The sequence below is a fragment of the Triticum aestivum genome, chromosome 5D, assembly GCF_018294505.1.
Source record: "Triticum aestivum cultivar Chinese Spring chromosome 5D, IWGSC CS RefSeq v2.1, whole genome shotgun sequence".
Classification (NCBI taxonomy): Eukaryota; Viridiplantae; Streptophyta; class Magnoliopsida; order Poales; family Poaceae; genus Triticum; species Triticum aestivum.
The window spans coordinates 176,647,869-176,719,957 of NC_057808.1; the positions used below are offsets into that span (position 1 = coordinate 176,647,869).

General features: G+C 44.6%; 1 protein-coding gene across 3 annotated transcripts; it reads right to left on the reverse strand.

Annotated features, from left to right (window-relative positions):
• Positions 1 to 14,215: 14,215 nt before the first annotated feature.
• On the reverse strand, positions 14,216 to 31,871 carry LOC123120000 (uncharacterized). Of its 3 annotated transcripts, none has more exons than XM_044539986.1 (15): positions 31,567 to 31,871; positions 19,738 to 19,832; positions 19,537 to 19,611; positions 18,757 to 18,861; positions 18,604 to 18,675; positions 17,861 to 17,973; positions 17,448 to 17,582; positions 17,298 to 17,366; positions 17,130 to 17,217; positions 16,968 to 17,039; positions 16,790 to 16,890; positions 16,133 to 16,250; positions 15,985 to 16,044; positions 15,360 to 15,470; positions 14,216 to 14,611 (listed from the first exon to the last, which is right to left on the reverse strand). In XM_044539986.1, the coding sequence occupies exons 1-15, from the start codon at positions 31,745 to 31,747 to the stop codon at positions 14,504 to 14,506; spliced, it is 1,503 nt and encodes a 500-aa protein (XP_044395921.1). In that variant the 5' UTR covers positions 31,748 to 31,871; the 3' UTR covers positions 14,216 to 14,503. The 3 variants fall into 3 exon arrangements, with proteins under 3 accessions (XP_044395921.1, XP_044395920.1, XP_044395922.1); XM_044539985.1 differs by having other exon boundaries at positions 19,537 to 19,650; positions 31,567 to 31,869; XM_044539987.1 differs by having other exon boundaries at positions 19,537 to 19,669; positions 31,567 to 31,728.
• Positions 31,872 to 72,089: the final 40,218 nt, after the last annotated feature.

Consider the following 72,089-nt stretch of genomic DNA (forward strand, 5'->3'; position numbering starts at 1 on the left):
AACATTTATCATGAAATAAGGAAATAAATAATAACTTTATTATTGCCTCTAGGGCATATTTCCTTCAGTCTCCCACTTGCACTAGAGTCAATAATCTAGTTCACATCGCCATGTGATTTAACACCAATAGTTCACATCACCATGTGATTAACACCCATAGTTCACATCGCTGTGTGACCAACACTCAAAGGGTTTACTAGAGTCAGTAATCTTAGTTCACATCGCCATGTGATTAAAACCGAAAGAGTACTAAGGTGTGATCATGTTTTGCTTGTGAGAGAAGTTTAGTCAACGGGTCTGCCAAATTCAGATCCGTATGTATTTTGCAATTTTCTATGTCTACAATGCTCTGCACGGAGCTACTTTAGCTAATTGCTCCCAATTTCAATATGTATCCGGATTGTGACTTAGAGTCATCCAGATCGGTGTCAAAGCTTGCATCAACGTAACTCTTTACGACGAACTCTTTATCATCTCCATAACCGAGAAATATTTCCGTAGTCCTCTAAGGATAATTTTGACCGCTGTCCAGTGATCTACTCCTAGATCAAAAATTGTACTCCCTTGCCAAACTCAGGGTAGGGTATACAATAGGTCTGGTACATAGCATGACATACTTTATAGAACCTATGGCTGAGGCATAGGGAAAGACTTTCATTCTCTCTCTATCTTCTGCCGTGGTCGGGCTTTGAGTCTTACTCAACTTCACACCTTGCAACACAAACAAGAACTCTTTCTTTGACTGTTCCATTTTGAACTACTTCAAAAACTTGTCAAGGTATATACTCATTAAAAAAAACTTATCAAGCGTCTTAATCTATCTCTGTAACATCCCAAAATTCTAAATTTTGGAATGTTATAATAAACAGATAGATTGGATTGATTGTTTGATTGATTGAGTGAAATTGAGTGGAATTCGAAACTTTTTGAAAGTTAAATGAGAGGGAATAAAAGGACTTTCCCAAACTTTCATTTTTGCTGTTATGATCTCCATGAATTCAAATTCTTTTCACCACAAAACCCTGGAGAGAAGATGACATGACTTCTTCCATTTATTTAAATGACAAGGGGTGTTGAAAATAATTGAATTTCATCTGAGAATATTTCCAATCCTGAAACTTTATGCAACTCAATGATTTTCACGAGCGAAGATAAAATGACTTCTTCAAAACATATGAAATATGAGTTGGGAGTTTCAAAGGATCAAATTCAAGTCCTTTTGGAAATTATTTTAATTTGGAGTTATTTGGGTTTTATTCAAATTATTTTTCTCCAAAAATAAAATATAAAGAAATTAGGGTAACATGATTCCCTACAACAGAAAATTGGAGAGAAATAAATTTAAAATGATTTTTATTGGATTTTATTAAGGCAGTAGCACTGTTTGATTTATTTGAATTTTTGTGGTCTTTATTTGACTTTACAAAAATGTTGATGTTGTAGAAAATATTTTTCTGAAAATTTTGATATATAATATGCCTATATGAAATTTTAATTTATTTTCTTTATCCGGTTTTCCTTCTGTTTCAATTTTAAAAAAATAACTGTACATGCGGCCAATAGTTATTTACCGCCCACACGCGTAGCATAGTGGCAGCGGGCGCCTCATTTGTTTTTCCCTCTCCTAAATGGGCCAGGCCCAGCCATCCTTTTTATTTTTTACTTAGGCCGATTTTTCTTTAAAAAAAAACTGCAGTGTACGCGTGCGCGCGCAGCCGGCCCGTGGTGCTTTTAGCCCATGCGTTCCCGTTTATTTTATTTGTTCGTCTACGTTTAGTCCCACATTGCCTAGCCTTTAACCCCTAAACCTCTTTTCCATCTATAAATATAGACCCATAGAGCCTCCAAAAATTATCCATTGCGGGTTAAATCAATATTTTGGTTTGACTAGCTAAAATTATATTTCACCTCTTCGGCGGGACTTTTGGAAGTTGTCTCCACACTCCAAAGTCGTCTTTTCTATACCTTATAAAGGTATATTTATTCGTTCTCTGTATTTATACGTTAGATCTAGAATTCTTTTATCCGTAACTATTTTTTTTTCCTGCAAAACAGCTTGGCCCTGATTTTTCAAATAGCCATAACTTTTTACTCGTTCATCCAAATTAGATGAAACCAGCGTCTATAGTTTCGTCTTGTTTTCACCTATGCGGTGAACCTGTCACATCAAATTTTTTTAATTTTCAAATTTCGAAATTTGTTTCATAGTCAAATTTCTTTTGATCATATCTTTTTATCCGTACCTCCATTTTCGATGAAACCAACACCCACTTTTTCGTTACGATCCCCTCTATCCAGTTAAACAACTTAAACATGTTTTTAAAAGTTTTAAAATTTGATTTCAAACAGATTTGTATTTGAACTTCTTTTGTTCATAACTTAAGTTTCGTAGCTCCGATTTAGTTGATTCTTTTTGCAAATCGAAGCTCTTGATCTAAACTTTCTGATAAGGCCAAATTCATATAATTTTGGTACTGTTAGAAATTATTTTATGTTCCAAGAGTTATTTGCTTGGTTTTGATGTTTTCCGAATTGTTTTCTTCGTTCTTCTCGATCTTTTGAGTGATTGCTTATGTGTGGTTACTATTGCTTGCTTACGATAGATTGACCGGAGTGTGACGAGTAGATCTATCCAGAGTATTGAGTGCGAATCATCTTCATCAACATTGCAGGCAAGTTCACACTTTGATCATATCCCTTTTATACCCAGTTTTTATGCATTAGATTTCAATCCTCAAACATTGCATGAGTAGGATTGATAACATGTGGGTATTGGGAAGTAGTTGATGAGGTAGGAACCTATTGCCCTGCATTCAAACCTTGGGAGTTACTTCTACGTTGCTATTATATTGCCATGCTATGCTCGTAGACGTGGATTGGGTTTGAGTGATATTCATGACAGATGTGAGATTGTTAATAATGGTTTACTTAAGGTGGCAACTAAAATTCACATCTGGGTGGATTGAGGTACCTGGGTATTCCAGGATTGCCTGTTTTTCTTTTGGACCGCCACCCAGGCTCAAAGGGATCATGAGATTATTCATGCTAGAAACTTCCGTGTGCAGCCACAAGCTATTATGGGCTCTAGCATAGTTGACTAAGTTGTGTGAACTCTTACAGTGGTAGACTAGCAGATGTAGGGGAAAGTAGGTGTAACTGTCTACCCATACGTAAGGTGCAAACACTTCTGAAAGACTGTGTCTCGGTCATCCGTTACTCAAACACCATGTAGTGCGAGTAATCCAACGGAGGAGATCGAGTCTTGTGGGGAAAAGTGCGCAAACCTCTGCAGAGTGTACAAACTAATCATGGTTAGCCGTGTCCCCGGTTATGGACATCTTGAGTATCTAGTTCTTGGATTATCCCGTTGATCTCATCATGTTACTTTAATTAATATTGTTGGGTTAATGATGATACTTAATTGGGATTGAGATGCTGTCAACCATCTCAATGTTTCACAACCACCATGATAGTTAAATAAAATTTATTCCTTTGCAGTAGGGAAAAATTGGCTTTTCGCAAAAACATTATAACCATAGAGCTTTTCCACCAGCCATATATGCATGTAGTGATAGCCTTCGTTCATCATTTCTCTATGGTGTGAATTTGCCAGCATATTCCATGTGCTGACCCGTTTTCGGGCTGCAACGTTTCATGTTGCAGGATATCTTACGATGAGTAAGTGATTCGTTAGGGTTACGATTTCTACACTCAACTTTGCCGTTGGTGTTGATGGGAATCCACAACCTTGTTACTTCCGCTTTTTGGATTGAGGTAATAGTATTTACGTTACTTTATACATGTGATTTGCCTCTGTAATAAATCCTCGAGTACTGTGTGTGTCAGCATACCGATCCAGGGATGACACTTAAGCACAGAGACTTGATCCATTCGGGTCGAGTCGCTACAATCTCTATAGATCTTGATGTTCAATATGTAAGCAGCTTCACCGAGGTCTTTCTTTGAAAAACTCCTTTCAAAAACTCCTTTATGCTTTCCAGAAAATTCTACATCATTTCCGATCGACAATATGTCATTCACATATACTTATCAGAAAGGTTGTAGTGCTCCCACTCACTTTCTTGTAAATACAGGCTTCACCGCAAGTCTGTATAAAAATATATGCTTTGATCAACTTATCAAAGCATATATTCCAACTCCGAGATGCCTGCACCAGTCCATAGATGGATCGCTGGAGCTTGCATATTTTGTTAGCACCTTTAGGATTGACAAAACCTTCAAGTCGCATCATATACAACTCTTCTTTAATAAATCCATTAAGGAATGCAGTTTTGTTTATTCATTTGCCAGATTTCATAAAATGCGGCAATCGCTAACATGATTCAAACAGACTTAAGCATCGCTACGAGTGAGAAAAACTCATTGTAGTCAACACCTTGAACTTGTCAAAAACCTTTCGCGACAAGTCGAGCTTTGTAGATAGTAACACTACCATCAGCGTCCGTCTTCCTCTTGAAGATCCATTTATTCTCAATGGCTTGCCGATCATCCGGCAATTCCACCAAAGTCCATACTTTGTTTTCATACATGGATCCCTTCTCAGATTTCATGGCCTCAAGCCATTTCGCGGAATCTGGGCTCATCATCGCTTCCTCATAGTTCGTAGGTTTGTCATGGTCAAGTAACATGACCTCCAGAACAGGATTACCGTACCACTCTGGTGCGGATCTTACTCTGGTTAACCTACGAGGTTCGGTAGTAACTTGATCTGAAGTTACATGATCATCATCATTAGCTTCCTCACTAATTGGTGTAGGAGTCACAGGAACAGATTTCCATGATGAACTACTTCCCAATAAGGGAGCAGGTACAGTTACCTCATCAAGTTCTACTTTCCTCACACTCACTTCTGTCGAGAGAAACTCCTTCTCTAGAAAGAATCCATTCTTAGCAACAAAGATCTTGCCTTCGTATCTGTGATAGAAGGTGTACCCAACATTTTCTTTTGGGTATCCTATGAAGACGCAGTTCTCCGATTTGGGTTCGAGCTTATCAGGTTGAAACTTTTTCACATAAGCATCGCAACCCCAAACTTTAAGAAATGACAACTTAGGTTTCTTGCTAAACCACAATTCATATGGTGTCGTCTCAACGGATTTAGATGGTGCCCTTTTTAACGTGAATGCAGCTGTCTCTAATGCATAACCCCAAAACGATAGTGGTAAATCGGTAAGAAACATTATAGATTGCACTATATCCAATAAAGTACGGTTATGACGTTCGGACACACCATTATGCTGTGGTGTTCCAGGTGGCACGAATTTGTGAAACTATTCCACATTGTTTTAATTGAAGACCAAACTCGTGACTCAAATATTCGTCTCCGCGATCAGATTGTAGAAACTTTATTTTCTTGTCATGATGATTTTCCACTTCACTCTGAAATTCTTTGAACTTTTCAAATGTTTCAGACTTATGTTGCATCAAGTAGATATACCCATATCTGCTCAAATCATCTGTGCAGGTCAGAAAATAATGATACCCGCCGCGAGCCTCAACACTCATTGGACCGCATACATCAGTATGTATTATTTCCAATAAGTCAGTTGCTCACTCCATTGTTCCGGAGAACGGAGTCTTAGTCATCTTACCCATGAGGCATGGTTCGCAAGCATCAAGTGATTCATAATCAAGTGATTCCAAAAGCCCATCAGCATGGAGTTTCTTCATGCGCTTTACACCAATATGACCTAAACGGCAGTGCCACAAATAAGTTGCACTATCATTATTAACTTTGCATCTTTTGGCTTCAATTTTATGAATATGTGTATCACTACGATCGAGATTCAATAAACCATTTATATTGAGTGTATGACCATAGAAGGTTTTATTCATGTAAATAGAACAACAATTATTCTTTGACATAAATGAATAACCGTATTGCAATAAACATGATCCAATCATATTCATGCTCAATGCAAACTCCAAATAACATTTATTTTAGTTTCAACACTAATCCCGAAGGTAAAGGGAGTGTGCGATGGTGATCTTATCAACCTTGGAATCATTTCCAACACACATCGTCACCTCGCCCTTAACTAATCTCTCTTTATTTTGCAACTCCCGTTTCGAGTTACTACTCTTAGCAACTGAACTAGTATCAAATACCGAGGGGTTGCTATAAACACTAGTAAAGTACACATCAATAACATGTATATCAAATATACCTTTGTTCATTTTGCCATCCTTCTTATCCGCCATGTATCTAGGGGCAGTTCCACTTCCAGTGACCATTTCCTTTGCAGTAGAAGCACTCAGTTTCAGGCTTGAGTCTAGCTTTGAGTTTCTTCACGGGAGTGACAACTTGTTTTTCATTCTTCTTGAAGTTCCCTTTCTATTCTTTTGCCCTTTTCTTGAAACTAGTGGTCTTGTTAACCATCAACACTTGATGCTTTTCTTGATTTCTACCTTCGCCAATTTTAGCATCGTGAAGAGCTTGGGAATTTTTTTCGTTATCCCTTGCATATTATAGTTCATCATGAAGTTCTAGTAACTTGGTGATAGTGACTAGAGAACTTTGTAAATTACTATCTTATCTGGAAGATTAACTCCCACTTGATTCAAGCAATTGTAGTACCCAGACAATCTGAGCACATGCTCACTAGTTGAGCCATTCTCCTCCATTTTGTAGGCAAAGTACTGTCAGAGGTCTCATACCTCTCGACACGGGCATGAGTATGAAATACCAATTTCAACTCTTGGAACATCTTATATGCTCCATGGCGTTCAAAATATTTTTGAAGTCCCAGTCTTAAGCCGTAAATCATGGTGCACTAAACTATCAAGTAGTCATCATACCGAGCTTGTCAAACGTTCATAACGTCTGCATCTGCTCCTGCAATAAGTCTGTCACCTAGCGGTGCATCAAGGACATAATTCTTCTGTGCAGCAATGAGGATAAACCTCAGATCACGGACCTAGTCCGCATCATTGCTACTATCATCTTTCAACATAGTTTTTCTCTAGGAACATATCAAAAATAAACGGGGAGCTACATCGCGAGCTATTGATCTACAACATAGTTATGCAAATACTATCAGGACTAAGTTCATGTTAAATTAAAGTTCAATTAATCAAATTACTTAAGAACTCCCACTTAGATAGACATCCCTCTAATCATCTAAGTGATCACGTGATCCATATCAACTAAACCATGTCCGATCATCACGTGAGATGGAGTAGTTTTCAATGGTGAACATCACTATGTTGATCATATCTACTATATGATTCACGCTCGACCTTTCGGTCTCCAGTGTTCCGAGGCCATATCTGCATATGCTAGGCTCGTCAAGTTTAACCCGAGTATTCTGCGTGTGCAAAACTGGCTTGCACCCGTTGTATGTGAACGTAGAGCTTATCACACCCGATCATCACGTGGTGTCTCAGCACGAAGAACTGTTGCAATGGTGCATACTCAGGGAGAACACTTATACCTTGAAATTTTAGTAAGGGATCATCTTATAAAGCTACCGCCGAACTAAGCAAAATAAGATGTATAAAAGATAAACATCACATGCAAAAAATATGTGACATGATATGGCCATCATCATCTTGTGCCTTTGATCTCCATCTCCGAAGTACCGTCATGATCTCCATCGTCACCGGCATGACACCATGATCTCCATCATCTTGATCTCTATCAACGTGTCGTTACATGGTCGTCTCGCCAACTATTGCTCTGGCAACTATTGCTATCGCATAGCGATAAAGTAAAGCAATTATTTGGCGCTTGCATCTTATGCAATAGAGAGACAACCATAAGGCTTCTGCCAGTTGCCGATAACTTCAAAAAAACATGATCATCTCATACAACAACTTATATCTCATCACATCTTGACCATATCACATCACAACAAGCCCTGCAAAAACAAGTTAGACGTCCTCTACTTTGTTGTTGCAAGTTTTATGTGGCTGCTACGGGCTGAGCAAGAACCGTTCTTACCTACGCATCAAAACCACAACGATTTTTCGTCAAGTATGTGTTGTTTTAACCTTCAAAAAGGACCGGGCGTAGCCACACTCGATTCAACTAAAGTTGGAGAAACTGACACCCGCCAGCCACCTGTGTGCAAAGCACGTCGGTAGAACCAGTCTCGCGTAAGCGTACGCGTAATGTCGATCCGGGCCGCTTCACCAACACTACCGCCGAACCAAAGTATGACATGCTGGTAAGTAGTATGACTATTATTGCCCACAACTCACTTGTGTTCTACTCGTGCATATAACATCTATGCATAAACCTGGCTCGGATGCCACTGTTGGGGAACGTAGTAATTTCAAAAAAAATCCTACGCACACGCAAGATCATGGTGATGCATAGCAACGAGAGGGGAGAGTGTTGTCTACGTACCCCCGTAGACCGTAAACGGAAGCATTATGACAACGCGGTTGATGTAGTCGTGCATCTTCACGATCGACCGATCCTAGTACCGAAAGTACGACACCTCCGCGATCTGCACACGTTTGGCTCGGTGACGTCCCACGAACTCACGATCCAGCAGAGTGTCGAGGGAGAGCTTCGTCAGCACGACGGCATGATGACGGTGATGATGAAGCTACCGACGCAGGGCTTCGCCTAAGCACTGCAACGATATGACCGAGGTGGATTATGATGGAGGGGGGCATCGCACACAGCTAAGAGATCAATGATCAACTTGTGTGTCTATGGGGTGCCCCCTGACCACGTATATAAAGGATGGAGGGAGGAGGAGGCCGGCCGTCATAGGGGGCGCCCAAAGTGTGGAGTCCTACTAGGACTCCCTAGTCCTAGTAGGATTCCACCTCCCACGTGGAATAGGAAAAAGGGAAGGGAGAAGGAGAACGAAGGAAGGGGCGCCCCCTTTCCCTAGTCCAATTCGAACCAGTCCATGGGGAAGGGGCGCGGCCACCCTTGAGGCCTTTCTCTCCTTTCCTGTATGGCCCATTAAGGCCCAATACGAATTCCCGTAACTCTCCGGTACTCCGAAAAATACCCGAATCACTCGGAACCTTTCCGATGTCCGAATATAGCCTTCCAACATATCGATCTTTACATCTCGACCATTTCGAGACTCCTCGTCATGTCCCCGATCTCATCCGGGACTCCGAACAAACTTTGGTCATCAAATCACATAACTCATAATACAAATCGTCACAGAATGTTAAGCGTGCGGACCCTACGGGTTCGAGAACTATGTAGACATGACCGAGACTCACCTCCAGTCAATAACCAATAGCGGAACCTGGATGCTCATATTGGTTCCTACATATTCTACGAAGATATTTATCGGTCAAACCGCATAACAACATACGTTGTTCCCTTTGTCATCGGTATGTTACTTGCCCGTGATTCGATCGTCGGTATCTCAATACCTAATTCAATCTCGTTACCGGCAAGTCTCTTTACTCGTTCCGTAATACATCATCCCGCGACTAACTCATTTGTCACAATGCTTGCAAGGCTTATAGTGATGTGCATTACCGAGAGGGCCCAGAGATACATCTCCGATACACGAAGTGACAAATCCTAATATCGATCTATGCCAACTCAACAAACACCATCGGAGACACCTGCAGAACATCTTTATAATCACCCAATTACGTTGGTGTTCCTCCGGTATTTGGGAGTTGCATAATCTCATAGTCTGAGGAACATGTATAAGTCATGAAGAAAGCAGTAGCAATGAAATTGTAACGATCATAATGCTAAGCTAACGAATGGGTCTTGTCCATCACATCATTCTCTTAATGATGTGATCCCGTTCATCAAATGACAACACATGTCTATGGTTAGGAAACATAACCATCTTTGATAAACGAACTAGTCAAGTAGAGGCATACTAGGGACACTTTGTTTTGTCTATGTATTCACGCATGTACTAAGTTTCCGTTTAATACAATTCTAGCATGAATAATAATCATTTATCATGAAATAAGGAAATAAATAATAACTTTATTATTGCCTCTAGGGCATATTTCCTTCAGGCGCGGGGCCTGAAGCGCCACCAGAGGGCTTCTTGGTCTCTAGACGACCCTTGGGGAGGAGCTGCTTCTTCTTCGCAGGGGTGGACTCGGGAGGCAGGACGCCGCCCTCGTCGTCGGAGTTCTCGGCTGCAGCGGCACGGTAGGCATGCTCAATGATGACGTTTCAGGTTAGTCGAGGCCTCTCCCACCTCTAAAACTGCAATGATGACATTTGATCTAGTAACTTAGCCAATTGACTAGGGACAACTCCGTACCACATACCACCACCTTTGCACACTCGCTACTCTTTAATTTATCGTTCTTTTACAAAACAACAACTAATTTCTATTTTCAAGTTCTTTATTATCTTGCAAAGCTATCCTTTCATACCTGCAAAGTACTTCTAGTTTTACTTTCTAGGTAAAGCAAATACTTGGTGTAGGTAGGCTTGTATCAGTGGCAGATAGGACCTGAGAGAATACGAATCTACCTTTAGCTCGTTGTGGGTTTGACACTCCATACTTACCACCTTCATCATTGAAAAGTGCTACGACAATTCCTTGCACTTGGGGGTGATCATAGCTTAAAATTCATCGAGAATAATTTCATCTCCAAGAATCACTAAATCAGTTGTGCTTGATTTCTCTGGAAGTGGAGGAGTTCTTCTTCTCTTATATTCATCATTGTGAGAAGACACATCCATGAATTCATGTTTATCATGAATTCCGCTTTCTTGAGTTGTTTCTCGGAGTAGAATTTTCTAAGCAACTTCCAAGAGTGACGCTTAGAGCATCTACATCAACATATGGAAAATCTGGCCCCTCAAACGCCCGCAGACGCGCTCGGGCGTGTCCGCGGGCAGTGACCGGGCACACCTCAAATTTCACTTGTTGCATCTGAACATCTCATACTCGATTCGTATATCCATACAAACACATGTAAAATAAAATTGAACCTACGAACTACGTCGATCCTGGCTACTACTCGTTGGAGATCACGATGATCTTCGTGCCCGGCTTCGGCAGCATGGGCGGCAGCTGCAGCTCCGGCTTCTCCGCTCCGGCCTCCTCCGTCTCTATCTCCGCGTCGATCTCGGCGAAGAGTGCGTCGGACTCCGCCTGCTCCCGCCGGAGGAACGCCCGGTTGGCCTCCACATAGGCCCCATCCTGGATGGACTCCAGATGGCCTGCTGCTTGGCCATCTCGTCGGACTAGGCGACGGCGAACCCCGCCTCCGCCTGCTCCATGTTGAAGGGCGGCACCTGCTGGTCCGGCTCCTCCGCCTCCTCCACCTCCATCGGAGCCATCTCCTCCTCTTCCTCTTCCCCCAGCTGCTCCTCCTCCTCCGGCTCCGGCGAGTCCGGAGGCAGCCCGACAGCGATGCGGGCGGCGCGCACGGCTTCCCTCGCCCGAATCTGCTGCTGGATCTCGTAGCGGCACTCCGGCGTCAGCATGGCATAGTAGTTGATCTTGCTCCGGATCATGGCGGAGTGCCGGAATGTGGGAAGAGCGCCGGAGCGGAAGAGGGAGGAGGTGGATGGGTTCGAACTGGCGGCGCAAAGAGGGGGGAGGGGGATGGGTTAGGATTGCGGGACGCTGGCCGGCTTAAATGGCCAGATTTCGTCTTGGTCGGCGAGCCGAAGCGGCGCCATGCGGCGTTCACACCGCGGCGACGGATGCGGCGTCCGTCGGACTGCCGGGTTTCTGGGCGTTTCCATGTGGGGCCACACCGTTAGGCCGGCGTGGCGGGCGTGCCCGGGCGCCCCCATATCCGCCCCTTATTTGGGCTGGATATGGGGGTGCCGGTCAGCCCGGGAGTTTGAGAGGTCCGTCTGAGTCAAAAAATCGTGACCAGGCAGTGGGCGGCCTGTCCGGGCGTATGAGGCGGGTTTGAGAGGTCCGGTTATAGATGCTCTTATCCACTGTTACAAATAGATACACAAGCCTTGATACGTTGGCAACATAATTTATCTCGGTGGCAAGCTATTGTTTCTCTTTTAGATCTTGCTTGAAATGCTTCACAAGCAATAGAGAATGCTTCTGGATCTCTTGACACGGCTTTGCCAACCTTAACAATGTCCATTAGCAGATGTAGTTGTTCATTGGTAATGGCGTGAGCAACATGCATGTGCATTTCTACGTCATTATTCTTTTTTTTTCTCAAATGCGCATGAGTGTGCGCACTTTATATTAAAGAAGGGATGGGGAAAAGAACCCCTCCACGTTGGTTCGTACATGCAAGAATTACATGCGGTCCAACTCCACCGCAAAAATCAAAAGACTAGCTAACTAACTACTCTCGCCCACCCACCTTCTAAGCGCTCCAAATAGAGGCTCTACGTCTCCCTTGACGATCCCAACCTTGCTCTAAGCACGCCCCTCGTCCTCAATGCGGTGGACAATCGAACAAATGGAGGGAGAGGCCCCATCGAACACGATGGCGTTGCGGTGTTTTCAAAGCTCCCACATTGTCAGGAGAAAGACAGCCCTAACATCCTTGGTCCTCCTGCCCAGGTCTTGAGTGGTGATGCACCAGCCCGAGAGTGATGATCCCTGTCAAGGTGTCCAGTTGGGCTTGTTCATCGCTGTACAAATGATGGGCCCAACCTGACACGCAAAGACACAATGGAGCAGAATGTGGTCGATGCTCTCCTCATGTTGGTCGCAGAAAGGGCATGCCTCCTGGTGGTCGAGTCCACGCCTGGCAAGCCGATCTGAGGTCCAACATCTGTTCTGCAAAGCTATCCAAGCGAAGAAGTGGCATCTCAGAGGTGCCCTCGATTTCCAAGTGAAGTCAGCCGTGGGAATGATCTCGCGTCCCATGAATCTTGCTTGATAGGCCGATCTGACCGAGTATTCGCCACTCTTTTCCCAGGCCCATATAACTGAGTCCATGGCCTCATGGTTCAGGTGGGTGTGAGCAAGGCGGTCGCAAAGGATCATGTACTCATGAAGTGCCTGCGCCAAGAGCTCCGGACCCACGTCACTAGCCCACGCCGAGTTCGTCAAGGCCTGCGCCACTGTCCTCTCTGACTTGGTGGACGGCTGTACCCTGTCATAGATCGTCGGTGCCAGCTCCTGAACCCTAAAGCCGTCGAGCCATCTGTCTTCCCAGAATTTTGTACCCCGTCCATCCCCGATCTTCCAGCGTGCCGCCGCCTGAAAGAGCTGCCTGGAGCCCGTGGGGACATCAATGTCGAACTCTGACCATGGCCAGGAGGGGTCAGTTCGCTGTAGCCATGGCCACCTGGCCTGCATGGCGACGTTAAGCCACTTTAGGTTGGGCAGGCCTAGCCCACCTGCCCACTTCGGGGCACAAACCGTTTCCCAAGCCACTGAACATTGCCCGCCATTCGCCGTGTCGCTCGCACACTAAAGAAATCCTCTACAAATCTTCCTCATTGCCGTAAGAACTTTTTGTGGAACATCGAGTGCCATCATGGCGTGAATGGGCATGGCGTAGAGGACGGATTTGACCAGCAGGAGTCGCCCACTTTTCGGCATGGATGAGCCTCGCCAACTCGGCAGCTGGCGGGCGAGGTTGTCAACCAATCCCATGAGCTGAGTCGCGGTCTGCTTGCGGATGGTGAGGGGAAGGCCAAGATATTTGCATGGGAAGGATGTGGAAGGGCAGCCCAGAATTGCCTCCACCCGCTGCATCGTCTCCATGTCGCATCTAATTGGCATAGCACTCTTGAATCGAGGGAAATTGAAACATTCCAAGAATTTTGCGACAGTGCGTTTGATCCTCCGGTCTTCAGTCATCCATTCCATAACCCAAGTATTAACATCCATTTTTTTTTCCAGAAACATATAGGGTGACGTAGAACTGTTATATTAACTCTCGGTTCCATCCACGACTGAAACAGAGGATATTTGTAAGCTGAAGATCCTCGAGAGTATTTAGCACTTCCTTGAAGCAATCCAGCTTCTGCATCATTGGGTTGTCAAAGAGATTCATGCTCAGAAATTCGGTCCATGTAGCACATCACCTTCGTAATAAATGGCTTGCTCTGAAGTCCAAAAACGAGGAGAAGCAGAAGTGTGATCTTCATCGTATAGACTTTTCTTGAAGAAAGCAAGCCTTTTCTTGTGCTGAGCTAAATAAATGACAATAACAATAGTTATGTCACGTTTAAGTTGATGTCCACTCTGTTTGTGGTTTATTTTTTTATTCTAGTTTTTTATTTCTTGTTGCTACATTATATACTTGTAGGAGCTTAGATGTGACATCCTTAAAAAACATCTAAATGTGAATTAGACAAACTGATAACAATATATAGAGTTGTCACATTTGGGATGTTACATAAACCACGCAAGGTGCATGCAGCAATCTACACCTCCAGTTTCTCCTGCATATGTGAACACGCCTAGACCATACAATTTGGTTTGGAGTGTCGAAATATTTGGAACTTTTGTTGGGTTGGATATGTGCATCCTGATTTCGTACCACACATGGTGAACGACTGAATGTCGATTTGGCCTTCTCAGTTCTGGCTTGTGCTTTTATACAGAGAAATACATTTCATTTGAGGTGACAGTTAAGAAGCAGGGCTCTGTTGTGCTCGCGTCACCATTTCTTCAGTAGTGGTGCCTATGATTTCGTTGGCACGCTTCAACGGAGCACATAAGATTCTACCAATCGAATCCTGAGGAGCACAAATTCCTTGTAAGCATGAAGATATTACCTTGGAACTGACTGTAGGTTGGATGATATTTACTCAGCTAATGACCGTCAACCAGAATGGTGAAAAGCTATGTTATGTAACAAGCTAGCAGCAGCTAAACAGGAAGCAGAGACAAATGCAAATTCTGATGGATGGTAGATCTTACAGCATGTTTTGAATATACTAGTGTGCCAATATTTATTCTTCTATGCCATACTAAATATTGGAAGCTACATGTTTCTTTCTCCGTCACATGAATAACATAACATACAACAAGACGATGGTGAAATTGCAAAAAGAAAGAGGTGAAATTAACTTAACATACTACAAACTCCAAAAGTAGATGCAGCTCTAATTTTTTACTTCTCATGTTTGAATCACCAAAAAAGAACATCTAACGGGCAATAACAGCAAAGGGTCAAACCACTATCACCATTTTCTTCAACCAGACAAGCTCATAATAACCTTCTTTTTCAACAAAATCCTTGCATAACTGCTGGTAATCAACTAGAGACCACATTCCATGAGAGTGGTTCTCAAATGCAACCTACAAGTTCTATTTTCAAACAAACATGCAACCACTTTTACGGCAGACCCGACTAGCTTTTACCTGCCACACAGGCCTACCAGCTGGACTGCCGGAGCTGATCCAAACTTCCAACTTTCGACACAAGTATAGAGGTCATTACTGTAGATTTTTGGATCAGAATGAAACTGTTCAAAGATTTACCCGATGAACGATGCCAAGCTTCTCTAACTTCTTTACAGCATCGTGAACATCAAAATTGCACTCGGCGCCAAACTCCTCTTTAATTAGCTCCTCACAATGCAAATCAAGATCCTGGAAAGAACAGCACAACAATAAAATACTGTATAAGGTTCGTAAGTCCTCGTTAGTGGTCACTCCCCAAGAAAAAAAAGCATATGAATGTACAGCAACCCAGAAATTTCTTCGTTGCAATATCTTGCACAAAGAGTGATATTTGGTTAAAATTATTGGGCAACTAATGTGATCGAGTAAATACTTTATTTATATACAACTAACATCTGCGATGGCCAAACAACAAATAACACCTACATATAACAATGCACATGGAACACATTTCTGTTCTAACAATGCATGATGATGGACACTGATGTTACTGAGACAAGCCTCCGGAACACAAGGTAAACTCAGGATAATATATAATAATGTCAAAGGTCTCAAATATTACAAGAGGCAAAACAGGAGTTGAATAAGTAATGGAAAATTTTGACATAATAATTACCAAAAACAACAAAATGGAGATAAATGCTACAAGAGATACCCAAAATAGAGGAAGTGATATCGCATAACACTACTTCGCCCTGCTTACTTGTATAGTTGCCTTCCCTTGCTCCATTAAAATATAGTAAGAAATTATGACCTCCTTAACCTATGTGGAAAAACGACGGATATCAGTACACAGCACATAGATATAGGTAAAACTTGTATTGCAAGACAAGTTTTTATTTGCTCCATACTTCTTGCTGTATCACATCATCACATAAGTGTAGAAGTGTTCCTTTCCCACTATCAAGTTGTTTGTCATACATTGATTTTGTAATCAAATTCTGATATAGTGTCATATTTTGCTGAAACCTGTATCACAAAATACAAATCCGTCACATACAGCCAATGATAAATATAATAAGATCATATTTAACCTAGTATATCAAAATAAATCTACAAACAAACGTTAGTGAGCTAAGCTTATTTAGCTCGAATTGGAAACTGGTTACATCGCAACGTAAGTTGAAGTTGCCTAAAACCGAAACAAATAACATCAACCAAGAACTTACTGTTGGAATTGTTGGGCTTTTAGCCCATTTATTATTTCCAATAATTCCTGAAAATCTCAGAGGCCCATATGGCTCATTCATGCATGGCAAGGGGAGTGTGGAACTCTTCTTCCACCGCACCGTATGTGTTCTTCTCCCTTCTGTTAGGGATTGTGTTTGGTCTACTACTAGTAGCAATCGAAATGGATATGATGTTCGTCCGTTATGTACCCGGTTGCATGACTAGTTACATCAATCTGTTATTTGATTCCATTATCATCTCTACTATGATTATCATGTTTTATCTACCTTTTTCAGGATTAAACTTAATGGAAAACTGCTCAATTATTCAACACGTACGTGAAGTAGATCTTAGCACAATAGCCAATCACCCCAGACATGATTGCAATGACAACCCATACATCAGCCTTCGGCATTTCAAGAGAACCAACAAGAGTGACCTGCAAGTAACAAGCAGTTGATATAGTAAAGTATTGAAATAAATGCATCCAGAGAGAACCAGATAGTAGGAACATACCAAACCTATAACAGCAGAAATAAGAAACTTGACCCAATCCATTGGTGTTAAAGTGGGATTCTTCTTCTCTGGCTACAAAATATGGTCCAATTTCAGGTCCTCAATAACAACCACCAAGACAGTGAAGCAATTAAACAGATGTTGAATACATATGGATCTTACCAGAACAATTTCCATATCAGCCATTGGAATATTTTTGAAATGCTTTACAAATATTCCACGACTAGGCTTAGCCTTCATGCCAGCCTGCCTGTACATATAATATATCACTAAATCACCACTGGAAGCATAAGAATCTTTCATGAATATGCAGGTTGGTTGAAAAGCTACCTGTACACTACAATCATCCTATCAAATGTAGGTTCTTGAATTGTCATCTTACTCATCAGGTTTTTTATGCTGTCAAGAAGAACATACCGCTTCTTAAGATTACAATTGATTGTAGTCTTATAAAACTTTAATGATAAAACTATGAGCAACCTTAGCTCAATTTTTTCTAGCCGAATGCGTTCGACAAATAGCTCTTGTTCTTCTGTGTCTTCAATAATTTCGTCGGTCTTTTTGATGTCGTTTCTTGACTTCGACTGTGGTTTCTTAGAGAACAACCTATCAATCCTAAGAAGGAATTACAATAACTTTGCAATCAGGATTAGCCTGGGTTAAAGAGTTCAAAAAAATGGGCAGCCCGGTGCATGTAGCTCCCGCTTGCGCAGGGTCCGGGGAAGGGTCCGACCACTTTGGGCCTATTGTACGCAGCCTTTCCCTACATTTCTGCAAGAGGCTGTTTACAGGACTTGAACCCGTGACCTCATGGTCATAAGGCAGCAGCTTTACCACTGCGCCAAGGCTCCCCTTCATTAAAGAGTTCAAAGATGTTCAAATAAACTCGATACCTGGTAACCCTTTGCAATAATCTCCAAACTCGGGATATGAGTACATCCACTTTCTCCATGACAAAGTAATCAGTTGTACGGTCGAACCCAATGCCACGACGGAAGATAATATACTACAAAGAAGCCAACACGGAATATAATTGTTCAAATATATAGCCCATCTTTTCCAACCTAACCAAGCTTTTGGGTGAACTGATTGGTGTGCAAATCAATATGGTACCAGAGCCAGCCAACATGTCTCAAGTTCATGTCCCAGCCAATGGTGTATGAATAGAAAATAGTTGGGGCCTACATCGATCTCACGTCTAAGGTATGGTGACCTAAGTGGGGGTGTTGAATATATGGCCCACGTTTCCCTAATAGCTCGATCTTTTGGGTGAACTGATTGATGCATACAATTCAATAATGAGAAGAAAAATTAAGAGTTTGGCACCCCAAGAGATTGGTATCCAAGGATTTTCCACTCCATGCGTCACTGGCATGTAGCACCTCTACCCACATGTCAGTCAGATATGGAGTAGAAAATCCTTAGAATATTCCTATTACAGTATGAGACCCCAACATTAGCAAAAAGGAGTAACTTATTACCCTCATTAGATATGCAAAAGTAAGGAAAGAATATAAATCGTGAAATGAGAACACACCCTTATCACACACTAGTAATCATAACTTCCTTAAATTAAAACCATAATACATGGCATCAAGGGAAAGTGGTAAGTCAGTTAGAAAGACATGAAGATTACCTTATCAGCAAATGTAGGCAGATTATCATGTGGGTGTTCTTTAAAGTATGTTGTCAACAACTTCTTGTCCAGCTACATTTGAAGAGAAAAATTTCAGTGCAGTGGACATGTACTTTTCTAATGCTAACTTGAAAAGCTTATAATTGTTTGAACCTTAGATTCATCAACTTTGATGGGGAGGTTCAAAAGATATTTTCCAGACTGTGCAACATCATACTCTTCATCAGATAACAACTTGAAGTTGCTCTTTTCCATTATCTGCTCGATACAGTAGATCCAAATGGTTACAACTTTAAGCTATCGCATAAACTAAATAGTAAATGTTACAAAATCATTGTTACTATGATGTCAATTAGGCGTGACACATCATCAGAGTACCATTTGGTTCTCTTTTCTAGTTCAAATAATGGAAGTTAATATGTCAGTCTACTATCAACGCAATTTTATTTTCAAGCTTTACCGAGGAAACCCAGAAAGTCAAACTAATTTCAAGCCCAAAACAACACAAAAAGGACATGGACCAATTTTTCCAATAACAGAAGCTGGAGACAATTGATAAAACCATACATTTCGATGCAAAATTAAGCAAACAAAGTACCGACAAAAAGTAAGAAGTTCTAGCAACAGGACACCCCAAGATTATTTTGTAATGTATTATGGGATTGCCTAGCTAGTTTTTGATGGAAAAACAGCAGCGAGGCCACAAATGCCTGATATTCAGACTTCACATCTCATGAATGGTTTTGTCTGCATAATATTAATGTCACCTCAGTGTTTACTTGCATTCACATGTTATTCTTAAATAGGCATTTCAAATAATATTTCACTCAGTTTTTTTATTTGTTGTGATGATTGAATAAAAGAACACATACAAAACCAAGGGAGGTCTTCATATGTCAGGACAGGATATATATGTAACGTACTGCAGCCAACCTGGAAAAGATATGTCATGAAATTGAATTCAAGAGTATCGATCTCCTCGGGTGTCAGATTCTGCTGTTCCAGCCTCTTCTCACCATTAACAGGGTCAAATAGTGAGTACAGTTGCTGCATCGAGAAGTGCACACTGACACACAAGAATCTGGGCATGTTATATTTGAATCCCAACAATTGGAACAATCAAGAAGAGCCTACCATTAAATCATCGAACTGGAGGAGATACCAAGCCCTGATGGTGTACTCCACCTTCTTGCACAGCTTTAGGAACTCATTGCGATCCACCTCATGCTCTGAGCATATATTAGAAGAAATGGAATGAATTAAGGGCAAACCTCCAGTGTTGATATCTTTTCATCTAATCTAATCCACTAAAGAATAGAAAGAACGCTTGCAGCATAATCAATACAATAAGATCTTCAGATTGGTAAAATATGTGCCGAATATTATGTGTACGAGGTTACAGCTGGACTTGTAATTAGCGGAGGGTTAGGTGTTTGTGTCGGACATGTGTAACCCGGGCCTATTATAAAAAGGCACCGCCGGGTAGCCCAATGTGAGAGCCTGACTCAATAGGAATGATAGACTACTCATATCAACAAGGAATTCCTTCTTTTCTGGGAGCCCATTCGAAAAGAACTCCAAAGTTAAGCATGCTTGGCTTGGAGTAATTCTAGGATGGGTGACCAACCGGGAAGTTGGTCCCGGGTGCGCACGAGTGAGGGCAGTGCGCAGGAAAGACTAGTGTTGGTCTATGGGGCCTGGCTAGATCCCGCGCAACAGCCAGGAACCGGTGGGTTGTGGCCGGGGCGTTACACCAAATAGACTAGACACAAGTTGTTAGGCTAGACAAAGATCACGATAGCGAAGGTCTGGACGCACGTAGCAGGGGTGGCCGGACCAGCCGTGGTGGATGGTCGAAGACCTGTCTGATGGTCTCGGTGTGCTTGTCATCGACTCTACTATGTTGTTTTAGTACATGGGGAGGAGTGCATGTAGTCATGCCCCGGGGATGTACCCATGTCAGTGAACCTCGTTAATAAATCTTGGTGTCGTTTCATTGCGCACGTGTCACTGCTTGACCTCGACGGATCGACATGCGCCTTAAATTATTCTAACAAGTGGTATCATGAGCTAGGTTACAAGGCAGTTATTCAATTTGATCTAGAGGCGACAACCGTTCGTTCCAAGCTATCACTGGTGGCAGATCGAGCCGTGTGTTGTGATCGATGGTTGGGAGACTGTGGGTCTCAATTGTTGTGACAGAAGCAGTTTGAAGCAACGGTGCATGAATCGTCGTGCTCAAGAGGAAATCGGCGAGATCGGATCCAGGTCAGCAATAGGCGGCAGAGCACGCAAAAAACACGCGGATACTCATACACAGATGCCACATGCAAGCGGCTCATGCGAGGTAGCATCTGCCAGGCAAGGCCCATCGGCAGGGCAGGGCGCAACATGGAGTAGCCTAAGGCCCGTGCCTACGCGGCTGCATCATGGGCAAGGCCGAAGGGGGCCCAAAGCGCTTCCCATGCAGGCGTTGCCCAAGGCAGGGCTAGTGGGGAGCAACTAATTGGAGGGCACGGTCACTCCCGGTGCGTGGAAGCGCTCCAATGGCTCCATGTGGTGCGCCCCAGTGTCGCCACGTGTCGCATGTGGGGTGCTTTCCCCATCGGGGCGGTTTTTGGGGGGGTTAGGTTTTTCTTTGTTTTTTTCCTGTTTCTCAGGTTTTTCAGTTTTTGTCTGTCATGAGCATAGAGCACAGGTGTGCATCCGCATGAAGCACATGTGTGCTGTCAGATGGACCCCGCCTTTTGCCTCGCCGACGATCACCGGAGAGGTGGGAGAGGAGAACACACATGAGAAAGAGAGTTTTTTTTGCCTCGCCGGAGAAGAGAGAACACACCAGATTTTTGTTTCTTCCCTTTTACTCTTCAATTACAGAGAAACGGCTCTAACAGTCACGTGGCGATTCTTGGGACTCGTTCCATCCCACGAGTCAGATCGTGTGCGCGTGGGCTACACCATCATCCCCTAAACCAGCCGCCCTACAATGTCGTGCCATCCCACGACCAGGCAAGCTTGAATTGATCGGTGAAGTGACCTAATCAACTAGCTAGCTGCAGACCACGACAGCGAGTGCAAAAACGCTGCCATGGCACTACGCCGCCGCCAAGGAAGAACAGGGTTCCGGAGGTGCTCTTCCGCGTGTCCACGTCACCACCCAAATCACTGCCGTTGTATCCAACGAGCCATGGCGTGTTGTTTCCCTTGGTGTATCTGCAGCCAAGGTGAATTGTGCCGGCGACATACCATAGAATGTGTTTGATGGTGGTGAGATGTCCTTCCATTGGCGCCTCCATGAACCAAGAGACATAGCCGACGGAGAAAGTCTGGTCCGGACGTGTGTGAACCGAGTACCGCAGGCTGCCAACGATGTTGCGGTACTGCATCGCGTCGACCACCGACGCCGTGCTTTCTCTGGACAGCTTGAAGCGCGGCTCCATCGGCATGTGGCACGGCTTGCACCCAGCCATGCCGCTCTTCTCGAGCAGCTTGCGGGCATACGCACTCTGGGCGATGAAAATGCCGCTTGAGCTCTGCTGCACCTCGATTCCAAGATAGAAGCTCAGCAAGCCCAAGTCTGACATCTTAACAGACTCTGCATCTCGCGCTTGAATTTGGCAATCTCATCGGCATCGGATCTGTGATCACTGTATATGTGGATTGCACTAGCCCTTTTCGGACTTTTGGTTGCGTAGGCTAGTGCATGAAGCTTAACATGGTATCGGAGCTAAGGTCTTGAGTTCAAGTCCTGGCTTTCGCAATTTATCTAAAAAATTGCTGAGGCCCCCCTTTGTGTCCACGTATAGGCCTCTTGAGTCATACGTGAGTTCCGCGCGCCGTCGCACTCTTCCGGTTGCACATGTTGACTTGTCTTTCCCGTCACACGTGAGAGGGGGTGTTACAGTATATGTGGATTGCACTAGTCCTTTCCATCAATTCGGACTTTTGGTTGCATTGGCTAGTGCATGAAGCTTAACATGGTATCAGAGCTAAGGTCTTGAGTTCAAGTCCTGGCTTTCGCAATTTATTAAAAATTGCTGGTAGCCCCCCTTTGTGTCCACGTAGAGGCCTCTTGAGTCATACGTGAGTTTCGCGCGCCGTCGCTCTCTTCCGGTTACACGTGTTGACTTGTCTTCCCCGTCACACGTGAAAGGGGGTGTTACAATATATGTGGATTGCACTAGCCCTATCCATCAGTTCGGATTTTTGGTTGCATTGGCTAGTGCATGAAGCTTAACATGGTATCGAAGCTAAGGTCTTGAGTTGAAGTCCTAGGCGCCTGCCTGAGCCGTACAGGGCTTGTCCAGACGCAGCACCAGATGCTCTTTGCCGGCGACGACAAAGCCCGGCGGCTGCTGCACATACACTTCTTCTTCGAGCTCGCCGTTCAGAAAGGCAAACTTCACGTCCATGTGATGCACAACCCAGCCAGCATTCGCCGCGAGCGCCAGCAGCAGACGTACTGACTCGAGGCGAGCCACGGGCGTGAAGACCTCGTCGTAGTCGATGCCATGTTGCTGGACTTACCCTTTGGCAACCAGACGAGCCTTGTGCTTCAGCACCTCTCCCTGCGCGCCTTTCTTGATCATGAAGACCCATTTCAAGCTGATCGCGCAGTGAACGGGAGGAAACGCAGTGAGGTGCCAAGTCTGCCTCCTGCTCCGCCTCGGTGGACGACGTCGGCTCCTCGGCTGCCAGGAAGTGCAGCTCCTCGTCGGGCTCTGCGGCGTCACCGGCATCCAGCACGTTCTCTACCATGTAGAAACGGTGCTCATGCCTTGCGTCATCCATGGCGTCTGGTAATTCAGAGAAGCTCGAGGGTGGTGAGGTGAATTCCACCGCCGGTGGGCCCGTGGACAGCGGCGTGCGCGGTGTTGGAGTTGCGACCGACGGTTTTCACAGTGGGGTCGTGGCCGGCGATGATGCATCTTCACAGTTGAGCGATCAGATGAGCTGCTCACCAGGTGTTCGACCATGAATGTGTCACTGCTCCCGAAGGTGTTCACGGCATCCTCCTTGGTGCTCCAGTCCCAACGCGCGCACTCCTCGAAGGCGGCGTCGCGGGTGACGTGGACGCGTCATGTGGCCGGATCATAGGCCCTGTAGCCCTTGGTCCGCCGCTCCTAGCCGATGAAGATCATCGGCCGGCTGCAGTCGTCCAACTTCTTCAGTCTAGGGCGCGTGTCCTTGACGTGCACGGCGCAGCTGAAATTGCACAGGAAACACACGATTGGCTTGCGCTCGTGCCAGGCTTCAAACGCCGTCTTGCCGTCCACGCTTTTCGTCGGGGGGCGGTTCGGCAAAAACACCGCCATCGTGATCACCTCGCCCCAAAACTCATCGGGAACGCGCTTTGCCTTCAGCAAGCTCCGGGCCATGCCCACCACCATTCCTAGGGATGCAAATTTGGAACCTTTAGGGTACCCTCTGACCCTACTTAGTTTAACAAAATGAATTGAAGTTCAAAAAATGAAGTGATTCAAAAAAAATTGTTCGTTTAGTTGAACTAAAGAGGGTCAGAGGGTACCCTCAAGGTTCCAAATTTGCACGTCTAACCGTGCCACTATGCCGCTCTAGCACACCGTTTTGTTACCGTGAGTACGGCGTGGTGAGATGCCTGCCGATGGCCATCTCGATGCAGTACACCATGAAAGAGCCCGACGTGAATTTGCCGCCGCAGTCCGTCCACGACACTTTCAGTTTGCGGCCAGATTCAGACTCCGTGATGGCCTGCACAAGCTTGATCGCCGTTGCCGCTTCATCCTTTGACGCGAGGAACACGACCCACATGAACCGCGTCGTGTCGTCCACCAGCAAGAGGAAGTACTTCCCGCTCAGCATCGCCGATGCGATGGGGCCGCACAGGTCATCGTGCACCAGCTCGAGATGATCCTATGCATGGTACTTCGCCTGTTGCGTGAACGATGACCGTCGATGCTTGCTAGCCAAGCACGTATCGCACAGCTGGTCTGCCTGCTCGACCAGCGGCAGCCCGTGCACCATCTCCTGCCATGCCAGCTTGCGTAGAGCGTCGAAATTCAGGTGCCAATGGCACGCGTGCCACGTCCACCTCGCGTCCATGCCGATGCGTGCTGCAAGACACACAAGCTATGCTATTTGAAGAGAGATTGTGTACAGCCGATTTGGCATGCGAATTACCTTGCTGAGGAGATGACGTTGGCGATCACGGATGTGCAGCACGCCATCCTCAATCAGAGCCTGACCGCCACTCTCATCGAGCTGGCCCAGGCTGATGATGTGCGAGCGAAGGCAGGGAATGTAGTACACCCCCATGATCGCGCAGTGTTCGCTGGTCTTGTAAGTGAAGGATAGTGTCGCGACCGCAGATGTTGACAACGGAGCCATCGTCAAACTTGACTGTCCCGCCCACGGAAGTGTCGAACACGGCGAACACGGTCTGATCGCCCGTCATGTGGTTCGACGCGCCCGTGTCCAGGTACCAGACGTCATCGCCACCGCGGCCCTCGTGCCAGAGATGAACTTGGGCAGTTCCATCGACGAAGTGGACAAGGTCGGCGGGCGTCTCGTCGGTGGCAGGTTCGGTGAGGCCGCACACCTGGGCCATGAGCAAACCCTGCTCCTCATATGTCGCCGCTGGCTTGTGCGAGGTAAACCTCCTCGAAAATCCGCTTCTTGCACTCCCCCGCCCAGTGTCCTACCTTTTTGCAGTAGCGGCACATGTCCTTGGACTTATCGCCACTGTTGCCGCCACGGTCACCGCCGCCAATAGTGCGCCCGCTGCGGCCACGTCCATGGCTTTTTTCGCGGCCACGACAACGACTACTGTTGCCAGATGAGCCGTCGTCGTCCCACAGTTTCATGCGCGCGAACCACTCCTTTGTGAGGAGCAGCTTACCGCTGCTATCGCCAGTGGCTGGTGTTGAGTCCAGCTCGTACCGCTCCTCAGCAGCCTTCAGCCACCCGATAAGCTCCTCGAGCGCCAAGGTGTTGAGGTCGACCAACGTCTCGGTTGCGCACGCCATCTGGGAGTAGGCCCTGGGTACGACCGAGAGGATTTTCGAACGACGGCAGACTCGCTGATCTTGTCACCAAGCAGCTCAAGTTCGGTAACAAGGGAGGAGAGGTGCATACCAAAATCATCAATGCTTTCGCCGTCATTGAAGTTGATCGCCTCGTACTGACGATGGAGCAAGCCGAGCCGCATCGTCTTGATTGTGCCCCAGGCATCCTTGGCCGCGGCCTTCACGGCGAGAGTGGATACCATCTTCGGCGGCACTGATCCCAGCAGGCACTCCATTGTCGTGTGATCCGTCTAGCACTCTGTGGTCCCGTCGTTGACGGCGACCCAAAGCTGGCGCGCCTCCAGCATGACTTGCATCAGGAGGGCCCAGTCGGCATAGTTGGTGCGCGTGAGCATCAGCCACACGCCGCCGGTGTCGTGCATGACACACTGGTGAACCACCATGGTGCCGCCACCGCTGTTCTCCGTCTCGATCCCGCTCTTCTTCAGGCTGCTAGGTCCCGTCATCTTCACAGGCGGTCGGGCGACAAGGCTCTGACACCAAATGTCAGATGGACCCCGCGGTTGCCTCGCGGCGAGGCAAACGGCGGGGTCTGTCTGACATGTGCTTCCACGTAAAGCACGATAGTGCTTCACCCCCGCGGGGAGCACAGTTGTGCTTCCTCAGGAAGCACAGTTTAGTTCATACTGGAAGCACGAGTTACTACTACCTGGAATCACAGATTTTCCCAAAAAAGTTCGTCGAAACCTATCAACATGGGATCCAGTTTCAGAGATCTTGACGCGAGAAACCCAACGGTGAAAACGATTTGTGATTTGGAAGCGCGCTTGAAGAGATAAATCGTTTTGAAAAAATGAATCTACGAAGAAAAGCACAAACAGTCAACCCCCCGTCCTCACGCGTGACAAAAACCCACCAAAACTCTGGTTGCAACAAGTGGCACGCATGCGGTGCGCCACTTATCCTCACCAGTGGAGATCGGGTAACCTTTGCAAGGAGTACGCCTTAACTCGTGGCTAAAGCATGCTGAGGTAGCCGAGCCTAGCGTGGGGACTCGTGGCGCATGTAAGCCTGTCCAGAGGCCAAGGCTGGTGTGAAGGACGTGCAAGACGCGAATATACACGACAAGCCGGAAGAGGCAGGAGGCACAGGATTTGCTGGGGGTGGGGGACGAGCCAATACGTTGCATTAACCAAGAACAGAGAATAAAGGAATAAAGTCTATGATGGCCAAGTGTTGTGTAAGTGGAGTTGTTTGCTCTCCTTTTCTGCACAAAGGCTAGGTTACAAGGGATTTTATATTGTCTCTCTTTGCTTGGAGATGGCAACGTGTAGGTATTGTTTGGTTGCGGCCAGATGGAAATGAAGACCCAGGAGTCGCGGGTCCAATATAGATCGATGTAAGTTGGTATGTTGGGTTAATGCATATATATTGATCTAATGGCTACGTAAATTCAACTGTCGCATGGATCGGGGGATTGGTATTTTCTCCGGATCAAACACAAAGCTAGATGTTGTTCATGTGTACCTAAAAGTGATAATGTTTGACGAAACCAAGAACTTCCGATAGTGGTGGATATGAATGGGAAATATGTGTCACATTCTGTGTTTTGCATGACTTCACTTAAACTACTAAAGGCCATTATTTGAGCCATCAAAAAAATTCCATCGATGGTCCCACCATGGTCACCAAGCGTCTCCACCGCAGCCACCATGACACTCAATGTTGTCGTCATGCCCCTGCCAGTCGCCATAACCTCGCGCCATGCTCAACGCCTCCTTGCACACTACCATGCTTCAACGAGGACAGTCTCCGCCGCCCCTCGGCGGCACTCTCCCGCGGCCTAGGGTTTGCACCGACCGCACCCCGTACCGCTCTCGGAGGTGTTGCGGCGCCGCGCCATGGAGGGTAGAAGGTGGGCTCAGGAGCTCTAACGAAGCCGCCCGCCATTTTATAGCCGCTCGGGCTGAACAATGGGAGGAAACGAGAGGAAGAACCCGACAGGTTACTGCCTCCTCAAGGACACCCCGCTCCCCGCGTGGTTGCTGACAACTGACGCTGCCGGTCAGACGACGCTCGAAGGAACCCTAGGGGTCCTCTTGTATGGCCGGGGAAGACGATTCCAAACCTTTTGATCGGGGCGCAAGGTAGGATCCGGCCGGCCACGTGTCCGCGCCCAACCTAACAGCTACAGAGCCTTGTCGGCCACATGGCTAGGGAAAACGATTCCAAACCTTCAGATCGAGGCGCTAGGTAGGATCGTGGCCGGCCACGTGTCCGCGCCCAACCGAACAGTTATCGAGCCTTGTTGGCCTCAAATGGGCCGCACGGCCTGCCTAAGATCCGCCTCCGGTAAATGGACCCATTAACGGCAGCTTTAGTTACTTTTCTTCATGATACATGATTTCGCGCAGAGGAGGGCGTCTTAGGCAGCGGCTCGGAATTGGACATGGATTTTTGGAGAATTATTTTGGAATAAATAAGGATTTTTGAAGTGAAAACTACCAAAGGGGGCCACCAGGCCGCCACACGGCCAGGTGGCGCGGCAACCCCCGGACGCGCCACCTACCCGTGTGGGGCCCCTGGCCACCGCCTAGACCTGATTCCAGCGCTATAAATTCCCATATGTCACAGAAAATACTCATAGCGTTTTACAATACAGACCCGCCGCCACCTCTTGTTCTTCATCGGGAGCCATGATCTAGAGTCCGTTTCCGACTTCGACGAGAGGGATTCGTCGTCATCGTCATCACCAACCTTTCTCCATCAACAATTTCATGATGCTCACATCCATGTGTGAGTAATCTTGTATAGGCATATTGAGGTAGATGAGATTTGGATGAGATTTCTTATGTAATTGTTGTCAGATTGTTTGGGATTGATCCCTAGTATCCACTATGTTCTGAGATTGATGTTGTTATGACTTTGCTATGCTTAATGTGTCACTAGGGCCTGGATGCCATGATTTCAGATCTGAACCTATTATGTTTTCATGAATATATTTGTGTTCTTGATCATATCTGCAAGTTCTACACACCTGTTATCATTCTGAACCCTATACCTCAAATTGGCAACAACTGGGATACTCTACGGGGATGATTTTAATTTGAGGATTACATGTACTCCCCCCATTCCATAATGTAGTGCCCCCGCGCTATTCGAGATTTAACTTTTGACCATAAATTTAACCAACGTGGGTGACTGCGGCGGGAGCAAAATTTATACCATTGAATTCGTATTCGAAAGAAGTTCTCAATGGTATAATTTTTGCTCCCGCCACAGTTTTCCACGTTGGTTAAATTTATGATCAAACTTAAATCTCGAAAAGCGCGGGCGCACTACATTATGGAATAGAGGGAGTATTCCCTAAGTGTTAATGCTTTGCTTCGGTTCTCTACTAAAAGGAGTGCCTTAATTACCCTTAGTTTCCATTAGGACCCCGCTGCCACAAGAGGGTAGGACAAAAGATGTTATGCAAGTTCTTATCGCAAGCACATGTGACTATATACGGAATACATGTCTACATATCATTAATGAATTGGAGCTAGTTTGTTATCACTCTAGGTTATGACCGTTGCATACTGAATCTCATCCCAGGAACCGATCACTTACTCCACGCCTATGCTTTTTCTGCTATTGTCTCCGTTATATTCACTATTGTCCTGCATTGCTACTACTCCGCAAACTTGTTACTGTTTTGCTACTGTTACTATCACCACTATTATCAGATTACGGTGCTACTAATAAATTGTCGCAAGCAAGTTGTCTCTCTAGGTGTGGTTGAATTGACAACTCAACTGCTAAAGCTTATAAATATTAGTTAGCTCCCGTTGTGTCGAAATAATAAATTTGGATTGAAATTTGAAATACTTCCCTCGAAGACTGTTGCAATCCCCTATACTTGTGGGTCATCAGGGCTACAACGTAAGGATCCAGAGAGTCGAAAGACTATTTTAGCGGGAAAAGCGAGGGACATATTGTTCGGGCTGGGATCCAGTTGTCCAAGCGATACGTGAAACTCGGCATTGATGCTGATGATCGGTGGTTCTCTGCAGTGGTGGTTGAGGTGGTGTGGGTTCACGACCTAGCAGTGGCGGAGCTACGTTGGGGCCAACCGTTCTGGCCCACCCTGCCTAGCTAAAACATTGCCCAACTAGTCAGTCAAGTGGCCAGGTCCATCTCTTTTCTACGCTTTCTTCTTCAGGCAGGCCCGCCCAAGGAATCCACTGTACCTCCGCCGGTGCGCGACCTAGTATACTTGATCGGGAAAGCAGAGGCTCGACATGGTGATGCGACGAGGCGTGCAGTAAGCACGGGACATGGTGACAGACCAAGGCACTGATGGTCAGACATGTGGTCAGACAAAGTGTGTAGAGGGAGATGAAGAAGTGTTGGCGAGTCCCAAGTTCAAGTTGGTGACTAGGTCTATCAGTACGGGGAGATGGACCGGAGTTGACCATGTAGAATCTGAGAAAGTGATGGAAAGTCTAAAATTGTTAAAAGCTTGAAAGTACATGGTGTATATTTTTTGTGGTGTTCAATGCACATGGCAAAGTGTAATGAAGAATGCAGAGGCAGTCGGAGTGTTATAGTTGCGGGACATATACTATCCGATGAAAGGGACAAGACAACTGCGAGTTTGACTCGAGATGACAAAAGGCCAACAGAAAATTCCTTCAAAGTTCATACAAGCACTCAACAAAAGCGAGATGGTGGTTCAAAATTTTCTATGAGTGGCATCCAATATGTGACTATGTGAGTTGTTCACTTTCACACAAAAGTGCAGCCCGGTGCACGTAGCTCCGCTTGCAGGGTCCGGGGAAGGGTCCGACCACTTTGGGTCTATCATACGCAGTCTTTCCATACATTTCTGCAAGAGGTTGTTTCCAGGACTCGAGGTCACAAGACAACAGCTTTACCTCTGTGCCAAGGCACCCCTTCGGGGGGGAAGCTATTAGGATGACGACGATACAACGGTGTTATCGGATATGGTGACTTTATGGTCAATGAGTGATGATGTCGAACGAAAGTGCAGGAAATATGGAACACAAAAATAGGAGTGCAGCTAGGACTTAATTGTTGCAGGAGTATTAACTGTGTTGGAGAAAAAACAGGGACTACAGTTGTAGGTGGAGTTATGTGAAGTCAAGGAAGTAGCAGCGGAGTTCAAGCTTAAATGCTCAAGTCCAAGGTACATGGAGATTCACGCATGGTGGCTTCAGATAGCGAGGGCACATTCGCCAAGATGGAGTGTTAAAATATGTGTGAAATATTATGTGTAGAGTTAGATACAATTGAATTCGTAATTAGCGAAGGGTTTTAACCGGACACATATAACCCAGATCTATTATATAAAGTCACCGGCCGTGGTGGGTGGTCGGAGGCATGCTTGTCATCGACTGTACTATGTTGATTTAGTATATGGGCAGGTACATCTGTAGGCATGTCCCGGGATGTAGCCATGTTGATACATCTGTAGCCATGTTGATAAACCTCATTAACAAATATCGATGTTGTTTATTGTGCTTGCGTTACTGCTTGTCCTTGACAGATTGAGGCGCGCCTCTAATACGGAGTAGATAGTAACTAGAAACCTCTATGAGCGAGCTACTCATTTGTAATTTTGTACTCCCTTCGTCCCACAATATAAGAACGTTTTTCAAGCTAACATAGATTGAAAAACGTTCTTATATTACGGGACGGAGGGAGTATGTCCAGTCAGGTATGGTAATGAAGAACATATTTTAGGAGCCAGAGCTTGTTGATTGCGGCACCAACCTACTTTCGGTAAACTATTTATCTTATCTTACTGCATTTTACGGCAAAGAAGAGAAGTGCAACGAACAAACCAGGCAAGCGAGATACAGAGACGGGCCTGCTGGAGACGGAAGGCGAGGGAGGTGGTGATTCGCAATCGCTTAGAGCGTGACGATGTACGTATTAGCAAGTGGATACTTACCGATGAGGTCGGCGAGCTTCATTACTAGTTTGGGCTTGATGATGGGGATCACCGCCTCCCTCTCCATCCGCACCACCTCCCTCGCCACCCCGTCCTTCCTCACGTCCAGACCTCTGCCCCCAATCACCGACCCCGTCTCCGCCTCCTGATTCTTATGCTTCTCCTCCGCTGCCGACGCCATCACGCAAGCAGCGGCAGCAGAGGGTTCGGGCTAATCGTAATCCGGCGACGAGCAGAAGCGGCGGTGGAAAAGAGAGCTCGGAGGGGTTTGGGAATGCGATGAGGAAAGGGGAGTGATTGCCAATGCAATTGCTAGGCGCACCCGGTCGCTGTATGGTCCACGTCATTGTAGGCGCACCCAATGCAATTGCTAGGCGCACAGAGGAGGCGTGATGCGCCACGCGGTGGACCCTAAATCATTGTGCCTCGGTGTGCACGTGGCGAAAACAACGTTTGTCGGAGTGCGATTGGGGCAAGCTATTATTTTTCTTCCAAAAAAACTACGTAGTATTTTTCTTTTCTTTTAGGCAGCGCTAGGCGCCGGCCGGTCCTGTTCCTGCCGCACAATAATGACTTCTTTGAGTCGTAGTATATGATCGAGCGCGTAGGTCGTCATTTTTCCTTCATTCGTAAAAAGTCGCCTTCACAACTCAAGTTGGATGCGACCGAGTGATGTTAGAAACTGATTCAGTTTCGCTGAAACAAGTTGTCTCTTCTGAAGCTTATGATTTATCTGGTTTAGGTGTTGTGTTTAGGAAAATAAAGTTCCAGCTAAGGGTTTGTGTGTCCGATCTATGTATTAATTATTGTCCAAGGTCTTGTAATCAGGTTGCGCACACTTTAGTTACACATGGCACGCCTCTAGATATGGGGACTTGTGAAATCTGGCTTGACCAATTTTCAAACTTTGTATCAAATGGACTTGTCCAACAGTGTTATATAATGGAATGCAATGTATTTCTCTCGCTTTATCTCTCCTTGTTTTCCATCTCATGCACACCACCATCTCAGCATCTCGTTGTTGCTAAATTCTCATCCGAGCGTCGTCGCCGGGTCACTGACGGAGCTACATGTAGTTATGCAGGGGCCATGCCTCCCCCCAACTTGGAGACATTGTCCGGAGAATTTATTTATTTTGGAGGTGCTTAATTAGAGAAATATTGTCTTTGGCCCCCTTGGACATTGTTGTATTTGCCTTTCGCCCCTCCAGCTTTTTCTGTCTAGCTCCGCCACCGTGTGGAGTCTCTCATGTTGTCCCCGTCTTTGATCGGCTCGCATCGCCATGGCTCGCCGGTCGCCCACATAGCACGCTGCTTGCAACTTGCAGCCCCTTGATGGCCATCGTCGCATGCGTCAACGACACACACATGTCTGTCGTCGGTCCCGCTCGTAGCAGCAGTTGCCCATGTCTGTAGTAGTGGCCGGTGTGATTCCCCCGCGCACCTCGCGACCCTCGGCTTGTAGCATATTGCATCGCTGGTAGTAGCTTTCCACATCTATGGTTGTAGCATCGGAGCCCTGGCGTGGTTTGCGTGGCCACCGACTGCAGCTTTTGATTCACATGATGCAGCTTGCCACTTCACCATTAGAAGCTTCCTGCTCCGCCAGTTGTTGCATCGATGGCACGGCCTGGTCCTGCATGCCCACTGATTGCAGCTTTTGAATCGCATGTCACAACTTTTCGCTCGCTGATAGAAGCTTCCTGCTACGCTGGTTGCAGCATCGATGGCATGACATGGTCTTGCGTGCCCGTCGATGGCAGATTTCGATCTCTATCGGGGTTGCAGCTTTGAAAGACGGCAGTGGAAGCTTGTTGCTCCGCCCGTTGCATCATCGGTGGTCCCGGCGTTGTCGTGTGCCTACCGGTTGCAGCTTTTAATTCCGCTGATTGTAGCTTCCATCTCTGCCGGTAGAAGCTTCTTGCTTCGCCGGTTACAACATCGATGACCCTGGCGTGGTTGTGTACCTACCGTTTGAAGCTTTTTTATCCTGCCGGTTGTAGCTTCCAGCTCCGCCTGCACGAGTCACCTGCTCCCCGCCGCAGTGACTGTCGGTGTTGTTAGGGTATATTTCTCCCTTAGTGGTTTTGGTGGTTGATGACAATGCATTTGCGGACTAATCGTGTGCGTTGAGCATTTCAGATAAGCTACCTTGTTGCACAAGACGATTTGAACCCCTCTGGAGATTTATAAAGACAATGTTTCTTTTTCGATGGACTTGAGTCGTAGGAACACCGTACTATTAAGAGGGGGTCTGCTTCGGAAAGGTTTGGGTGGAATCATCACGTACACTTTCCTTACACCCTCTTTATTTCCCGACAATTGAGCTTGTTCTTCCTTTGTGCTTAAACTTTATCAGAACAGGATAGGCGGTAGTACCGCTCTGCTCAACGGTAGTACCGCTCCAGCGATACTTTCGCTGGGCAGTACGGCTCCTACTTCCGCCTAATTTTTGGGTTCTGTAAACGTGCGGTAGTAGAGTGTCAGTTTGCCACGGTGCGGTACTACGGAGCTAACTGCCTCTCAACTACCACGGGTTTACTAGACACCCATAGGCTAAGCGGAAGTACCGCTGCTAGCCATGGTAGTACCGCTCCAGCGGAACTACCGCGGGAAGTACCGCTTATTTCTTCCGTTCTGGACTGTTCTGTCCCTTGGGCGGAAGAAGGGCGGTAGTTCTTGGCGGAAGTACCGCCGCCAGCGGCACTACCGCCTTGCCCACCCCTACTACCGCGGGTATCGGCTATAACTCAACTCCATGCGGTAGTACCGCTGGAGGGTGAAAGTGCAACTAATCCCCGGGTGGTTTTGGTAATTCATAACAACATATAGCTCATGGAACTAATATCCATTCAAGTTAAATATTTCAGTAAGTTCAATGATTTGCATGGCATGGACTAGATATATGGACCCCTCAAAATGCTAAGGACACACATTGGCAAAAGCTCAAGACTCTTCATTTATATTTTAGTGATCCAAGATCACATTGAGTCCATAGGAAAGCCAATACTATTAAAAGGGGATGAGGTGTTGCTTAATGGTCTACTTGCTCAAAGTGCTTAGTGATATTGCTCCAAAGCCCTCAACCACTTTCTCATTTCCACATATGTCCAATACTCAAAGTCAAACTCGTCCCCACCGATTTGATCTATCCAGCGCCACCGAGTTCATTTGACATAGCCACTACCAGAAACCCTAACTCCTCGGTCACACCGATACAGATCTCGGTCTTACCGAGATGGGCCTGCAAACTCTCTGTTGCCTGTTGTAGTTATTTCGGTCTCACCGAAATGTTCAATCGGTTCCACCGAGTTCGCTTGACCAACTCTTTGTTTGCTCTTTGCTGAAACCGGTCTCACCGAGTTCAAGCAATCGGCTTCACCGAGATGAGGTTTTGCCCTAACCCTAGCACATCAGTCCCACTGAGTTGTTCCAGTCGGTCCCAACGAGATTCCTAACATTCACATTTTGAACTAAATCGGTCTCACCGAGTTCTTCTATTTGGTCTCACCGAGTTGGGTCAAATATGTGCAATGGTTGGATTTTGTGTGGGGGCTATATATACCCCTCCACCCCCTTCTCCATTTGTGAGAGAGCCATCAGAACATGCCTACACTTCCAGCCTACATTTTCTTAGAAAGAACCACCTACTCATGTGTTGAGATCAAGATATTCCAATCCAACCACAAGAATCTTGATTTCTAGCCTTCCCCAAGTTTCTTTCCACTCAAATCATCTTTCCACCATATCCAAATCTGTGAGAGATAGTTGAGTGTTGGGGAGACTATCATTTGAAGCACAAGAGCAAGGAGTTCATCATCAACACAACATCTATTACCTTTAGGAGATTGGTGTCTCCTAAATTGGTTAGGTGTCGCTTGGGAGCCTCCGACAAGATTGTGGAGTTGAACCAAGTTTGTAAGGGCAAGGAGATTGCCTACTTCGTGAAGATCTACTCGAGTGAGGCAAGTCCTTCATGGGCGATGGCCATGGTGGGATAGACAAGGTTGCTTCTTCATGGACCCTTCGTGGGTGGAGCCCTCCGTGGACTCACGCAACCATTACCCTTCGTGGGGTTGAAGTCTCCATCAACGTGGATGTACGATAACACCACCTATCGGAACCACGCCAAAAATCTCTGTGTCTACATTGCGTTTAGACTCTCCAAACCCTTCCCTTTACCTTCATATGCAATGTTTTACTTTGCGCTGCTACACTCTTAGAATTGCATGTGTAGGTTGATTGCTTGACTTGTACTAGTTGCTAAAATCTTCCCATAACTAAAATTGGGAAAATATTAGATTTTTATTTGGTCAAGTAGTCTAATCACCCTCCCCTCTATACCTACTTTCGATCCTACAGAGGGCATGGTAGTACCGCTCCGACGGCACTACCGCTCCCCTGACTTGCTCAGGTTGAACTATGGGGCCAGTACTTCCGTGCAAGCGGAAGTACTGCTCACCCGAGCGGTACTACCGCTTATGCATGGGTTGTGGGAGCATAACAGATGGATTCCTTCTCCCACTATAAAAATGAGTCTTCTTTCTCTAAGTTGACTACCTCTTCCTCCCCCAAGCTCCATTGCTGCTCACAAGCTCATTCTTGCTCGATCTCTCTCCCTAGCCAATCAAACTTGTTGATTCTTTAGGGATTGCTTGAGAAGGCCTAGATCTACACTTCTACCAAGAGAAATTTGATTCCCCCCACTAATCCCTTGTGGATCTTGTTACTCTTGGGTGTTTGAGCACCCTAGACGGTTGAGGTCACCTCGGAGCCAAATTCCATTGTGGTGAAGCTTCGTGGTGTTGTTGGGAGCCTCCAATTCGGTTGTGGAGAGAGCCCCAACCTTGTTTGTAAAGGTTAGGTCGCTGCCTTCAAGGGCATCACTAGTGGAATCACGGCATCCCGCATTGTGTGAGGGCGTGAGGAGAATATGGTGGCCCTAGTGGCTTCTTGGGGAGCATTGTGCCTCCACACCGCTCCAACTGAGACGTACTTCCTCTCAAAGGGAAGGAACTTCAGTAACACATCCTCATCTCCACTTGTGGTTATCTCTTACCTTTAATTTGTGCAAGCTTTACTTGTGTTGTATCCTTTGCTTGCTTGTGTTGCTAGCATCATATAGGTTGCTCACCTAGTTGCATATCTAGACAACCTATTTGTTGCTAACCCTAATTTGTTAAGAAAAGTTAAAAAATTGGTAGTTGCCTATTCACCCTCCTCTAGTCAACCATATCTATCCTTTCAATTGGTATCAGAGCCTCGTCTCTTTTTAAGGGTTTCACCACCCGAAGAGTATGGTTGACATAGCGGATTGAGTGCCCGAGGCCGTGGAGTTGAACTCGATCACTCAGGAGAATTTGAATGAAGCTATGGCTTCACTTAAGATGTCTATGATTGCTACCTCTTCAGCACTGCGTTGGTTTTTCCTTGAAGAGGAAAGGGTGATGCAGCAAAGTAGCGTAAGTATTTCCCTTAGTTTTTGAGAACCAAGGTATCAATCCAGTAGGAGGCTACACGTAAGTCCCTCGCACCTACACAAACAAATAAATCCTCGCTACCAACGCGATAAGGGGTTGTCAATCCCTACACGGTCACTTACGAGAGTGAGATCTGATAGATATGATAGGATAATATTTTTGGTATTTTATGATAAAGATGCAAAGTAAAATAAAAGCAACGGAAATAACTAAGTGTTGGAAGATTAATATGATGGAAAATAGACCCGGGGGCCATAGGTTTCACTAGTGGCTTCTCTCAAGAGCATAAGTATTTTACGGTGGGTGAACAAATTACTGTTGAGAAATTGACAGAATTGAGCATAGTTATGAGAATATCTAGGTATGATCATGTATATAGGCATCACGTCCGAGACAAGTAGACCGACTCCTGCCTGCATCTACTACTATTACTCCACACATCGACCGCTATCCAGCATGCATCTAGAGTATTAAGTTCATAAGAACAGAGTAACGCTTTAAGCAAGATGACATGATGTAGAGGGATAAATTCATGCAATATGATAAAAAACCCATCTTGTTATCCTCGATGGCAACAATACAATACGTGCCTTGCTGCCCCTACTGTCACTGGGAAAGGACACCGCAAGATTGAACCCAAAGCTAAGCACTTCTCCCATTGCAAGAAAGATCAATCTAGTAGGCCAAACCAAACTGATAATTCGAAGAGACTTGCAAAGATAACCAATCATACATAAAAGAATTCAGAAGATTCAAATATTGTTCATAGATAAACTTGATCATAAACCCACAATTCATCGGTCTCAACAAACACACCGCAAAAGAAGATTACATCGAATAGATCTCCACGAGAGAGGGGGAGAACATTGTATTGAGATCCAAAAAGAGAGAAGAAGCCATCTAGCTAATAACTATGGACCCGAAGGTCTGAGGTAAACTACTCACACTTCATCGGAGAGGCTATGATGTTGATGTACTCCGTGATCGATGCCCCCTCCGGCGGAGCTCCGGAACAGGCCCCAAGATGGGATCTCGTGGGTACAGAAGGTTGCGGCGGTGGAATTAGGTTTTTGGCTCCGTATCTGATCGTTTGGGGGTACGTAGGTATATATAGGAGGAAGGAGTACGTCGGTGGAGCAACGTGGGGCCCACGAGGGTGGAGGGCGCGCCCAGGGGGGTAGGCGCGCCCCCTACCTCGTGGCTTCCTGCTTGATTTCTTGACGTAGGGTCCAAGTCCTCTGGATCATGTTCGTTCCGAAAATCACGTTCCCGAAGGTTTCATTCCGTTTGGACTCCGTTTGATATTCTTTTTCCGCGAAACTCTGAAATAGGCAAAAACAACAATTCTGGGCTGGGCCTCCGGTTAATAGGTTAGTCCCAAAAATAATATAAAAGTGAATAATAAAGCCCAATAATGTCCAAAACAGAAGATAATATAGCATGGAGCAATCAAAAATTATAGATACGTTGGAGACGTATCAAGCATCCCCAAGCTTAATTCCTGCTCGTCCTCGAGTAGGTAAATGATAAAAACAGAATTTTTGATGTGGAATGCTACTTAGCATAATTTCAATGTAATTCTTCTTATTGTGGCATGAATGTTCAGATTTGATATGATTCAAGATAAAAGTTTAATGTTGACATAAAAACAATAATACTTCAAGCATACTAACTAAGCAATTATGTCTTATCAAAATAACATAGCCAAAGCAAGTTATCCCTACAAAATCATATAGTCTGGCTATGCTCCATCTTCCCCACACAAAATATTCATATCATGTACGACCCCGGTTTTAGCCAAGCAATTGGTTCATACTTTTAACGCGCTTCAGCCTTTTCAACTCTTACGCAATACATGAGCGCAAGCCATGGATATAGCACTATGGTGGAATAAGGTATAATGGTAGGGGTTATGTGGGAAGACAAAAAAGGAGAAAGTCTCACATCAACGAGGCTAATCAACGGGCTATGGAGATGCCCATCAATTGATGTTAATGCGAGGAGTAGGGATTGCCATGCAACGGATGCACTAGAGCTATAAGTGTATGAAAGCTCAAAAAGAAACTAAGTGGGTGTGCATCCAACTTGCTTGCTCACGAAGACCTCGGGCATTTGAGGAAGCCCATCATTGGAATATACAAGCCAAGTTCTATAATGAAATTTCCCACTAGTATATGAAAGTGACAAAATGAGAGACTCTCTATTATGAAGATCACGGTGCTACTTTGAAGCACAAGTGTGGTAAAAGGATAGTAACATTGTCCCTTCTCTCTTTTTCTCTCATTTTTTTATTTGGGCCTTTTCTCTTTTTTTATGGCCTCTTTTTTTTATTTAGTCCGGAGTCTCATCCCGACTTGTGGGGGAATCATAGTCTCCATCATCCTTTCCTCACTTGGGACAATGCTCTAATAATGATGATCATCACACTTTTATTTACTTACAACTCATGAATTACAACTCAATACTTAGAACAAAATATGACTCTATATGAATACCTCCGGCGGTGTACCGGGATATGCAATGAATCAAGAGCGACATGTATGAAAGAATTATGAACGGTGGCTTTGCCACAAATACAATGTCAACTACATGATCATGCAAAGCAATATGACAATGATGGAGTATGTCATGATAAATGAAACGGTGGAAAGTTGCATGGCAATATATCTCGGAATGGCTATGGAAATGCCATGATAGGTAGGTATGGTGGCTGTTTTGAGGAAGATATAAGGAGGTTTATGTGTGATAGAGCGTATCATATCACGGGGTTTGGATGCACCGGCGAAGTTTGCACCAACTCTCAAGGTGAGAAAGGGCAATGCGCGGTACCGAAGAGGCTAGAAAATTGCGGAAAGGTAAGTGTGCGTATAATCCATGGACTCACATTAGTCATAAAGAACTCATATACTTATTGCAAAAATTTATTAGCCCTCGAAGCAAAGTACTACTACGCATGCTCCTAGGGGAAGGGTTGGTAGGAGTTAACCATCGCGCGATCCCGACCGCCACACAAAGGAAGACAATCAACAAATACTTCATGCTCCGACTTCGTTACATAACGGTTCACCATACGTGCATGCTACGGGAATCACAAACTCCAACACATGTATTTTTCAATTCCACAATTACTCAACTAGCACAACTATGATATTACCACCTTTATATCTCAAAACAATTATCAAGCATCAAATTTCTCATGATATTAATTAAAGCAAATTGCCATGCTATTTAAAGACTCTCAAAATAATATAAGTGAAGCATGAGAGATCAATAGTTTCTATAAAACAAATCCACCACCGTGCTCTAAAAGATATAAGTGAAGCACTAGAGCAAAACTATATAGCTCAAAAGATATAAGTGAAGCACATAGAGTATTCTAATAATTTCTGAATCATGTGTGACTCTCTCAAAAGGTGTGTACAGCAAGGATGATTGTGGTAAACTAACAAACAAATACTCAAATCATACAAGACTCTCCAAGCAAAACACATATCATGTGGTGAATAAAAATATAGCTCCAAGTAAAGTTACCGATGGAAGTAGACGACAGAGGGGATGCCTTCCGGGGCATCCCCAAGCTTTGGCGTTATGGTGTCCTTAGATTATCTTGGGGGTGCCATGGGCATCCCCAAGCTTAGGCTTTTGCCACTCCTTGTTCCATAATCCATCAAATCTTTTACCCAAAACTTGAAAACTTCACAACACAAAACTCAGCAGAAAATCTCGTGAGCTCCGTTAGCGAAAGAAAACAAAAGACCACTTCAAGGTACTGTAATGAACTCATTCTTTATTTATATTGGTGTTAAACCTACTGTATTCCAACTTCTCTATGGTTTATAAACTCTTTTACTAGCCATAGATTCATCAAAATAAGCAAACAACACACGAAAAACAGAATCTGTCAAAAACAGAACAGTCTGTAGTAATCTGTAACTAACGCAAACTTCTGGAACTCCAAAAAATCAGCCAAAATAGGACGACCTAGGCAATTTGTTTATTGATCAGCATCAATTGGAATCAGTATTTTATCACGTTCTGGTGATTTTTAACAATTGTTTTCGTGAACAAAAAGTTTCTGGAATTTTCTGCAAGATCAAATAACTATCATCCAAGAAGATCCTATAGGTTTAACTTGGCACAAACACTAATTAAAACATAAAAACACATCTAACCAGAGGCTAGAACAAATATTTATTCCTAAACAGAAGCAAAAAGCAAAAAACTAAAAATAAAATTGGGTTGCCTCCCAACAAGCGCTATCGTTTAACGCCCCTAGCTAGGCATAAAAGCAAGGATAGATCTAGGTATTGCCATCTTTGGTAGGCAATTCTTCAATAAGACATCTATCATCCTTTAGAGTTTCTTTCTTTCTATTAATTATCAAACTTTTAGGAACAAGATCGAAAAATTCATTTGTAGCAAATGGTTCCTTAATGATAGCAAAAAGATTGGGATGAATACTTATAGATTTAAGATCCGCAGTTTCTTTACTAGAGGATTCACCCTTATTTTTAGGAACATACATAAGCTTGGCAATTTTAGTTGGAGGACTCGGAGTATTATTTACGAAAGAAAAAACGGTTCCCAAGTTGGTAATGATACCCTCAAGTTTATCGATTCTAGTGGAATCTTGATTTATTCTTTCATTAACTATGGGTTCCTTCTCCTTAATATTATTCAAAGTGACTCCTACCTTAAATCCATATTGGGTGATTTGGTTGTGGATCTTTTTATCCAAATTTTCAATTAACTCTACGGTAGCAACTTTATTTTCAATAATTTCAAGTCTTTGCATTACATGCTCCAAAGTTAACGTAGTTCCATTAACCAAGAGAGGTGGTGAGCCAAATAAATCTATCATAGCATTATAAGAGTCAAAAGTATGGCTACCCAAGAAATTCCCTCCGGTAATGGTATCAAGAATATATCTATACCAAGGATTAGCGCCTACATAAAAATTGCGGAGAAGAACGGAAGTAGATTGCTTCCTGGTAGATCTATTTTGAGCATTGCAAATTCTATACCAAGCGTCTTTTAGATTTTCTCCCTCCCTTTGTTTAAAATTGAGAACTTCATTTTCGGGAGACAACGGAGAAGATAAAGGACTAGCCATGACGACAAGGCAAGCAAAAGAAAAAGAGGCGAACGAAAAAGAGAGGGTGAATAAAACGGCAAGGGTGAAGTGGGGGAGAGGAAAACGAGAGGCAAATGGCAAATAATGTAATGCGGGAGATAAGGGTTTGTGATTGGTACTTGGTATGTTGACTTTTGTGTAGACCACCCCGGCAACGGCGCAAGAAATGGCTCGTTGTCGGGAGTCCAAATCTTGACTTGACCTTGCGTAAGCCTCCCCGGCAACGGCGCCAGAAATCCTTCTTGCTACCTCTTGAGCACTGCGTTGGTTTTTCCTTGAAGAGGAAAGGGTGATGCAGCAAAGTAGCGTAAGTATTTCCCTTAGTTTTTGAGAACCAAGGTATCAATCCAGTAGGAGGCTACACGCAAGTCCCTCGCACCTACACAAACAAATAAATCCTCGCAACCAATGCGATAAGGGGTTGTCAGTCCCTACACGGTCACTTACGAGAGTGAGATCTGATAGATATGATAGGATAATATTTTTGGTATTTTATGATAAAGATGCAAAGTAAAATAAAAGCAACGGAAATAACTAAGTGTTGGAAGATTAATATGATGGAAAATAGACCCGGGGGCCATAGGTTTCACTAGTGGCTTCTCTCAAGAGCATAAGTATTTTACGGTGGGTGAACAAATTACTGTTGAGCAATTGACAGAATTGAGCATAGTTATGAGAATATCTAGGTATGATCATGTATATATGCATCACATCCGAGGCAAGTAGACCGAATCCTGCCTGCATCTACTACTATTACTCCACACATCGACCGCTATCCAGCATGCATCTAGAGTATTAAGTTCATAAGAGCAGAGTAACGCTTTAAGCAAGATGACATGATGTAGAGGGATAAATTCATGCAATATGATAAAAAACCCATCTTGTTATCCTCGATGGCAACAATACAATACACGCCTTGCTGCCCCTACTATCACTGGGAAAGGACACCGCAAGATTGAACCCAAAGCTAAGCACTTCTCCCATTGCAAGAAAGATCAATCTAGTAGGCCAAACCAAACTGATAATTCGAAGAGACTTGCAAAGATAACCAATCATACATAAAAGAATTCAGAAGATTCAAATATTGTTCATAGATAAACTTGATCATAAACCCACAATTCATCGGTCTCAACAAACACACCGCAAAAGAAGATTACATCGAATAGATCTCCACGAGAGAGGGGGAGAACATTGTATTGAGATCCAAAAAGAGAGAAGAAGCCATCTAGCTAATAACTATGGACCCGAAGGTCTGAGGTAAACTACTCACACTTCATCAGAGAGGCTATGGTGTTGATGTAGAAGCCTCCGTGATCGATGCCCCCTCCGGTGGAGCTCCGAAACAGGCCCCAAGATGGGATCTCGTGGGTACAAAAGGTTGCGGCGGTGGAATTAGGTTTTTGGCTCCGTATCTGATCGTTTGGGGGTACGTAGGTATATATAGGAGGAAGGAGTACGTCGGTGGAGCAACGTGGAGCCCACGAGGGTGGAGGGCGCGCCCCCTACCTCGTGGCTTCCTGCTTGATTTCTTGACGTAGGGTCCAAGTCCTCTGGATCATGTTCGTTCCGAAAATCACGTTCCCGAAGGTTTCATTCCGTTTGGACTCCGTTTGATATTCTTTTTCCGCGAAACTCTGAAATAGGCAAAAAACAACAATTCTGGGCTGGGCCTCCGGTTAATAGGTTAGTCCCAAAAATAATATAAAAGTGAATAATAAAGCCCAATAATGTCCAAAACAGAAGCTAATATAGCATGGAGCAATCAAAAATTTTAGATACGTTGGAGACGTATCAATGATGACCGAGATCAAATCCGTGTTTAAAGAATTACTCGAGGGGTTGAAAACTTCTCCCGATCCGATGCTTGTGGTTAATCGCACTGCATCGGAGTCGGAGGCAAATTCCGGCAAGGAAGTGGCTAAAGGTACTCACACCTCTTCCCCTCAAAACAAGAATGGGACGGGAACCTTTGCCTCGATTCCCCCTCCCCTAGTCTATGGAGGATCGGTCCCTACACCGCATATTAACAACCTTGGTCCTCCTCCTAAGCTTGTAAAGGGTGATTTTTCTAATTGGGTTTTTCGCATCAAGTCTCATTTGAATCACAACTCAACAAATCTTTGGAGAATCATCGAGCAAGGCTTCTACTCGCATGATCCAAACAATTTCACTACAAGATAAGAGGCGGACAATCAATACAATCACTCCACTTTGTTCATCCTTCAAGCCGCGGTTCCTCCCGAAGATCTATCTCACTTACGCCCGTTCACTCATGCAAAGGATTGTTGGGAACACATCATATCTTTGTACAAGGGGAGCTCCAACTTTGAAGTGGTCCTTGACGAGGTTGATGAATTTGTGATGCTAGATGATGAAGATCCGCGTGATTTCTATTGGAGTATGACAACTCTTGCGGTTGCTCTCCAAGACCATGGGAGCAAGGATACAGATGAAAATTGGATCAAGCGTAAGTTTCTCAAGGCCATCAGGCCATTCAACAAGGCCATGTCCTCCGTGATTCATCAAAGGAAGGATTTCCACACCTTGTCTTCAAGTGAAGTGTTGGACGAGTTCATTGCCATGAACATCATGAACAAGACCGCTGACAATGCTCTAGCTCGTGTCCGGTCAAAGAAAGCCTCACCCAACCTTGCCTTGAAGGCCAAGGCCATTCCGGAAGAAGAAGAGGAGGAAGAAGAGGAGAGTTGCCCCGAAGACACCAAATATGCTTACCACGAGCACATGGCTCTTGCGTCAAGGCAATTTTGGGGGAACAAGAGGAACTCAAGGCCCAACTTCACCAAGAACAGCTCAAGTGGTTCAAAGAACAAGCAACGAGTGAGGACTTGCTACAATTGCGGCATTGTGAGTCACTTTGTGGTGGATTGTCCTTATGAGAAGAGGGAGACAATGATGGCAAACTCATTCGCAAAGACTAAGCCAAGTCCTTCCCAAAAAAGAACAACTTCAGCAAGAAGATACCTCCAAAGGGCTTGGTGGCACATGAAGAGTACACCTCCGATGATGATGATGAAGATACAAGTAGTGTAGGAATGGCAACGACAACCTTGGCCATTGCCACCTCTTCCCCTTCCAAGGTGTCTCTCTTCGGTGCCCCCAACGAGAACCTCATTGCAAAGTGTCTCATGGCCAAAGGTATCAATAAGGTAACCTCCAACATCAAAACCACCATCACTACTACTCCTTCCTTGTTAGATTGTGTAGATGATAGTTAGGTGGTGAATGTTGATGAGAATGAGTTTAACAAATTCTTGAGTAAGCTCAAGGGTGAAACCAAGAAGCACTTTGTTGCTCTCTTGGAACAACTTGGTGAGGCCAATGATATCATTGAATCTCACGAGGATACTATCTCCAAGTTGGAGGGGCATAGTCGTGACTATGCTGATGAGATTGCAGATCTTTCCATTGCTCTCGAGGAAGAGCGAGGTCTTCATTTGACTCTTGAGGAGTCACACAATGTTGATCACGCTAAATTGCAAAAAGATCTTGATCATGCTATTATTCTTACTCGTGTGCTTAAATCCGAGAAAGTTGCACTTGGGGTTGGCCATGATAGACTCAAGGAAGAATTTGACACACTTGACAAGGCTCATAAGGCTTGAAGGGTGTGCATGCCTCTCTCAAGGAGTCTCATGATCAACTCCAAGTGAAGCTAACCAAGGAGATTTCCACATGTCCTCCATTTGTTCTAATTGATAATGCCCATGCTACTAACCCTTGTTGCGAGCATGTGCATATTGTGGAAGAGAATGCCAAGTTGAAAGAGCAACTTGAGAAGGGCCTTGTGACATGCATACAAGGCGAGAAGAACCTAAATGACCTTTTGAGAAATCAAAAGGAAGTTGTAGGAAAGGAATGACTTGGGTTTGTGCCCAAGTCAAAGAAGAAGAAGAAAAACAAGACCAAGCAACCTCTCCCGCTTAAGGAAGCCTTTGTCAAGGCGGGTGAGGGTACTCATGAGAAGAAGAAGGACAAGGAATTGGGTGGTAATGCCAAGAAGGGCAAAACCTTCCCTACCAACAAACCGGCAACTTTAACCCCTCATATGTGTTGTGTCATGCTAGTGATGGGCATGTTTGTGCCAAATTTGTTGGTTCTTCTTATGAGTACATTGAATGGTCTATTTGGGTTCCTAAGACCCTTTTTACTAACATTGTCGTGGAATTATCATGGCAGATGTCCTAGCGTGAGGACTTAGTCGTGAGGCCAACACATCTACGCGGTAGCTTGAAGGGGTTGATCGGAATCAAGAGACGGAACACGCAAGACAAAGATTTAGACAGCTTCGGGCCCCGAGAAACATCATCCGGTAACAACCCTACATGCTGTTTGTGGCTAGATCTCATTATCATCATAAGGGAGTCGCCGTAAACCGGCTCTCCCAGTTATGTCTAGCCCTAAGATTCTTGTTCTCCCCCTCTTTGGGGTGCCCTGCCCCTCCTTATATATGTTGAAGGGGCGGGTTACATGTAGAGTCCAACTCGGACTTAAGACTTAACTATTCTGACTTCTCTTCATGGGCTTCTTAACATCTTGGGCTTGATAACGTCTCGGGCTTCATAACGTCTCGGGCTTCATAACCCCTGGCAACCCAGTTATCACTGTCTGCCGGGTTATGACTGGTGCCGGTTTATGATGGTCTGTCGGTTTATGATGGTTTGCCGATTTATGATGGTCTGCCGGTTTATGATGGTCTGTCGGTTTATGATTGTCTGCCGGTTTATGATTGTCTGCTGAGTTATCATCTGACTTAACTCCTGCCGGGTTATCATCTGACTTAACTCATGCCGGGTTATCATCTGACTTAACTCCTGCCGGGTTATCATCTTACTTAACTCCTGCCGGGTTATCATCTAACTTAACTCCTGCCGGGTTATCAAGTACCAGCCGGGTTATAACTCCGACCGGGTCATACCGCGGGGTATATCCCCGACATTAGCCCCCAGTTTAATTTGGATTTATCCATGTTAAACTGATCCTGATCATCCTTAAATCCTTGTCATTTCCTTCTTCTAGAAAATCCGGGACAATAGACCAGCTTCATAATCAGTTTGCTGACATTGGTTTGTCACAGAGAAATATTGTGAAGAATAACTCCTTTGACTCAGCTCCCAATGCTTAACAAAAATATTGGTCTTTGAAATACTCATCTGATCTTCAGCCGGTTTAAGAATGTAGAACTTGCCGGTTTATCATTGCAAAAATTGCCGGTTTATAAATATTGATGGCACCGGGTCATAATTGTAGTTATCATCAAGCTTGAAAATATACCTCTTATATGCCTATCACTTGTAGCCCCCAAGTCTTAAGAAGGGAACATAGTAACAACTTAAGACTTGCTTCAATATGAATGTCACAAGCTTGAAGAAATCCAGTTTTTTCATCTCAATCACTGATCATAAACTGAGTATTCCATATATGTAGCCCCAAGTGCCGGGTTGTCATGCTTGCAGCAACCTGGGACTTGTAATTACCTTATGCTTATAAAAACTTCAACCAGTATAGCCCCCAAGGGCCAGGTCATTATGCAATAAGGAGCAGGGACTTTGTAGATATGATCATGTAGACTTGAACAGCAACGTGTCGCCCCCAAGGGCCGACTCAGTAAGATAATATTGAGCTGGGACTGTATATATACTTCATTGAAAATAACATCATATGATGTAACCCCCATCTTGGGGCTTGAACCCACGTCCACAGGGTTAAGAGCTTCGTGCTTTACCAACTGAGTAGTGGATCCTTCAATATAATGGAATAAGGTTTGTGTACCTTGAATTGTTGATAGGAGCAATTGGTAGCCCCAAGGGCTGGCTCATTACAATGTGATGAGTCTGGTCTTCAATTAGGTGAGCAAAAAATGACTTTGCATTAGCCTCAAGTGTCATGGTGCATGCTTGCAGCGACATGAGACTTGCATATTTGATGTAATCTCAACTTGAATAATGTAGCCCCCAAGTGCCGGGTCGTAAGCCTGCAGCGACTCGGGACTATTCCTTCAATTGCAGAATAAATCATATCCATTGCGCTAAAGCGACTTTGAAAACCTCAACCATAATACTGGTTATTGATAACCATAATAAAAATCCAGCCATATTGGCTATTAAAGATTTGAATAATATAATCCAATGATTTATAAGCGCATGATTCCAATGACGCAATCCCAATATATACTGGCGACTTATAGTCGAAACCAGACCGGGTCAATAAGCACCGGATTATAACTGATCATGTACTGACAACTTGTAGTTGAAAGCCAAGCCGGGTCAATAGACGCCGGTTTATCAAAAAATATTATAAATCCCATCAAAAGAGAAAAACTTGGCAAATAAAAGCATATAAAAACTTGTAGTCGAGGCTTTTCACGGGCTACCAGACCCCAAATTCGAGGCTTTTCATGGGCTGCCAGGCCGCTGAGTTAAACCATTTTACAAAGCCTTTTAAGATGGACCTCAATCTTTAACCTGGACGGAGTGACTTACTTAAAAAAGGCAGGCTAACCCGGGGTTTTAGGTGTATACACTAGGCTTCCAAGCCGTGGCTTGATAGCCTATTACAAGTGTAGATTCTTTGTTCATTGCGATAGCAAAGAATCCCCAAGCAATATTTTGAGCTGTGCTCAGTGGATGCCTATGTTTGAGTTGTTCTTTTGCAACACTCTCTTTGGCCCCGAAGTAATTTCTTTTTGGCTTTTAGCCGATCAAGAGGTGTAGCTACGGTTCGGACACGACCAAGCCCCCAAGTGATTTCTCTGGTGGCCTTACGCCGATCAAGAGGTATGGCTATGGTTCGAATACGACTAAGCCCCCAAGTGATCAATAATATGACAAGCCAATAAGGCAGGATACCCATGTTTGAACCGCGCATCATGGCAACAGGTCCTCTTCGGCAACCTTCAATTTTTTGCAAGAGATAAATTCTTCTTGAACTGGGATTTTGAACCGGATATTGAGAGGGTCAGAGCTTTGCAAGAGATAGTTTCCTCTTAAACCGGATTTGAACCAGATACTAAGGGCTTCAGCGCTGTGTGGGAGACGGGATTTCCCTTAAACCGGACTATAAACCGGAAGCATCATTGTGAGCCGGAATATTTCCGACGGCCTTTAAATTTTCATCAATATAACAGTAGCCTCCGAGACCGGATTATCTTTCCCTTCAACATCCTGGGGCACTTGAATTTGTTGAAACTAGCAAGACTTGCTGAGTCATATCATCGTAGCTCCCGAGTCTTAAGATGACTCAAGGAGTTGTCTTGAGATTCTCCGTACTTGACCATAGTAGAAGGTATATATCATTGGTGTTGATAACGCGATGTAAATCCACAGAAGGTTGAGGTGACTCCGGCGGGTTATAAATTATCCCGTATGAGCCGTGTCAGCAACTCGGCCAATGGTTCCTTCCAACTGGTTGTTTGAAGTTGACCAAACTGTAGTGGCAGCGATTTGTGCGCATGTCTATTGAACCATCCAGCGCAGACGGCGGCTGATGATAATTTGCCTCCAATTTGTGGGAAGAAAACCGGGCTACCCAAGCAGTGACTTGCTCATACTCAATAGACAGTTCATGCACACAGGTGCGGCCCGGTGTGTTGATGTAGACCAGACCTCAAGGGTGGTAGCGTAAGCACTTCCATTGAGCACGGCAGCACGGATAAATGTTAGCGCAAAATGACGATGCTATGCACTCCATATCCGTGATGTAACTCCACTTCAGCGGTGAATAATTGTCCTGATGTATTTGGATGACAGATGATCTTGTCGTCTCTGCCATGATTATGGAACAAAAATATTAAAGGGAGGACAATTGTTCCCGGAGGAACTTAAAGTATGTTGAAAAAATAAATAAGCTGGATAGCACCTGATCTTTTCCTGGGACGTCGAGCCCGTCATGTCCGTCGTCGGTTTTCAATTGATCTAAATTATACTGCTTCCACGATTTTTTCAGTACTCCACGTGGTCTTCTCTTGTCTTAACGTGATGGTAAACCGGTCATAGCATTGTACTACTCCAAGAATATGCATGTACTCTGCTTGCACCTTTGGCAACCAATTGACTTCCAACGAAAGCAATTTTCCATCAAACCCTGGGAGTTATGCCATGCAACAGTACTAGCAATTGTCCACGGGGCCAGGCAAACCACTGCATGGCCGATGACTAGCAATTGTCCATGACTTCCAACGAAAGCAACAACATCTAGTAGCATGATGGATTGTCTGACCACGTGGTAGCTTCAATCTTCTTGGTGTATATTTCCTGTATGAATTTGCCAAGGCTGATCCGATCTGGTCGCTCCCCTTGTAGCAGTTTTGGCCAATAGAAAATTTGTAGATCAACCTTTTCCAACCCGTGGCAGAGTACTAATTTGTAGTCGTAGGATTGCTACTATTGTCTCGTACGAACAGAGGACACCGCAGCTGGTCTGATCCCTTGCATGTGCGTGTACCTAGCTCGATCATCTGGAGAAAAACAAGGCTTACAACGACTTGACCATAGCCGGTTTACTGTAATGGCGAGAGAAAATTGCAAAGAGTGCACGGCTTCGAGCTCCGGGTTACTGGAGAACGAGGCACGACAGCATCCGGCCGCAGTGGCAATTTAAGGCCAAAGCCAGCTAAAGCGGAGGCGGCGGTTGACCGGCGAGCGGGACAGCACAAGCGCAGCTGGAAGCGGCTCAGCGCTGCTATTGTTGAAACGGAGGCTGGCCAGCGGCTCCCGGCGTGGAGCAGCTCAAGCAGAGGTGAGCGACGACAGCTCACGGGTCCGGCGCCTCCGAGTGGCGAATCGGGTCAAAGTAATCCTGACGCAGCAAGCTGGAGTCAACCGGCCAGGATGAACCGGACCAGAAGCCGGGGCGGTTGACGGAGATGGAGGGGCGTCGATGGCTCAGGGCGTGGCGGCGGTTTGAAGCGAGTGTGGCGACCCGCTTTGAAACGAGTGGTGGCTCCAGGCGGCGACTTGACGCGCCGGTGGGCCCGCAACAGAAAGGCGTCGGCGGGTCAAGGCTGTGGCTATGAGGCCGGGCGGCTCAGGCGCGGAGAGCCAGCGGTTTGAAGCGAACGCGGCGGCCGGACGCAGGCGACTTGCAGCCCGAGGCATGGCGATCCAAGAGCGATTTGAAGCCGCGGGTGAGAACGACGGAGTCTCGCGATGAGGGTCAGGCCCGCAGTGCCCGCAGGTCGACGATGAGTTTAACAAGTCCAGTCGATAATCCGTTCCCGAGCTGTGGCCGGCTTAAAGCAAATCTTGGCGGGTCACCGCAGCGGCGGTTCAGCGTCGTGGGGCTGGCGATTCACGGCTGCAGAAGGCCGGCTGGCGGCAGAGAATGGTCGAAAACGACTCACCAGCGCAGACGGCGACTTATGAATCTCGGCCGGTTTACAGGTTTCGTCGGGGCGACTTAATGCGAGCCAACAGTAAGGCAGAGGCGGGTCAACGGGGCTGGTTACGACGATTGACGCTGAGGCGAAGGAGACTCGCAGCTCCGATCAAGACCGAGTAGTGGTGGCTCGAAGCTGCGCGAGACGCGGGGTGCCAAGGCATAAATGGCGGAGCCAGCGCGGTGGAGCCCGCAGACTAAACTGGCGGCGGGTCGCGTCCGCCGTGACCCGAGCGTAACTGCGGTTTGGAGCAGGGGCAGTCGCGCTCAACGGAGGCGAGCCAAAGACGGTTGTTTACAGTAGTAGTTGAACCAGACTCCAGCGGCAATGTTTTCAGAGATGGGTATGGTAGGAGCAGCTCGTGGATGGAAATAGACTCCTGCAGCATCACCCTCCGGCCGCGTCAGATGTGGCGGCTCAATCGACAGAGGCCGAGTCCATAATGCAACCCGAACGGGAGGCGATTTCGACAGAAGATAAGGTGGTAGCGGCGACTCAAAAGGCCGGTTGACTGAGGTGGCTTTCCGCAAGGGCAAAAACAGCGGCAGAGGCACGAGGCGCCGCGCGGCTCAACAGAGTGGCCCAGAGCTGTGGTGATACTGGCGCGATCGATGACAGCTCGGTCCGGCAGCCCAGGGCCGCGGGCGGTTCTCCAGGAGAAATTCCACCGGGGAGTCCGGGTCGTGGTCGAGGAAACGAGGCGGAATCCAGCCCCGCATCTTCCGGGTCGGAGCCGGCTCGCAAATAGAGGCAGGGCCGGTTTAAAAGCACATCAAGTGACGACGACTCATACACGGCGGTTGGAACCATGGTCCAGAGGTAGCTGGCGGTTTACATTGCTGGCTCACGAGGCAATACCTTGACTTTTTTCCTTTGCTGTGTTGATGGCTTTAACTGGTGAACCAAAAACGAGACATGGCGATTTACTGATGGAAACTTAACACGCCGCCAGCAAAATTGGCCATAGAGGAAGACGATGTCTTTGGCGATTTGTGACTTCTTTCCTTGGCGGCGTATGGTAGTGTCCAAGCGCAACCCTAATTTCTTGAACTTTAAATCTCACAAATCCTTAGATCTGGATCAATAAACTTGAAACTGATGCAAATCCTTTCAAACCGGCTCTTTCATCCGGAAAATTGCAAGCTCCTCGATCCCTATGAGAGATCCCTCCAAGAACTCAACACCTAAGATTCTTCTTCTCCCCCTCTTTGGGGTGCCCTGCCCCTCCTTATATATGTTGAAGGGGCGGGTTACATGTAGAGTGCAACTCGGACTTAAGACTTAACTATTCTGACTTCTCTTCATGGGCTTCTTAACATCTTGGGCTTGATAACGTCTCGGGCTTCATAACGTCTCGGGCTTCATAACCCTTGGCAACCCAGTTATCACTGTCTGCCGGGTTATGACTGGTGCCGGTTTATGATGGTCTGCCGGTTTATGATTGTCTGCCGGTTTATGATTGTCTGTTGAGTTATCATCTGACTTAACTCCTGCCGGGTTATCATCTGACTTAACTCCTGCCGGGTTATCATCTGACTTAACTCCTGCCGGGTTATCATCTGACTTAACTCCTGCCGGGTTATCAAGTACCAACCAGGTTATAACTCCGGCCGGGTCATACCGCGGGGTATATCCCCGACAAACATCAAAGGACCCCACTAAAAAATGGGTACCTAAATCCAAGCATTAATCTCTTGTAGAAGTTTGCTTCCGGTGGGTTGTCATGATTGCTTGATAGTGGAGCAACAAATCATATGACCGGGAGCAAGGACTTGGTGGTGGACGTTCATCCTATTCCATACATGCCCAATCATGTCCAATTTGGTGATGTGTCAACATCTAAGGTATTGGGTCTTGGCAAGGTGGTCATCTCGCAAGATTTATCTATTGAGAAGGTCATGCTTGTTGAGTGCCTTGTATACAATTTACTTTCCGTTCATCAACTTGCACTCATGGGCTTTGCAACATTCTTTGATCTTGATACCGTGGCCCTTTTGTGGAGCAAGACTCTTAAAGTAGCCTTTGTTGGGCATGTTGAGAACGGTCTCTATGTTGTTAACTTTTCGGAGTGACCCACTAAGACCGTGACGTGCCTAATGGCTAAAGTTGATGTGGGATGGCTTTGGCATCACCGACAGCCCATGTTAGTATGAGATCTTTGCAAAGTCTCCTCAAAGGGGATCACTTCCGTGGACTAACAAATGTGAGTTTTGCCAAAGATCATGCTTGTAGTGCTTGTATTGAAGGAAAGTTACACGAGACGGATCACCGACCCACGACTATCATCTACTCGAAGAGGCCCTTGGATCTCCTTCACATGGATCTCTTTGGTACTCCATCCTTTGATAGTCTTGGGGGAAGAAACTATTGCTTGGTGATTGTGGATGATTACTCAAGATACACATGGGTGTACTTCTTCAAGAGGAAGAGTGAGACCCAACAAACCGTCATGGACTTTGCTAATGAAGCTCAATGTCAACATGAAGCAAAGATTTTGATGATTAAAAGTGACAATGGCACCGAGTTCAAACCCACGATCATATGCCAACTATATGTTGATGATATCATATTTGGTTCTCCTAACAAATTTTTCAATGATGAGTTTGCCACACTAATGACCGAGAAGTTCGAGATGTATATGATGGAAGAGTTGAAGTTCTTTCTTGGGCTCGAAGTCAAGCAAAGAAGAGAAGGAACCTTCATCAACCAAGCCAAATATACCCAAGACATGCTCAAGAGATTCAAGCTAAATGATGTCAAGCCGGTCAAGTTTCCTATGCCTACCAAATGCAAGCTTGACATTGATCCCAATGGTAAAGCGGTGGATCAAAAGGTATATCGCTCCATGATTGGATCCTTGATTTACCTTTGTGCATCTAGACTGGATATTATGTTGAGTGTGGGGATGTGTGCAAGGTTCTAAGATGCACCTAAGGAAAGTCACTATGTGGCGGTCAAGCGAATCTTTCGATATTTGGCTCATACCCCATACTTTGGCCTATGGTGCCCCAAAGGAGCAAGCTTTGATCTCATGGGCTATTCGAACTCTGATTGGGCGGGAGATGTTGTGGATAGGAAGTCAAGTTTCGGATGGTGCCAATTCCTTGGTCGCTCTTTGGTAAGTTGGTCTTCAAAGAAGCAAAATTGTGTGTCTCTCTCTTCCACCGAGGTCGAGTATGTTGCCACCGCAAGTTGTGCACAATTGATATGGATGAGGTAAACTTTAAAGGATTACGGTGTCACTTGTTACAAAGTGCCTCTTCTATGTGACAATGAAAGTGCAATCAAGATTTCCCGCAACCCGGTACTTCATAGCAAGACGAGGCACATTAAGATTCGTCATCATTTCATCCGGAAGTATATCAAGCGTGGGGAGATTGATATTATCTACGTCAACACTCAAGAGCAACTAGCGGACATTTTCACAAATCCCTTGGATGAAACAAGATTTTGCGAGTTAAGGAGTGAGCTAAATATCATTGATTCGAGCAATGTGGCTTGAAGCTAGGCACACCCTACCACATTCACCATAGTATCTTGTTCTAAATGTAGGCATGGACACAGGGGAATGTTGTTCTCTCAATGAGCTCTCCCTCCCCCCATTATGCATAAATTGATCAAGTCTTTCACATTAGCCATTTTTTATGGTACTTGTGCTTCAAAGATGAGTTTTGGCCATGGACCCAAGGTTAAAATCTTCGCGGTTCCATACCAATTGACTCAAACATAGCTGACTTAGGTCACCGCCTTCTCTTTGAGAGGTTTGTCTCCTTTAGGTTTGAGGTGTGCTTTCATTGCCTGGGCTTTCGGATGTTGGATGACTCCAAGTGTGCTCTCTTTTTCTTTGGCTTTTGACCTTGGAGTACTCCTTCCCTTTTCATGTGTTTTAGTGTCTCCAACCTAAGCCTTTCCTTGCCTCAACCTCTCATACATTGCATAAGCCCTTTTTCCCTCTTTGCTCAAAGGTAGTTTTCTGGTAGCAGGCCGTACTACCCCTGGCGGGCACGGTACTACCGCTCCGATGGTACTACCGCGCCAGCCGGCGGTACTACCGCTGAGTGCAGTGTGTTAACCCGCTGTTTACACGTTGAGGCGGAACTACCATTGGGGGAAGCACAGTACTACCGCTGGTCCCCGCGGTACTACCGCTTCGAGGACTCACGCGCGTGGGGGTTAAGTGCTGGGCATGGGGAGTTCCAACTCCCCCATACCCATTCACTTCTCCTCTCGCCAAGTTCTCTCTCTCAGGCGACCTGAAACTGCTCCGGAGGCCGGCTCCGGCTCTCCGAATCCATGCCCTCTTCTCCGTTTCTGATCGGTGGGATCGATCCCCACCTCCTCCTCTTGCCATGGATACTGGTATTGCCCTTGTTTTCCTCTCCTACGGTTCTATTTTTTGAATCTTGGTTCAGGGAAATGCATGTGGTATTCATAGATTTTTGGCTAAATCTAGGCATGAGTAGGACACGAGATGACTGCTAGATAGGAGTATAGTAGTCTTTGCCAAGTTTTTGCAACTCTACGTTACCGATACTACCATATCCATTCCACGGAAGCTTTCCCGTCGGATGGGCGGTGCTACCGCTTGAACGCGGATGGTACTACCCTTGCAGCGGTACTATCGCTCCTGTTCAGCGGTACTACCGCTTGTCCTTCGGCGGTACTACCGCCGCTGGGCACGATACTGCCGCTGTGACTTGGAATTTCAAAAGTTTAAACTTACTTATATCCTCATTTTAGATCCTTTGCTTATGCAATGACTTTACACCTTCTTTTCCCTCGATCTATGTTTCTGGGTTCCAAGTGATGGTAGCTCTCGTCCTCATCAGGCTCGCCGCAAGAATCCAGAGCATCCTGGTGGTTCTGAGCGCTACCGTACCGCTTACGGTACTCCTGCAAGTTCCAGTGGTCCTCCCAGGCGGAATGTCAAGACAACAGCAAGCAAGCCAACGGAGAAGGAGAAGTACACCCCTCCTGATGAGATGTCAGCAAAGGAGTTTGAGGAGTTTCGTATTTGCAACCTGTATCGCCGCTCTCAGGATGCAACTTTTGTTGGCGCCCATTCTGGAACAAGGAGCAGTCACCGATCTATCTGGACATTCTGAAGGCCAAGAAGAACTTGTTTGTCAACGCCAAGTCCATTGATGTCACTCGTATGGAGAAGGATTCGACGTACTTTGGTGAGGTCCTGGCTCTTTGTCAACAGTGGGGGATCATTCCCTTCGTCACCTACAACAAGGACTATGATCCAGAGATTGTGGCTCAATTTTATGCCACGGTTCACTTTCATGTCAATAAGGAGATATCTATGTCATGTATGACTGGTGGGCGAAGGTTCAGGGTTGATTGGAAGGACTTCATGGATTGCCTGGGTGTTGTCGATGAGGGAGAAGAAAATCCAGTTGGTCTTCGGCCTCACAAGGAAGGTCCTCCCTCTCACAAGTCCAAGCTTATCCGGTACTCCAGGACCGTGAAGACACTCAAGGGGGCTACTCACATGGAGCTCATTCCCTTTCTGGACAGCATGCACTGTATCTTCCGTAACACTCTGTTCCCTCGCATTGGGAACTTGGATATGGTGCCCTCTTACCTGGTGGATCTTCTGTTGATATGAATCAAGGAGCAGGGCAAGAATTCTACTTTGGACATCTCCCACATCATGTGGCGCGAGCTTAGGTCTGCCGTTCTTGATCGGAAGGTGCCCATCTATGGCCCTTATCTTTTGAAGTTGATTGAGGTGAAGTGGGCTGCTGAATATCCAGGAGAGGCACTTTCCACTAAGCACATGCACTGGTATAGCGAGGTGCTATACAAACAGTTTTTAACCCCTTTCCGCGACGGCATTCCGAACTGTCACCGAGTGAGTGTGTGCGATAGGGGGGTCCTTCCCACACAACCCAGAAACCGCCAGGGATAGGCCCTCCTAGCACACACGCTCGGCAAAATGAGGTCGTGTGCGATATATGGTTATACATACAGTTGTGCTAACAAAAATACAATTATACAGGCCAAATCATTTCCTGTCGTAAGTACATCCCACACAGTTAGTCCCGGCTAAACGTTTCTATTTGTATGTACATTCCACACAGTCAATCCAAGGAATACGTTTTCATTAGTATGTACATCCCACACAGTCAATCCAAGAAATATGTTTCCGTTCGTATATACATCCCACACAGTCACTCCAAGGAAAACATTTTCGTTCGCATGTGCATCACACACAATTTTCCCCATTAAATCGTTTGTGATAACGCTGCCATTGCACGTGATATTAACAATTTTACCGTTTGTGTTATTGAATGCATCACACACGGCGCGTAGAAGAAACTTTGTGGCATAGCCTGTCCATAACACACAGTTTTTATGTGGTAAATGTTTGCGCAAGCTGGCCTAACGCAAATAGTTTTCAAGAGGAAGTCGTGTGTGATTGTTCATTGATCCAACATGGTTTATTCCTAAAAAGAGTGTGCGTTGCCTGAGGTCATCGCCCACGGTGTTTTCTCAATAACCGTTTGCAATAGAAAAACCCAATTAGCAGGCTAAATGCCCTATTATTAATAATCCATTCATTAATCTAATTGACATTTCATATTAAGCACACAATATATTTCATTTTGATGTTAAGGAAGCATGATTTCATAATTGAAATACATAGGGTACAACATCAAATAGCTTCAGCACTCAGCTACCCCATTACACAACTACACTAGCACCAAGTTTCACATGCAACATCTACAACCTTTCGAAATTAGCATCATAGACGGTACATAGACATATGAATCTCATTTGAAAAACTGCTGAAGCGGAAGGCAAATATTGAGCCTTCTTTGATGTTGAAGGTCTTTGCAACTTTAGGCCAGTGCCTGTGGATGATTGACCATCCATCCTTCGTCCTCTTTAGGAACACTTCAATATTGAACCGTGGGTGTTGTATGAATACCTTCCTCGCCTCCTGACCATACAGGTGGTTTGAGAGGTAATCATCAGTGAGATGCTTTGGAAAGGCCTGAAAACAAGGATGTGCATAAATATCTTCTCTATATTGGAAATGGGGCAAAGGAATAAAAAATGCAAGGTATAATAGTTAGTACCATCCTGTACTGAACTGATGTCTTCTTCATTGTGCAGACAAAGATCTTATTGTTTTTTGTCGCTAATTTCTTTATCCTAACAATATTTTTGAGTTTCTTGACTTGACTGATATTCATGGACAACTCATTTCCCCATATGCAAAAAGGGTCGAACAGTGGGTCAAAACCTCTGACGGCAGGACCTACATGTGCAAGACCAAATTGATAAAAACCTAAATATTAGAATGGTTCCCGCAATTGCACAATAATGCGCTATTAGACAAAGGACCATGCATGTGCAAACCTCGATTGTAAACCTCGGTGCTTCCCATTGTTTCCCTGCAACACATATAAGGTAGTTAGTGATCATGTTAAGTGAGGGTTTGCATGCTATCAGTAAAATATATTGATGAAAAATAAGCACATTGCAGATTCATTAGATTAATTCAAGCCACATGGAAAACCCATTTATCCAAACCAAGCATGATTAAGAACTAGGAAATATAGCAATTGTATATGTTTTTCATGTATTAAGTGCAGCCAAATTCGATTTTTTTCCTCACATGCACAACAATACAAAATTCTACCCACAATTGGACATCGCATTGTAGAATTGAACCAAGCAGTTCACTAAACACCACAACAAATGAACCAAACATTAACTGAGCACCACATTGCACAATATGACATACTCCTAATCGAAGATCAGACAGTTAACCAAACCAATCATGCTTGACAACTTGAAATATATCAACTGTATTTGTTTCTCATGTATTTTGTAAAGATAAATTCGATTTATTTCTCACATGGAAGACAATACAAAATTGCACCCTGAAGAATTGAACATCACATTTGCAGAATTGAACCAAACAGTTAACTGAAGACGACAACTAATTAACCAAACAGTTAATAAGTGAGCACCATATTGCACGACATATAGAACATACACACTAGAGAAACATATTGCATGGTAAAAGTACATAGGACAATTCACTAGAATTTGTTAAGGAAAGGCAGGAGCAGCACATGCAATGGGTAAACCGAGCATGCTTAGCCGGCATAGCTAGCAAACTAAAATAGGTCCTTATAGTGAGCTAATAAGACAAGCTACTCCTCATCGTCGGAGATATCGATGATGATTGGCTCCTTGGACATGGAAGAGGCCGAGGCCTCCACATCGTGGGTTCCCTCGTCGTAGTGGTAAGTTGCCTGAGCCACTCCGGGCACCAACCTGCTGGCTCTCAAGTTGAGGTAAGCACGGGCACGCTGAGAAAACACCTCGTAGTCTTCGTCGAAGGCACCGATGGTGTCCTCGAGAAAACGCCATGAACTGTCGTTTAAAGTAGCCAACCACGTCGCGGCATTGGCGCGCGAGGCGTCGACAGTGGCCTCGACGGCGAAGTGCTCCTCCAAGATCTGGGGGTCGGCAAGAATGGTAGCCATCGTGACCTCATCCGCGCGTGCGGCCGTGATTTGCTTCTCTGCTGCCAAATGCTCCTTGAGCTTCTAGCTATACTGCGTGCACCATGGCTTAGGGCGACGCTTATTTGGGGGAGGGGTCGGTGATTTGGGTGGAAGGTGTCACGCCGGCGGTCGGGGCATGTGGGATGTGGAAGGAAGAGGAGGATGGGGGTCGGGTGTGGATTACCTACCTGGATCGACGAGGCCGAGCAGCGTGAAGGAGGGTCGCCGGCGAGGAGGCGGCGCTGCAAGCAGGGAGTAGAGGTTTCAACTTGGAAAGGAAGGCGCAAACAGGGGAAATATGGCTTTTGGTAAGGGGGAGGGGGTGGGGAGGCAGATATTTCCCCGGAAGCCAAAATTTTTGGATCGGTGCAGCGAAAAAACTGGCGCGCAAAGTGTCATCACACACGGTCCCTTATTCAACACTGTGTACGATATGTGAACATCACAAATGATTCATATAGCTTAACCCGTGTGTGATGAGTTTGAACGTCAATAATTTTGGTTCGAATTTCCCTGTTTACAGTGGTCATCCACGTCATTGCATAATTTGGGTACACAAAGGAGACTACAGCACACCCACACTTCTTAATCGAGCAAGTTCAGCAACTAAACAGAGCTAGCTGACCTAAACATTACTCTAACAAATTAAAGATCGACACTCTTAATTAAACAAAACAAAGAGTACTACTACGGCTGGTGCTCGTCGATCTCCGCCGCCTCCTCCATGTCCAGCTTGTGCCCGACGATCTCCTGGGGAAGGGGCTCCATGGCATCCATCGCACCATACTCGGCAAGCATCTCGCCATCCGTGTTTGCCATCTCTTTGGAAAAGGCCGCCACGAGCTGTGCGTGGGTGGCCGCGGTCTGGGCTTGGACGGGCTCCGTCGTGGCAAGGTATGCCGCAGAGGAACGGTCGGCTGCTCGAACACTCTCGGCCATTGCTAACTCTTTGGCCGTGGGTTGTCGACTGTTGTCGAAGAAGCTTCGTTCGATTTGTGCGGTGACCGCCACGAGCTGGGCGTTGATACGTCTCCGACGTATCTATAATTTTTGATTGTTCCATGCTGTTATATTATCAATCTTGGATGCTTTATAATCATTTTATAGTCATTTTATATCATTTTTTGGTACTAACCTATTGATATAGTGCCAAGTGCCACTTGCAGTTTTCTGCATGTTTTTTACATCATAGGAAATCAATACCAAACGGAGTCCAAATGCAATGAAACTTCATGGAGATTTTTTATGGACCAGAAGACACCCAATGGGCCAAGGCAGCGCCTGGGGGTGCTCTGAGGGGAGCACAACCCACCAGGGCGCGCCATGAGGCCCAGGCGCGCCCTGGTGGGTTGTACCCACCTCGGGTGCCCCCCGGACCGCCTCTTTGCTCCATAAATACCCCAATATTCCCGAAACCCTAGGGGAGTCGACGAAATTCAATTCCTGCCGCCGCAGAGTCCAAAACAACCAGATCCAATCTAGACACCATCACGGAGGGGTTCACCACTTCCATTGGTGCCTCTCCGATGATGCGTGAGTAGTTCTTTGTAGACCTTTGGGTCCGTAGTTAGTAGCTAGAAGGCTTCCTCTCTCTCTCTCTGGATTCTCAATACAACGGTCTCTTGGAGATCCATATGATGTAACTCTTTTTGTGGTGTGTTTGTTGGCATCTGATGAACTTTGAGTTTATGATCAGTTATATCTTTTTATATCCATGAAAGTTATTTGAGTTTCTTTGATATCTTATATGCATGATTGCTTATAGCCTCGTATTTCGTCTCCGATATTTGGGTTTTGTTTGTCCAACTTGATCTATTTATCTTGCAATGAGAAGAGGTGCTTTGTAGTGGGTTCGATCTTACGGTGCTTGATCCCAGTGACAGAAGGGGAACCAACACGTATGTATCGTTGCTACTAAGGATAAAACGATGGGGTCTATTTCTACATAAATAGATCTTGTCTACATCATGTCATTGTTCTTATTGCATTACTCTGTTTCTCCATGAACTTAATACACTAGATGCATGTTGGATAGCGGTCGATGTGTGGAGTAATAGTAGTAGATGCATGCAGGAGTCGGTCTACTAATCTTGGACATGATGCCTATATAATAGTCTTTGCCAGGATATCGTCATGATTATTTGAAGTTCTATCAATTGCCAAACAGTAATTTGTTTACCCACCGTTTTCTATTTTTCTCGAGAGAAGCCACTAGTGAAACCTACGGCCCCCGAGTCTCTTTCCCATATTATTTGCCTTTGCGATCTATTTTATTTGCCTTTTTATTTTCAGATCTATCAAACCAAAAATACAAAAATACCTTGCTGCAATTTATTCTTATTTATTTTATTTGGCATTCGATCTATCAATCTACTACAATTTCCTCACGTCCGTTTGCCTATCTTGAGGCGCCACTACCCGAAAGGGATTGACAACCCCTTTTACACGTCGGGTTGCGAGTAGTTGTTACTTGTGTGTAGGTGCTGTTTACATTGTGTTGTTTGGTTCTCCTACTGGTTCGATAACCTTGGTTTCATCACTGAGGGAAATACCTACCGCTGCTGTGCTGCATCATCCCTTCCTCTTTGGCGAAATACCGACATAGCTTCAAGCCACAATCAAAAGGAATTTCTGGCACCGTTGCCAGGGAGGATCTTCAACATATACCAGGTTCCTAATCACAAATCTCATCTCCTCGCAATTTACATTATTTTCCATTTGACTCTCATTTTCCTTTCCCCCACTTCACAAAAATTTGCCGTTTTATTCGCCCTCTTTTTCCATTCGCCGTTTTCTTGCCAGATCTGTTTTCGCGTGCGTTCTTGTTTGCGTAGTCATGATGCCTCAAAGAAAATATTATGATGTTCCTTACCCCAATATTTTGATTGAAATTGAGAAAAGTACTAAGGAATATACGACTACACAATTTGAGCATAATAAGTATTTTACCGAAGAACTCAAGGAGCACTCCGTTGTGCTTGATGCTATAACAAAACAACTTGATGATATTAGTAGAGAAGTTTGCAATCTCCAATCTAAGTATGCTTTTGCTGAAAGTTTGCTAGGAAAAATATCCGATGCACAAGCTACCTTAGTAAATCAAATGGCCACTAAACAAATCTCGTTAGAAGAGAAAAATGATGAAAATCTTAAAGTGATTGGTGTTTCTTCTATTGATTCCTTATTTAGTAAAGTTAAGATTGATGAAAAAGGGATTGGAGAAGAGTCAACTTTAGCTAGAAGGCCTCCCGATAATTCGGAGGGTGAATATCTTGTTGAGAAAATTGATAAAAGTGGGTTTGAAGAGGTCAAGACTTTAACTAGTGATGTGCCCACTCTTTTGGATTACAAAGACTTTAATTATGATAGTTGCTCTTTGATTGATTGGATTTCTTTGTTTCAATCCATGATAAATTCATCCCATGCTTATGAACAAAATAAAGCTTTTACTAAACATATTGTTGATACTATATGAAAGCTTTTGAAGAAAAAATGGAATTAGAAGTATCAATTCCTATAAAATTGCATGATGAATGGGAACCTACTATCAAAGTCAAGATTAAAAATTATGAGTATTTAGCTTTGTGTGACTTGGGTGCTAGTGTTTCTATAATTCCTAAATCTTTATGTGATGTGCTTGGTCTTACCGATCTTGAAGAATGCCCTTTGAATTTGCACTTGGCGGATTCCACTATTAAAAAGCCTATAGGAAGAATTAATGATGTTCTTATTCTTGCAAATAGGAATTATGTGCCCATAGATTTTATTGTTCTTGATATTGATTGCAATCCGTCTTGTCCAATTATTCCTGGTAGACCGTTTGTACGCACTATTGGTGTCGTGATTGATATAAAAGAAGGCAATATTAAATTTCAATTTCCACTAAGGAAGGGAATGGAACACTTCCCTAGAACAAGAATTAGGCCACCTTATGAATCAATCATGAGAGCATCTTATGGATCTCGAACCAAAGATGACAATACTTAGATCCTTTGCTTTATGCCTAGCTAAGGGCATAAAACGATAGCGCTTGTTGGGAGGCAACCCAATGAATAAATTTTATTTTTTCTTTTTTCTTTCTGTTCTTGAGTGTTTGCACAATTATGCTATTGTTATGATTGTGTTTTTGTATTTTAGTTAGTGTTTGTGCCAAGCAAAGCCTTTAGGATCTTCTTGGGTGATAGTTGTTTGATCTTGCTGAAAAACAGAAACTTTTGCGCTCACAAAAACAATTCTAATTATTAACCAGAGAGTGATAAAATACCAATTCTTTTTGCAGAAGATTAATATACAAATTGCCCAGGTCGTCCTAATTTTTCAAAAAAATTGGAGTTACAGAAGTATTCTAAATAGTCAGATTGCTATAGACTGTTCTGTTTTTGACAGATTCTGTTTTCTTTGCATTATGTGCTTGTTTTGATGATTCTATAGTTTTCTTTGATGAGTTTTTTCCATAGAAAAGTTGGAATATAGTAGATATAATTCAAGAATAAAATATGAATTGGTTTGATACAGTACTTATAGTAGTGATTTGCTTTCTTATACTAACGGGTCTCACGAAGGTTTTGTTGAGTTTTGTGTGATTGAAGTTTTCAGGTTTTGGGTTATCTTACGATGGATGAAGGAATAAGGAGTAAGAAGAGCCTAATCTTGGGGATGGCCCGACATCCCAAGCTATTATCCAAAGAGAGCAAGCAACTAAGCTTGGGGATGCCCCGAGTTGCATCCCCTCTTTCTTCTAACGACCATCGGTATTTTACTCGAAGCTATATTTTTATTCGTCACATATTATGTGTTTTGCTTGGAGCATATTGTATGATATGAGTCTTTTCTTGTTTTATTTTGTGTTTTAAGTCTTGATTCCTTGCTGGACACACCTATTTGAGAGAGCCAAAATTATGCCATGACTTGTTAGAATTGCTCTCTATGCTTCACCTAAATCTTTATGAGCTATGGATTTGCTCTAGTGCTTCACTTATATCTTTTTGAGCACGGTGTGTGATACGTCTCCGTCGTATCTACTTTTCCAAACACTTTTTCCCTTGTTTTGGACTCTAACTTGCATGATTTGAATGGAACTAACCCGGACTGACGCTGTTTTCAGCAGACTTTCCATGGTGTTATTTATGTGCACAAACAAAAGTTCTCGGAATGACCTAAAACTCCACGGAACATCTATTTGGAAAATAAGAAAAATACCGGAAGAAAAATCCACGTCAGGGGGCCCACACCCTGCCCACGAGGGTGGGGGCGCGCCCCCTACCTCGTGGGCCCCTTGACGCTCCACCGACCTCAACTCCAACTCCATATATTCACTTTCGGGGAGAAAAAAAATTAGAGAGAAGGATTCATCGCGTTTTACGATACGGAGCCACCGCCAAGCCCTAAAACCTCTCGGGAGGGCTGATCTGGAGTCCGTTCAGGCTCCGGAGAGGGGGATTCGTCGCCATCGTCATCATCAACCATCCTCCATCACCAATTTCATGATGCTCACCGCCATGTGTGAGTAATTCCATCGTAGGCTTGCTGGACGGTGATGGGTTGGATGAGATCTATCATGTAATCGAGTTAGTTTTGTTAGGGTTTGATCCCTAGTATCCACTATGTTCTGAGATTGATGTTGCTATGACTTTGCTATGCTTAATGCTTGTCACTAGGGCCCGAGTGCCATGATTTCAGATCTGAACCTATTATGTTTTCATGAATATATGTGAGTTCTTGATCCTATCTTGCAAGTCTATAGTCACCTACTATGTGTTATGATCCGGCAACCCCGAAGTGACAATAATCGGGACCACTCCCGGTGATGACCATAGTTTGAGGAGTTCATGTATTCACTATGTGCTAATGCTTTGTTCCGGTACTCTATTAAAAGGAGCCCTTAATATCCCTTAGTTTCCATTAGGACCCCGCTGCCACGGGAGGGTAGGACAAAAGATGTCATGCAAGTTCTTTTCCATAAGCACGTATGACTATATTCGGAATACATGCCTACATTACATTGATGAATTGGAGCTAGTTCTGTGTCACCCTATGTTATGATTGTTACATGATGAACCGCATCCGGCATAATTCTCCATCACCGATCCAATGCCTACGAGCTTTTGACATATTGTTCTTCACTTATTTACTTTTCCGTTGCTACTGTTACAATCACTACAAAACACCAAAAATATTACTTTTGCTACCGTTACCACTACTATCATATTACTTTGCTACTAAATACTTTGCTGCAGATACTAAGTTATCCAGGTGTGGTTGAATTGACAACTCAACTGCTAATACTTGAGAATATTCTTTGGCTCCCCTTGTGTCGAATCAATAAATTTGGGTTGAATACTCTACCCTCGAAAACTGTTGCGATCCCCTATACTTGTGGGTTATCAAGACTATTTTCTGGCGCCGTTGCCGGGGAGCATAGCTCTATTCTTTGAGTCACTTGGGATTTATATCTGCTGGTCACTATGAAGAACTTGAAAGATGCTAAGACAACAATTTATCCCTCAACTACGAGGGGAGGTAAGGAACTGCCATCTAGCTCTGCACTTGATTCACCTTCTGTTTTGAGTAAGCTTGCGACACCTAAACCTGCTTCTGCTATTCGTTCTGATATGTCGCATGTTATTGATGATGCCACTTCTGCTATGCATGATACTTATGATGAGACTACTTCTATGCTTGATACTACTGTGCCACTTGGTGAATTTCTTGATGAACAAATTGCTAGGGTTAGAGAGAAAGAAATTATTGAAACTGATTATATTGATGAAAGTGATGATGAAGACTTGCCTGTTATTCCTGAGGGTTATGTTTTTGATAAAGAAGCTACTTTAGCTATTTTAGCTTGCAAAGATAGATATGAACTCAAGAGGTTATTAGCTAAATGGAAGCAGCAATCTCTTAATGATAGAATGAAACCTGACCCTGCTTTTGCTACTTCACCTATCTGTGTTACTGATAAGGATTATGAATTCTCTGTTGATCCTGATATAATTACTTTGGTTGAATCTGATCCTTTTCATGGCTATGAATCTGAAACTGTTGTGGCACATCTTACTAAATTAAATGATATAGCCACCCTGTTCACTAATGATGAGAAATCTCGCTACCTATATATCCTTAAAATATTTCCGTTCTCATTAAAGGGTGATGCTAAGATATGGTTTAATTCTCTTGATCCTGGTTGTGTGCGTAGTCCCCAGGATATGATTTATTACTTCTCTGCTAAATATTTCCCTGCTCATAAGAAACAAGCTGCTTTGAGGGAAATATACAATTTTGTGCAAATTGAAGAAGAGAGTCTCCCACAAGCTTGGGGGAGGCTTCTCAAGTTACTTAATGCTTTGCCTGATCATCCTCTTAAGAAAAATGAAATACTTGATATCTTTTATAATGGACTAACCGATGCTTCCAGAGATTACCTGGATAGTTGTGCTGGTTCTGTTTTCAGGGAAAGAACACCGGATGAAGCTGAAATTCTATTGAATAATATGTTGACAAATGAAAATAATTGGACACTTCCTGAGCCAGCTCCTGAGCCAATTCCTGAGCCTATTCCTAAACCAACTCCGAAGAAGAGAGGTGTTCTATTTCTCAGTCCTGAAGATATGCAAGAGGCAAAGAAATCTATGAAAGAAAAGGGTATTAAAGCTGAAGATGTTAAGAATTTACCTCCTATTGAAGAAATACACGGTCTTAATTTACCGCCTGTTGAAGAAGCATATGATCTTAATCCTCCACCTATTGAAGAACCTCATGGTCTTGATAACCCGACACAGGTAGTAAAGGTAAATTCTCTCTATAGATTTGATGAAGGTGATATTCCTTACTATAAGTCTGCTAGACAATGCTTAGAAGAGTTTGATAATTTTATTGTCAAACAAGAAAACTTCAATGCTTATTTTGGTAGACAATTGAAATATAATTCCGATACGCTTGAACACTTGGGTGATTATATGTCTAGAGTTAAAGGTGAACTTAAACTAATTACTAAACATGCTTCTATGGTTACCACTCAAGTAGAACAAGTACTTAAGGCTCAAAATGATTTGCTCAATGAAATGAATAGTAAGAAAAATGATTATGCTGTTAGAGTGGCTACTAGAACAGGTAGAATGACTCAGGAACCGTTGTATCCTGAAGGCCACCCTAAGAGAATTGAGCAAGATTCTCAGAGAAAGAATATTGATGCACCTAGTCCTTCTACAAAGAAGAAAAAGAAAAATGATAGGACTTTGCATGCTTCTAGTGAACCTATTGCTGAACCACCTAAGAATCCAAATGATATTTCTATTTTTGATGCTGAAACACAATCTGGTAATGAACATGAACCTAATGAAAATGTTAATGATGATGTTCATGATGATGCTCAACCTAGTAATGACAATGATGTAGAAATTGAACCTGCTGTTGATCTTGATAACCCACAATCAAAGAATCAACGTTATGATAAGAGAGACTTTGTTGCTAGGAAACATGGTAAAGAAAGGGAACCATGGGTTCAGAAACCCATGCCTTTTCCTCCCAAACCATCCAAGAAAAAGGATGATGAGGATTTTGAGCGCTTTGCTGAAATGATTAGACCTATCTTTTTGCGTATGCGATTAACTGATATGCTCAAAATGAATCCTTATGCTAAGTATATGAAAGATATTGTTACAAATAAGAGAAAGATACCTAAAGCTGAGATTTCCACCATGCTTGCTAATTATACTTTTAAGGGTGGAATACCTAAGAAACTAGGAGATCCAGGAGTACCCACTATACCATGCTCCATTAAAAGAAACTATGTTAAAACTGCTTTATGTGATCTTGGAGCCGGTGTTAGTGTTATGCCTCTCTCTTTATATCGTAGACTTGATTTGAATAAGTTGACACCTACTGAAATATCTTTGCAAATGGCTGATAAATCAACTGCTATACCTGTCGGTATTTGTGAGGATGTGCATGTTGTGGTTGCAAACATTACTATTTTAACGGACTTTGTTATTCTTGATATTCCCGAGGATGATAGTATGTCTATTATTCTTGGAAGACCCTTTTTGAATATTGCAGGGGCTGTTATTGATTGCAACAAAGGCAATGCCACTTTTCATGTTAATGGTAACGAGCATACGGTACACTTTCCGAGGAAACAACCTCAAGTTCATAGTATCAATTCTATTGGAAAAATTCCATCGATTATATTTGGAGGTTTTGAATTTCCTCTTCCTACTGTCAAAAAGAAATATGATATTCTTATTGTTGGGGATGTGCATATGCCCGTTGAGGTAACATAGTGTTATTCGAAATTTCTCCGGTTTCATGTTATTCGAAATGAGTTTGTTAACAAGACTTGATCAACCTTGTTAGTGGATTCCTTTTGATGAGCATGAGATGGATGAAACTAGAAGGCACAACCTTCTGTACCCTCTTTCTACTTTCTGTTATTTAGTTGAAATAAAGTAAAATAGTATTTTTCTGTCTATTTTCTGATTTATCCGTGCAATATAAGAATACCCCGAAAATAAAAGTTCTCCAAATGCCCTGAAAATGGAATATGATTTTTTCTGGAATATTTGAGAATATCTGGCACTGAGAACATAGCAGGAGGGGCAAGCACCTGGCCACGAGGGTGGAGGGCATGCCCTACCCCCTGGGCGTGCCCCCTGCCTCGTGGGCCCACGGTGGCTCCCCTCCACTTATTCCTGCACCCACACACTCCTTCTTCCTCCCGCTAACACCAATATCCAGCTCAAGCATGAGTTCTAGCTCATTTTGCTGTGATTTTCGATCTCCTTGCTCAAAGCACCTCCCACAAAACTGCTTGGGGAGTTCCTTGGTATGCGACTCTTCCATTGGTCCAATTAGTTTTTGTTCTAATGCTCTATTCATTGCAAATTTGTGCTGCCTAGGTGGCCATGCTCTTGAGTTTGCATGTCAAATTTATATGGTTCCAAGTAGTTCCAATGCATGATATAGTCTCTAGGCACTTGTAGGAGTAGTTGCTATCAACTTTGTGGAGTTTGGTTTAATTTTATTTGAAGTTACTAAAAATTTCAGAAATTTTTCAGAGGAAGAAATATGCTTAGGAAAATGTTCCAAGGTGGTTCTTCGAGGAAGCAAGGACCCAGGCTTGCAATGCGTGATGCTGACGATGAGCCACCAAGGGACGCTCCAGTGCGGCCTTGTGAATGGCCTTCAGAAAACTTTATGGATCGAGCGGGAACCAAGGAAGAATTTAATACATATTTGCGTAACGCTGATCTTGTGAGCTTCGAGGCAGAGAAGTGCCGCCAATACCACTATCTCACTAGTTCATTTGTGAGGAGGTTTGAATTTTCATCTTCACGCAAAAGGAAGATATGTTATTACCAGAGAGGAGGCAGATGAGTACGAGAGGAGGGCGGAGGCAGCTTGCCGCCACGCTGCAGCTCAGGAGGCAATAACTGCCGCAGCTCAGTACGACCCTGGCTACAGCTATGGATATCCGCCAGGCCATCCGTGGAAATGAACCAACTTAGGCAAAAAGCCTAAGCTTGGGGGAGTGCGTATTTCTCACCGACATTACATTCATGTACATACACTCATTGCTAGATGTCGGTGCTCATACTTTTTCACTGTAGTATCCATGCTAGTTTATTTTTCTTTTTCCTGCTTTCTTCTTGTGTGTTTAATAAACTTTAAGAAAAACAAAAAAAATTAGTGTAGCTTTTAGTTAGTTTACTTTTCTTGCTGTAGTAGTAATAATCAAAAAGAAAACCCAAAAAGATTTCCCGTTCTGCTTTTGCTTGTTGGGAGCTTTCCCGTGTAAATAGTTTTATTTCTTTTCTTTTCTTTGGGGGTCGTTAGGAGAAGACCATGATTAAATTGTTGAAGTGGCTCTTATATGCATTATTGTTGATTTAACCAAGAGCCCATATTGCCTTGTCTTCTCCTGTTTATTGAATGCTCGCAGATTCCAGCTTAGTCCAATGCACGTGCACTCTTATTATTTTCAGATCATTCGGTCGTGCAAGTGAAAGGCAATTATGACGATATATGATGGACTGATTGAGATGAGAGAAGCTGGTATGAACTCGACCTCTCTTGTTTTTGTAAATACGATGAGTTCATCGTTCCTGATTCAGCCTATTATGAATAAACATGTTTGCAATGACAATTAGAGATCATAGTTGCTCGTGCCATGCTTGATTAGCTATGAGTTATAATGGTTTACCTTGCGTGCCAACATGCTATTAAAATGGTTGTGATGCGGTATAGTGGGGTGATATCCTCCTTTGAATGATTTAAGTGACTTGACTTGGCACATGTTCACACATGTAGTTGAAACAAAATCAACATAGCCTTCACGATATTCATGTTCATGGTGGATTATATCCTACTCATGCTTGCACTCAATGTTTATTAATTTTAATGCATGTTCATGAGTGTTGTCGCTCTCTAGTTGGTCGCTTCCCAGTCTTTTGCTAGCCTTCACTTGTACTAAGCGGGAATACTGCTTGTGCATCCAATCCCTTAAACCCCAAAGTAATTCCATATGAGTCCACTATACCTTCCTATATGCGGTATCTACCTGCCGTTCCAAGTAAATTTGTATGTGCCAAACTCTAAACCTTCAAATAAACATTCTGTTTGTATGCTCGAATAGCTCATGTATCAACTAGGGGTGCCCTTATCTTCCATGCCAGGCGGGTTATTCTCAAGAGGAGTGGACTCCGCTCCTCACTCACGAGAAAATGGCTGGTCACCGGGATGCCCAGTCCCATGCTTTATGCAAACTAAATTAAAATAATTGCAAACAAAACTCCCCTGGGACTGTTGCTAGTTGGAGGCACTCGTTGTTTCGAGCAAGCCATGGATTGATGCTTGTTGGTGGAGGGGGAGTATAAACTTTACCATTCTGTTTGGGAACCGCCTATAATGTGTGTAGCATGGAAGATATCGCCATCTCTTGGTTGTTATGTTGACAATGAAAGTATGCCGCTCAAAATATTATTTATC

Bases quoted from the DNA above. Each gene is read 5' to 3' on its own strand.
- LOC123120000 (XM_044539985.1), bottom strand. From the start codon at position 31,747: ATGGCGTCGGCAGCGGAGGAGAAGCATAAGAATCAGGAGGCGGAGACG. The intron at 18,862-19,536 runs GTTGGCTGCAGT...TGTATCGAGCAG, and splicing joins TCATGACATATCTTTTCCAG to ATAATGGAAAAGAGCAACTT. The intron at 15,471-15,984 runs GTAAGCAGGGCG...TGTTCTTTCCAG, and splicing joins AAGGGAAGGCAACTATACAA to GATCTTGATTTGCATTGTGA.